Source organism: Cynocephalus volans, chromosome 13 (genome assembly GCF_027409185.1).
Source record: "Cynocephalus volans isolate mCynVol1 chromosome 13, mCynVol1.pri, whole genome shotgun sequence".
In the NCBI taxonomy this organism is placed as follows: domain Eukaryota; kingdom Metazoa; phylum Chordata; class Mammalia; order Dermoptera; family Cynocephalidae; genus Cynocephalus; species Cynocephalus volans.
In genome coordinates, this window is record NC_084472.1 from 20,694,781 (window position 1) to 20,765,679 (window position 70,899).

The following is a 70,899-nucleotide window of genomic DNA, read 5'->3' on the forward strand; positions in this document are numbered from 1 at the left end:
GTGCTGAGAACTGAAAGGTAAGGGGACAGTCATTTGAAGACCTGGGGGAAGAACATTCCACTCAGAGGGAAAAGCAAATAACTTGTATTTCATAACCAACGTTTTTTTATTTCACCCATATCTCTGAACGTGGATTTTGAGGTAAGGGGGAAGCTAATCTTATTCCCATTTTCTACTTTTAGTCAAGAAAATCTTTTAGAGGAAAAGAAATTTGAGATGTCATGTAAGGAAGTCAAGCATGGAAGAGACTTGTGCTAAGAGAGTGTACCTGTGCATAATGCTTAACTCTGGGTTCACCCCTCTCCCACTACCACCCAGCATCCTAATGTTGGGACTGAGAAAATGATCCCCAGCATTTGGCACTTTGACATGCTGAGTACTTTGACCTAAGGAAGCAGCCTCAGAACCAAGGTTTCTCGGACCTTCCACCAACCCCGTCTCTTGTTCCTTTTTCTCTCCTGAAGCTCACAGGGAGGGGCATACCCTACCTGGAACTTTCCCTTATTGATTAAGGGAAGTTCCTCCAGGAGAATTGAGATTGTAGTGAATGCAACCTCCCCACCAGGGATTAACTCATACTGAAGGAAGAAGAGACGAGAGGTCTCCATGCCCAAGACACGATGCCCCCGGACAGACTTTTCAGCTATTCTTCTCTCAAAAGTTGCTGCCTGAGAGAATTTATCTGCACAATGGGACAACCTTTGTTCATAGTGCTGTTTCTCCCCCTCCCCCTCCCATAGGTTATTGCCACCTCCTCCCATGAAGCCCTAAGCCCTTATTTCTTTCTCCTATTTAAGCTTCAACCATCTGGGCTTTCTCTGAGTCTCATATTTTGTGGGACTCCTGTGCATATGCACGTAACAAATTTGTATGCCTTTTCTCTTGCTAATCTGTCTACTGCCAAGTTTATTACAGGGACTCAAATTGTCAATCTTCAGAGGGTGGAAGAAAAGGTCCCTCCATCCGAAAGCTGTTCTCTGTTGGCTATAACCCAATCCTTGCTCAAGTGTTAACAAATAATTAACAATAGAACTGGTAATTATCCCTTCTAGAAGTATATTTATTAAGAGGCTTCTTGAAAATGTCACCCTTCCATTCCCTTCAAATCTTCAGAAGTCAGGAAATGCCTTTGGCATTTTTTCTAGCTACTGCTTATACAATTGACAACTAATCATCCCAAGCTGCAGTGTTATTTATGGTGACCTTATAACATTAAAGGATTTCTCCCCTTCCTAATTGCTTTCTGATATCAACTGTTTCCTTGACTACTTCTTTGACAGAGCTTCTCCATAAAACTCATAGTTTATTTTTTATTTTTATTTTTGGCAGCTGGCCGGTATGGGGTTCCAAACCCTTGACCTTGCCGTTAAAACACTGTGCTCTAACCAGCTGAGCTAACTGGACAGCCCATAACTTAATAGTTTAATATCCAGCATTTTATTCTTTTTGGCAGCTGGCTGGTATGGGAATGTGATAATATCCAGCATTTTAATCTTTGTACCTTTATCAGTTTTCTTGGTGATAGTGGGTCAAACTGCTAGCCAGGTACAAATAAATGACATAAAGAGAATTGACAGCTTTGGCATTCATTGTCCTGTTGTCTGCTACATTGGCTTTCATTGCCTGGGAGCTAAGGTAAAAACACACAGAGAATAGGGGAAAAGACTCATTATTAATAGTGTATCAATATTGTTTGTGTTCTGTTTTTAAAATGTTTGAAGGATATATTTCCATAAGGAAAATATTTCAGAAACAGATGACATTACTACAAGTTAATGCTGCTAAAAGATAAACTGAGGCACATTAAAGTTTTAATGAGCTTATTGGAATATTCAGCTATTTATGAATTGGGCAGCACCAGACCACAAATGGTTTAGTGCTCCACCGAGCAGGCAGGAGGGGGAAACTTTTATAATGTGTTTGTGGAGACAAGACAATGAAAATATTTGGTTAAAGTGGAAAGTCCCTAGTTAGATTTTAGTTGGCAGCTTCTGATTAGTAAAGTCTCTAGTTAGAGGTTAGTTGGTGATTTCTGATTGATTAAGCTGAAGTTTACATTGAGTTCGGTTTTGGTTTGTTTACGTAAGCATCCAAGGCACTGGAATCACCTCAGCCAGTACAGTGATCTAACCCATACCTTGGCGTTATCACCACCACACTCTAACCAACTGAGCCAACAGGCCAGCCCAATTAACTATTTTAACAATACTATATGGACAGAATTCACCTGTGTTACAATATATCCTAAAGTAGCTTGTGCTAGTCTGGGTGCTATCTGAGGATACAAAGGAATCACAATCTAGAACTTGCTGCCTGGGTATAGAGGCAAGCAAAGAGAGGAGTATAGTATGTCTCGCAAGTCTCAAGCTTGGGCAGTTATTGATGCAGGGGTTCAAGGTTGCCAATTGCTGAATTGGGGGAGATAGGAGAAGGAATAACTTTAGAAGAAAGCTACTGAGTTCAGTTTTGAATATAATTGAGTTTAAGAGAGACAACCAGTAACTATTTGAGTAAATGTATGTGAAAATGAGCAGAATCTGGCTTAGAGCCCCCTCCTGTAACCAGGACGATGATATTATTTGCTGAGCATTCTCAGCCTCTGAATAGCCAACTGCTCAAAATCACACTAAGTAGTCTTTTTTCAACTAAATTGTCTATAGTCTTTCTTTCTTCCAATATGTTTTTCAAAATGTAGGTTGCATGCTACACTTGTTACTTCAGTAATTCCTCTTTCCAAAGTGTTCCTTGCATATCCAAGTCTGGGCCCTTATCCCATGTTCTCTGTACTGCCCACATGCTTAAGCAAGCCAGAAAAATAGGATTTTTGTCCTCTTTGGCAAAGTCATTTCTGCTTAGAATCTGAGCTCAAGAGAAGATGGAGGTTGTAGCTATAATGAAATAGGAACTAACAGAAAATCATGGGTGTAATCTACAGAAGGTAAGATGGACTGAGTTGCTATAATATGCAGCAAGAAAAGATATGTGCAATAAATTGGATGTATTGTGTTTTGTTTAGAAGGTGCAGTTTTAATGTGGTGGTTTTCAAACTCGGGCTTTAAAGTCCTTGAGGGGCCGCTGGGAAGGAAGGAGGATGGGGTTGCTGACTAGTTGGGACTTCAGGCCCATCACCACTATTTCAGCCAGAACAACCTAACTTGTTTTGCATAAGCTTTCATTGAAGACAGAATTCCATGGTCTTTTTTTTTTTTTTTTTTTTAAGTGTTTTAAGCATGAAAACCACTGTTTTATGCAATATAAGCTCTAAAGCTTATGAAGAGGTCAGTGAAGGAAGAATTCAGGGTAAAGGAGGGAAAGAAAGCTGTTTAACAATAGATGATAACTGCAGAAGACTTCAGGCCCTTTGTGCTACTAAAACAACAGTACATACTTCTAGTAAATCAACTTTTGTTCCCCTACATCTAAGCTCCTTAAAGGCAATATGTGACATCTGATTTTGTATCTGCAATATTTTAGTACATTAAGAGCCTAATGTCTGTTGAATCAATAAATCCACAAGATTTATACTTAAAGCAATACAGGTAGAATTCTTTACAGGTACTTAGGCAGTGCACCCCTAACTCGGAAGAGTTTTAAAGAGGGCCAGAAAAATGCCCCTGATTAAGGAAGAAGGGAGAGAAGATATAACATTTTCAGTTTCTGTGCAGGTGTGTGTGAAGAAAAGTGAGGTGAAAGGGGATAAAATGCCTCTCGAACAAGAGAATGTTTCGATTGAGGTGTCTTGAATAAAGTGACCAATATAATTCATAACCAATGTACTGGAATATCATTGAACGTATGTGTATGTGTAGAGAGTGGAGGAGAAAGGACACAAACTGATTCAAATTTTTTGGATAACGAAACAATGACCCTTATGTTGACTGGTATAAGTTGAGTCTCCCAACAAAAGTTGCTCCCAAACAAAATGTTCAAGGACACTAAAGAAAATCATCGCAATGTAACAGTGAGTGGGAGAATAAGGTTTTTCCTCACATCTTCAAAACTGTCGTCCGAGCTCTCCTGCTCTTGATAAATCAAACCTATATTTGCCAAAATCAGACAAAATAACTTAAAACATGTGATAAGCAAACAAACAAAAACCCTGCCTTGCAACGTAAAGACGAGTCTGGGACCATGGACTGCGGTTAAGTCCCTTCCTGAGACGTGGCGGTAAACCCGAATCCCCGACGTCTCCGTGGGGTTCCGATGGTGCCGAGAACTCAGGGGGCGAGCAGAAGCCCCCAACTCCAGAGAATTTCCAGGAGACAAAGCCGAGGAGGCCTCCTGCAGCTCCCCGGGCGGGCGGGATACCCGTGCGTCCCCGCCACACCGGAAGGTGTAGGCAGCCGCAACGCTTCAGAGAGGAATCCCACCCTACGCCTAGGATCCGGAGCCCCTCGCACCACCTGGCCCACAACCCGGAAGCAGATGCGAGCGACGCGATGCGGCCGGGTTGCGGTTCCGGGTCGGGCCGCGCCGCAGCCCGCGCTCCGCTCACAGCCGCAGTGCCCCACCCCCGCGCTCTGGACCTGGGAGGCTGCGGCCGCAGGTCCGCTCCCGGGGCCACATGGCTGAGGGGGACGCAGGGAGCGACCAGAGGCAGGTGAGGCCCCGGCTGGGCGCTGACCCTCCAGGCTTGGCTCGGCCTCGCCTCGCCGTCCCGGGCCTCCTCCACCCGGGGCCGCCCCGAGACGCGCCTGCACCGCTTGGACTGCCCGGCCGCGCCGTTTGTTCCACCTCGTTCCTCTTTCTCGGTGCTTCCCTTCGGCCGAGCGCTCTCGGGCCGGCCGCTCCTCGGCCGCTGCGTGTCTGGCCTGCTTCGGATGCTGTCTTCGTCAACCATTAGCACGCGACTGAGCAGCTCCGGGCCGGAGGCAGAAACTCGAATTCTGTCTCCTGCCCTGGCGCCGCCAGGATCATCTTGGGCAAACCACTAGATCCGAGATTCTGCCTTTGCAAAATCGGCAATAACACAGACCCTGGGGTTCTCTGACAGCCCACCAAATCTTACTCCTCTTTGTCTTTGAGCTTTCCTTGGGTGTTCACGTGGGTGCCCATAAGGCTTTTCCTACAGGGCTGAGGACAAAATGAGATGATACACAGTTAAATGCATACTTTGTTTCCCATGTTTCATCTATAGATCCAGTTATTTTTCTTTTTTAAACCCAACCCAAAAGAATAATTTCTGGAATTTTTGATGGTTTGATTACCAAAAAACCGGAAATAACCACTTAGCCCTGTGCCCAAATTTTAAAAAAAAAAAAAAATCAAAACAACGATGATTGGGATACCAAGTAGGAATATACGGAGAGTGGGTAGTGTTTGGCAACGCTATCAGAGGTTGGCGTTGGGGTGGGGATTACTTGTTTAAAAAGAAGGTAGAACAGAGAAGATAGCTTTATTTTTTTACTTGTGAGTCTCACTTCAGGGTATTGGGGTGCATATATATTTTGGCTTAATAGTGGCCAAAAGCACAGTAATTCGGTAGCAAGGTTAGTTCCAGTAATTACAATAGTATCTGGCAACTACCCAGAGAGGAGAACACGGTGACCCACTGCTAGGAACGTTTGGCCTGTTAAAGCTCATCCAGGGATCCTTCAGGCTAGTGATGTTCAATGCAAATACCTTATAGAGTAGTAATAGGGTTTCAGGGTATGTACATTTGTTGACTTTATTTATTTTTTTCCATCAACTTCTTTCAGAATGAGGAAATTGAAGCAATGGCAGCCATTTATGGCGAGGAATGGTGTGTCATTGATGACTGTGCCAAAATTTTTTGTATCAGAATTAGCGATGATATTGATGACCCTAAATGGACACTTTGCTTGCAGGTATTTTTTTTTTTCCTTTTTTACAGCAATTTTCAAGTTATAATATTGACTGTGATTGACCACTGTTGTATTCTAATGATTCTTGTGTGTCATTTTCTAAATTGTCTTTGTTGTTGGTTTTTATTGACAATTGATCATCTAAATATATGATATTTAAATCTCAGATCACCCTCAGATCATGCTTTAGCTGATTCAATCTTTCTTATCCCGATTCTTTTAATATTCTAAAATGTTAATGTACCATTGATACACTTGAGTTTCACTTCCTTTCATTATCTCATTCATCTATTAGGAGAGGCTCTAAAGCTGGAAAGTTGGTAACATTTAAGAGGAAGAATAGGTTAGTAATGTAGGTGGTTCATAAAGTACGTACCCATTTCTTTGTTGAGAATCAGTTGTAGTTAGGGTAAAGTAAATGAAAAGATCAGCTATAGCTTTCTGTCTTAGTGCTTATTCTTTGATGACTGCTTATACTGTCAAAATAAAGGATGCTAAATTGAGTTTTTGTTAGTATTTATTTTTATAATAGTGATTTGAAAAGAAATGTGTATTGTTCTCTGTTATGTGTTAGCTATTTCATATATTTAGTAGGATTTCACAGGAGTTTTTTAGTATTTCTGCAGAAAATTCTATCCATTTGGGGTTGGGGTCTAATGCCCCTATTTCAGTTTTCCTTTCATCTCTGTCCTTTTCATCCTTATTTTGTAACTTTCATTGGTTTTGTACTTTCTCTACAAATAATTAACTGTTTCTCCTTAAATAATTAGCAACATCACTAGAAACATATTCAGGATAGAAGCATAAATATAAGGAGGAGATTCTCTCTGATATTTAACGGAACGATTTGTTTGTTTGGCAGGTTAGAAATTTGCCCAGTGACTAGCCTTATAAATATATTTATTTTTGAACTATGATGAAGTGTTGGTTTGTTTTTAAACTGCATTGTAGGTGATGCTACCGAATGAATACCCAGGTTCAGCTCCGCCTATTTATCAGTTGAAGTAAGCTATATTTTTACATTTATATTTTTATAAAAAGATTGTATTTTCAAAGATATTTCTCTGTATTGTATGTTGTGTTTATATTAAATAGTTTTCTTATTAAAATGTATGTAGAAATTAAAAACATCTTTTGGATTTGGTATAGAGCATTTAAATAAAAAATTAAATTATATAAAAACACATTGAAATATGCCACTTAGTATAAAAGAGTCACAGGATTTACAGGGGTAAAATAGCTACAGAATTGTCTTTAGAGATGGGAAAAGACAACTTCCTCTTTAGACAACCTAGTAATCTAGAAACCCTGGCTTTTAGAGTTTCTCCTAACCTGGTTCTGCTGACCTAGCCACAGTTCCTTTATATTCCTCTGCCTAAGACTGCTACCTTCCAGGAATTACACATGGTGCTTCTGGTGTTTCTCCTTTCACCTGTCATTGTTGAGGAACTGCCTTCTTAGCAACCTAGGCTTAATCTTCGTGAGTCATGACCTGTTGATGCAAGTGACCTTTGATCTGCCTTGCCCCCTTGACCCAGCAATATGTATTACTGGAACAGAATTGTATAAAAATCTCTATTACTAAATTTTTACCTATTAGTGGGATTATTTTTTGTGTATTTAAAAAACCGTATCAATAAAGCTTACTATTAATAATCGTTCTGTAATTTTTTTGTTTTATAATTTTTTATTTCTGTTTATTACAAATGATGATATAATTGTAAACATAAATGTTCTTTTCAGAAAATGTTCCCTTTTTTTTACAATCATGTGAGAGACAAGTTATTTGTTAGAGTTGTTTTTGAGACACCACTTAAAATAAATTGCAACTCCTGGTATTGTGGCAAATACTGTAAATCAGGAAATTTAGAAACTGTTCTGCCACTTATGTAAATTTGGGCAGGTTTATGGTACTCTCTGAACCCACTCCTGATTTTTAAACCATTAAGATTGGATAATATTGGTGTTGGTTTTGTCATGGTTTCTTGGGAGGACCAAAAGAATTAATATTAATGAAAGCATTTTGGAATTGTATAGATTTATGCAAATATAAGAGAACATTTTAATGAAAATAGGTAATTTTTTAAAGTTAAAACCAATTTGTGATTTAATCAGTAATTTCTGTTTGAGATACAAACATAATCCTCAAATAATCTTCTCAATTGTGCTTTCTTTAATCTTAGTGCTCCCTGGCTTAAAGGGCAGGAACGTGCGGATTTATCAAATATCCTTGAGGAAATATATATGTAAGTGACAGGTGATTAAAAAAATTCTGTTAGTGATTCTGTTGTGGGCTTTTGTTGAAATTGTGATATGATAGAACCTTTTCTAAACTTTTTGTTAAGTCACCTCTCTGTGAACAAAAAGGATTTATTTGAAGAGACCTTGAAAGGTTAGTTATATAATTTCATATATACATTTAATGACTTCTATTTATTTATTATTTATTTATTTATTTATTTATTTTAAAGATGACCGGTAAGGGGATCTTAACCCTTGACTTGGTGTCGTCAGCACCATGCTCACCCAGTGAGCTAACCGGCCATCCCCATATGGGATCCGAACCCGGGGCTTTGGTGTTATCAGCACCACACTCTCCTGAGTGAGCCACGGGCCGGCCCATAATGACTTCTATTTAGATATGAAAATGCAGTAATATTTAGAGCTAATAGCTATAAAAACACTTAGCCAGCTTGTAAAATTCAGAGATACTGCTCTTGTTTTGTTATTTTCATAAGTTGTATTGAATGAAATTGATAACATCAGAATCCTAAGCATAATTATTTATTAAACTTCTGTATACTTTGAATTGTAAGTCCTCTAGTATTTAGTCATAAGCCTAAGAGTATATTGATAAACCGTGTTTTTCATTCATCTTTTATTTCTTCATTTATTCATTCAACATATACTGCATGGCAGGCACTGTACTTGATCTTGGATATACATGGTTAGCAAAAACAAATGGTCCCTTTTTTCATGGCATTTAGAATTTATGGGGAGAGAGAGATATTACATATCATACAAATGAATGTAAAACTGCAGCTGTGATAAGTTCTATAAAAGAAAGATATGTAGTATTGAGTTTGAACAAGACCTGACAGAGTCTAGGAGGTCAGAGATGGCTTGTTTGACTTAAGGACTGAGTTAATTAGGTGAAGATAACTTTAGGCCACAGTATGTACAAAGGCTCGGGGTTAGGGAGCTTGGCACATTTCAGGAAACAGTAGAGGTTATATGGAGGGGGAAGATAGAGAAGAGGGGATGGAGGGAGACTGGTGGGAAAATGACCTGGAGAGGTAGGTAGTCAGAGGAGGTGCTATGGAGTTTTGTAGGCTATGTTAAAAATTTGGTCTTTATTCTAAGAAAAGTTGGAAGCAGAGAGTAGTTTTATTTTTCTTCTTTATTTTTTTTCCGGAAAAGGCTTTTAAGTAGGGGGTGCCATGATACGATTTTCATTTTGAAAAGATCATCCTATTGCTGGGTGGAGAACTGATTGGAAGGTAGCAGGAATAGATGTGGGATATCAGATAGAAGGCTAATACAGTAGTACATAGAAAATGTGACTGTGATTGGATTAATTTTAATGAGATACATTGATTTAGTAAAACATAATGTTCTAGAATATCAGTTTTACTCTAATCCAGGATTTAGTAAGGATTGTATTATATGTTCTAGGTGGCCACCCCATTTGGTACAGTGAAAGTACCCCCTTTGTGTCCCTGGGATCCTGGCCAGGTTTCTTTTCTTCCCAAAATATTTAATTAGAAAATGGTAAGTCATTGTGGAATCCATTCTATTTCTTCCTTCCTAGAGGAAGAATAGTCTTCTTTGGGACCTCATTTAGTTATTCTGTCATCCTCAGCATATAAATATTATTTATTTCCTTGATTAAATGTTTTCTAATACTTCTCCCTAACCTTACTGGCCACTCCAGCTTTTCTGCCCCCAGCAAACTTCTTTCTTTCTTTACTCTTCCTTGCCAATTTATCTCCCCCCTTGAAGTAGAATAAGATAAGTATACTACGGGTTTGTTCACCATTGACTTCTGAATTGTACATCTTTCTTTTTTTTGTGGCTGGCCAGTACAGGGATCGATACCCGGACTTTGGTTTTAGCAGCACCATGAGTTGTACATCTGATGGTCATTTTCCAGTTCTTATCTAACTTTTGGTGTTGTGGACCACTTCCTCTTTCTTGAAAATCTTTCCACACTTGGCTTCCATCATGTTGATTGCATTCATTAGTTAGATTTTTTTTCTACCCTTGCACAATGTTGTACACTCTGAAATGGTTTCCCACTTGCCTTTTCCCAATTTAAAAAGTCCTCCCTTTTACTAAGGGATACCATCCCACAGGGTACAACTTGCCTGTTCTCCCTAACTACTTCAGTTGAGCTATTTGAGATTTAGGAAGGGTCAGATTACAAAGCAGTTTGTTCTAACGACGGAATATGGGTCATGTAGTCTTACTTGTTAAAAAACTTTTCATTTGCGGGGAACATGGTACTGGTAACACCAAGGTCATGCATTCGGATCCCCAAACAGGCCAGCCGCGCCAAAAAAATAAGTAAATAAAAATAAAAAATGCTTGAATAACCCCAATTCAGTGGTATTATTTTCAAACATGTGGTCTAAATAGAAATATACATTCTATTTTTAAAAGTTGTGTGTGACAACTTTAAATTTTCCACATAGTTCCAACAGGGGGCAGCAAGTGAAAAATATTGGTCTTCAAAAATTAAATAAATGACATAAATGTATGAATATAGTTCCTAATGTTAGTAGTTTTATGACTCTAAATATTGTAACACTATTGAGATTTGCATATTTAGCATCATTTTGAATGCTAAGTTTGATTTTTGCCTACCTAAGAAAATGATCTGTGATCAGTTGCTACTTACGTAGAGAGGTAAGAAGTCAGAAAACTAACAGTTTTTCCAGCAAATATTTATTGAGCATCTCCAGTATGCTGACACTCTGTTAGAAATTTGGGATTAAAAATTAAGATCGATGTGTGCCAATACAATATAGTGAGATAATTACTGAGAGGTTTGGACCAAGTGCTATAATAGCTCTTTTTGATGTTTTAACAACAAACTGTCTCTGGACATGTTGGTGAGGTTATAAGGAAGGGTTCCATTGTGAAGGTGACCTTTGAGCTCAGTGTTTGCCAGGTAGCTAAAGGGGGAGGACTTTTCTGGTAGAGGGAACTGTGAAAGCAAAATCATGTAGGTGTGAAGCATAAACAGTAAAGGCCATTTTTGTCAGGCTTCTAGAGTTAGTTTTTCATATATTGTAACCTCCTTGTAGCTATTTTCTCATCTGTAGAACGGGAATATATTATTTTAAGGATTACATGTATCATTACATGTACTTTAGGACAAAGTAGCAGCTATCATTTTTGTTGTTATTAAAAGAATCATCTCATCCAATTTTATAAGTTTGAAAATGAGATGACTGAAACTCAAATCAAGTGTTTTGTTTAATACACAGCTTAGTGCATTTTATTGAATAGCTTTACCCTTAAGTCAGCAAATATAAATATTGAAAAATGAAAGCTACAAAAATTAACAACATAGGTAAAATTTGAGTCAGAAGTAATTTTATTTTGATCATTTTATATGGGATTGTTAAGTATAATTATTCACGAGGATCAAATAAAATATTAGTTATTAATTCAAGTTGGTCTTTTATTCAAGATAAAACAAGTTTTGTTCTATGCTCTTTATACTTAGCTACCTTACCATAATTTGATTTGTAGATAAAAGCCTAGCATCTCAATCTGTAATGAGTAGTTCTCAAATTTTTTTATCAGAGTTCTTAGGATTTAGCAGTCTTCTTCCTGGACCATTTGGGGGAGGGGAAGAGAGGCTCTGCAGATAGGACTCTCACTTTTTTCTGTTTAATTTGTTTCTGATTCTGTAAAAGATTTCATTACAACAATGGCAAACATTTGAAATCACTTTTTTTGGGAGAAACACAGAATTGTAGTGGATAGTTAAAAGATAAGCTTTTGTCACGAGAGAAAACACAGATACAATAGTAACAACAATAATAAACTGAAAAGAACCCAAAATCCTACTTTCAGTGATATGACACTCATAGACTGTTGGGATCTAGGGGAAAGAATGATTTTCACTTTATTCAGGGAACCTTTTACATTCACTGTGACTTCCTTACACTGGATTTCAGTAACAGTCATGTTACTGGTGAAGAAGGAAGCAGTCAGTAAATGGTACTGAGCAGAAGTGCTGTTGTATTTCTATGCAGGAGGCCATGGGCCAGGGGAAAGGAAATCCGGAGTGAAGGTTTAATTTCTTCCTTACTATTGTGAAAAAATTACCTAATTAATTTTAGTTAAAGTTTTCCAAGGTGTTATTTCAAAAAAACCCAAAAAAGTCTGAATGTGAACGCATATTCAGAGGGATGATTTTCCTGTCTCAGGGTGGTTGCAAGGACTAATTGAGGTAATATACATAAAACATTTTCTATCTAGGTATTATTATCATTACTTAGGGTGATAATGCTGTTGTGAGGAACTCAATAGAATAAGATTAGGAGATGAAGAGAATTATATACAAAAACATAAATTTTTTAGGATAGTGATTACAAAACACTGTGAGAAAAGGGACCCCATTTATCTCACTACCATACCTCCAGGGCTCCACATAGTGCTTGATGTGTAGGAGAGGCCCTTAAAGATTTGTTAAATGAATTGAGATAGGATCATTTGAAAAGAAACTACTTTTGTAAATTTTTCATTTTTTTTCAAACTTTAAGAAGCTTGTTTTTAAAACCAGGAATTGTAGACTTTTAGAGACAAGGGTCCTTTATTTAGAGTTAAGGCAACAGAGACTTCAAGTGGCTTACATGCCTAAGGTCGTAGCTGTTTGGTGGGAGAGCAAATGCAGTCCACTTGAGCTTTGAACCTCAGTCCTGGGCTCATATTCCAGGTCTGGGCTTCTTACTGTTTGTAAGATTGTCTTGGACAAGTTCTGTAGGTTCGTTTTCTCATTTGTACAATGGGGAAATAATACCAGCTTCACCAATTATGAGGATTAAATATGTTGATACATGTAATGCACTTGAGGCTTGGTATGTACTCAATACTTTTTACCTAGCACTGTCTCTTTATTGTTGAGAGGATAGGAGTGCGAATTGTTTAAAAGAAGGTCACCAACATTCTCAATTTTTAAAAACCTGGGTCCAGCTAACTTTTGCTCTCTTTTAAAAAGAAAAGTTACAAAAAAAGAAGATAGTTTTAGTGCTGGGAGTTATGGGTGAGATGGGGAGGATTTGAGGATGCAGAATTATTTGAAAACAGTGTTGTTTTGTTCTTTGTGCTTGTTTTGAAAGTTTCCTTTGGTGGGTGCTGATGAGGGGTGATAAAGAGAGATAACGGTTTCAAGGGAAACTTAAGAGGAAAGAGGTAAGGTGTTATGAAATAGGGTAGTGATTTCTTTAAACACATACCAAAACTTATCTAAAATTAGTGTCATTGCCTAATGAGTAGACACTTGGGACTTTATTTTATAGCTGTTGCCATCGTTTAAAACTTTTAAACCTATGACACATTATTTTTGTTGGATCTTTTGAGATGGATTTAATTATTTGAGGTAACCAAACATTTGGAACAATATGAGTCAATTTAGGCTATAGAATATTTTGTCAAAAAAAGGTATGAGTATGAAATTTTGAATTGATTGTCTTTTAGGTCTTGTAAATTGACTCCCTGAAGGAGTTCTGCGTGTGCTTTGCATCCTTTCTTGTTGCAACAAGTATACTAAATGATAGGTGTACCAAATAAGTGGTTTGAGATTGTTCACAAAGTTTAGAAAAGCAAGCAGAGATTGGGCATCAATACTAAAACTATATCCAGATAGAAACTAAATCACATTTATATCTTTGTAGTTCATCCACTTCAAGTTCAGAAATTTTCTTTTAACTCTGCTTATTTTAAGTAAGTCGTGTTAATTTTGGAGCCATTTGGAATTTTTAATGTTGATATAAACAGTCTATATTAAATACTCAGACATGAATGTTGATAAAGCTCATCTTTTTAAAAATTCTTTTTTAAAAGGCATGGTTAAATTGTATGTAGTGTCTTAGATTGTAAGTAAGTCTATGTTTTCTTGAATTTAAGAAAGGAATTTTTTGAAATAAAATTTTTTCCCTGAATTTTGTTTAGACAGAATATTGGTGAAAGTATTCTTTACCTGTGGGTGGAAAAAATAAGAGATGTTCTAATACAAAAATCTCAGATGACAGAACCAGGTAAGATTGAAAAATATTGTGAATGCTCTTTTAACTTACAGTTATTAATTTTTCATGCAGATATCCTAATTGAAATTTTATGTGAAAATTTGTATTCTGGTTTATGGTTTGTATATGATAAATTGTAAGTTTCTCTGGAAAGTTCATTTACTTATGCAGCTGTGGTTATTTCTTTCTGTAATATTTAGCTTCACTGGTTTTATGTTACATTCTTATAGAAATATATTTTTATGGTAAAAGAACTTGGGTCCAGAATCTCTGTTCTCTTTGCCTGTTCTCAAGTAATAGGAACTTTGTAACATTCCACATGAATTATTGGACCGTATAAATTAGATGTTAGCTTCAAAGGAGGCTAGTGTTTATAGAAAAACAACTTTGGGGGCCGGCCCCGTGGCGCACTCGGGAGCGCAGTGGCGCTCCTGCCGCGGGTTCGGATCCTATATGGGAATGGCCGGTGCGCTCACTGGCTGAGCGCGGTGCGGGCGACACCAAGCCAAGGGTTGCGATCCCCTTACCGGTCACAGAAAGACAAAAAAAAAAGAAAAGAAAAACAGCTTTGGGAAGCATATGATGACCACAATTAGGATGTAGAATTAACTTTGAAAAAAATCGATTTTTTTAATTGAGATATTATTCACATGCCATAATTTGACTTTTAAAGTGTACAGTTTAGTTGTTTTTAGTATATTCTCAAAGTTGTGTAGCCATCTCCACTGTCTAATTTCAGAACATTTGAAATTGCTATTTTGCTTTATTATTATTAATCTTTTATTGAATTGTTAAGTATGTAACATTGAAATATCTAATGTTTTTTGTTACTTCACTGTGCTAGTCTTTGTTCCACTTACCACAAAGGCCTTTCTACACTTGGAGCAATTGCAGAAATGCAATGTATACCAGTAAAAATGAGGACCCCAAAAAGTTTGGGATCACTCTACTCTTTGGAAATTTAAAAAATTGGTCTTAAAAATGATATTTTTCCTTTTTCACCTATATCCGTGATGTAGTTTAGCCATTCTTCACATTTTAGAGTTATTGATTTTTGTTGTGTAAATTATACTTTTGAATTTTTAGAAATTTTGTTTGGATTTTTTTCTTTAAAATTGTTTTTGCAGACTTCATATTAAAATGGAAAGATTAATAATTCTGAAGAGCTAATAAGGGTAAGTGCTAGTGATCAGGATATCTCATAAGAATTTTCTTCTCCAGGGCACCTGCTTGATAAGTAATATATCTTGATGTTACTGTTAATCTTCAGAACAGATTTATTCTTTATTATTTATATTGTTTTTTTCTAGTATTGAAATTTTAAATTTTTAAATAATTATACACAGCTATTTACAGTTTTTAAAATTTTTTGAACTATTTTTAGACTTATAGAAAACTTGCAAAAATAGTACCAAGAGCTTTTTTATATCCTTCACCCTGATTCCCTATTCACATCTTACATAACCATTTTATAATTACCAATAACAGTAAACTAACATTGGTGCAATATTTTTGACTAAACTAAAGAGCTTATTCAAATTTCATCAGTTTTTCCACTAATGTCCTTACTGCTTTTATAGGATCCTGACCACTATTCTACACTGCCTTTAGTTACTTCTCTTTGCTTTCCTCTAGTCTGTAGTTCCTCAGCTTTCCTTGACTTTCATAATCTTGACACTTTTGTAGAGTACTGATCAGTTATTTTGTACAATGCCCCTCAATTTGGGTTTGTCCAATGCTTTCTCATGATTGGAGTGAGATTAGCCATTTTTGCAAGAATACCACAAAAATGATATTGCGTCCTTCACAGTGCATCATATCAAGGAATTCATAACATCCATTTGTCTCATTATTGATGTTTACCTTGATCCCTTGGTTAAGGTGGTATCTGCCAGATGTCTCCACCCTAAAGTTACTGTATTAGTCAGGGTTCTCAAGAGAAACAAAACCAATAGAGATGTGTGTGTGTGTACACGAGAGAGAGAGTGTGTGTATGTGCACATACACACAAACATACATACAGTCAGCCTTCCGTATCTGTGGGTTCCACATCTGTGGATTCAACTAACTGTGGATTGAAAATGTTTGAAAAAATATATTGTGTCTGCACTGAACATGTGCAGACTTTTTTTTCTTGTCATTATTCCCTAAACAATACAGTAAGACAACTATTTACATAGCATTTACATTGTATTAGGTATTATAAGTAATCTAGAGATTATTTAAAGTATATAAGAGGATGTGCATAGATTATATGCAAATGTGTGTGTGTGTGTGTGTGTGTGTGTGCGCGCGCGCGCGCACATGCACGTGTGTGCGTGCAAACACCCACAGGGATAGTTCAGAAAGTTCATGGAAAGATTTGTTCTATCTTTTAATTATACTTTTCTGTGAACTTTTTGAAGTAGTCTCATATATATATATATATATAGAGAGAGAGAGAGAGAGAGAGAGAGAGAAAGAGATTGATTTATTTGAAGGAATTGGCTTACATGACTGTGGAGGCTGGTAAGTCCAAGATATGTAGGATAGGCCAGCAGGCTGGAGACCCTTGGAAGAGTTGATGTTGTAGTTCTAGTCCAAAGGTAATATGGAAAAATTTCCTCTTTTTCTAGAGAGGTCAGTCTTTTTCTATTAAGACCTTTAACTAATTGGATGAGGCTACTCAAAGTCAATTGATTTAAATGTTTTTTTGTTGTTGTTGGGGTGGCCAGAACCAGGATCCGAATGCTTGACTTTGGTGTTATCAGCACCTTGTTCTACCAGCTGAACTAATTAGCCATCCCTTAAATGTTAATCTCTTCTAAAAAAATACTTTCAAAGAAACATCTGAAGTAGTATTTAATCAAACATCTGGACACTGTGGCCTAGCCAAGTTGACAAGTAAAATTAACTGTCTCACTTACTACCTTTGCATCTTGTAGGAGATATTTTGAGGCTATGCCAATATCCTGTTTCTCCTTAAACTTTTTAACTTTTAGTATCCATCAGTGGATCTTGTCAACAGTATTTATTACTGTGGTATTTGCGTAATGGTGATTTTTTCCTTCATTCCTTCTTTATTGATTAATTGGAGTTCTATTGTGAGGAACAGATGTCTCTCCTCCCCATTTATTTGTTTATTTATCTATTTTTTATTTGTTTTTCTATTTCTATCAATATGGACTCGTGTGTATTATTTTATTCCATAAGTTAAAATTTCATATTATCATTATTTTATTGCTCAAATTATTCTAGCTTTGGCTGTTAGGAACTCCTTCACATTGGTTCCTGTGTTCTTATAAACCCCTGTTGGGGAGATAGAATAGTTTGGTCAGGGCCCTCGCCTTGGGTCCAGTTGGGTGTGGTACAGCATTCTTTGTAAGCAAATTGTGTGTGTGTGTGTGTGTGTGCATGCACACCAATGTATCTTTGGAATTTTGTTGCTATTGTGTTATAGGGTGAGAGGAGGAGAGGGAGAGGAGAGGGAGAGAGGAGTTTTAGTGAAGCAGGTGGGCAGGTGTCTACCTTGGGCATCCCCCCCGCCCCCCCCCCCCCCCCCCCCCCCCGGTGCTGCCATGCTTTCCAACCTATGGCTCCAAGGACCTTTTGGCCAGTTACCTAGCTCATAGACCTGCGTGTGAGGGGTCTGGTGACCCAGCCTGGTATGTGAAGGGTTTGTGACCCAGTCTATGAACTGGCTTGAGGGGTCTGTGAGCTCCAGACCCAGCCCCAGCCCAGCAATTGGCCCAGTCAGTACAGGATTACCAGCAGGTAAAAGAGCCCGACAACTGGCGTGGTCATGTAGCTAGACAACCCCCATCCTTTTTTTTTTTTTTTTTGTCTTTTTCGTGACCGGCACTCAGCCAGTGAGTGCACCAGCCAGTCCTATATAGGATCCGAACCCGCAGCGGGAGCGTCGCTGTGCTCCCAGCGCTGCACTCTCCCGAGTCGCCACGGGCTCGGCCCAACCCCCATCTTTTTTTAATGAGCATTTTTTACTTTTTGGAACCACAAGATATTCCAGACTCATCTTGTATTTTCCTTTCTTCAACCCTGGAATCAACCATTTCTCCTAGGAGCCCTGGTTCCTTCTGTGAGAGAATGGTGTTTAGAGACTAAGACCCAACAATTTTTTTTAAAAGTGTAATTTCTTACTTGCTTTATAGATCAGTTATAATGTCTTATAATCACCTAGGCCCTGATATAAAGAAGAAAACTGAAGAGGACGACGTTGAATGTGAAGATGATCTCATTTTAGCATGTCAGCCAGAAAATCCAGTTAAAGCATTGGATTTTGATATCAGTGAAAATCCAACAGGTATAATGTTACTAACTAGTTTCTTTTGAGGGGAGTGGGCTAGTAGTATTATGCATTTTCTTTGGGATGGTATAGAAATTTAGTAAAAACTCAAATGGTAGGAAATAGTTATTAATTTGCATATGATTGAGATTTTTTCTTTCCCCCTGCTTGTTGGCCATTTTGGTGTATGCCAGTTCTATCAGAATGGTGAGGAAAAATAGAAATTTACTTTTTTCTCCCTACTTTCTAGAGTTTTGATTTAGTGATGGAAGAAATTCATACTAAGAAAGGCTGTTAATGTTTTCAGTTTACATCCTGTTTTTATATCTCTATCTTCTGTCTTATGTCTCAGAGTTAAATTTTAGTCTGTGCTTACAAATGTAAATATAATAACTGAAAGTACAGCCACTGAAATTAAAGCTAGCAAAATGTCTTTAAGCAAATTTGTTCCATTATCAAGTAGTATTTAACTCATAAATAGGTTGATGTAATAAAATCAGCTCTATGTTTCTATAAGAAAAGTATATGTTTAATTAAATTTAATTAATTAATTAATTAAGTTTTTGGCATCTGGCCGGTATAGGGATCTGAATCCTTAACCTTGGTGTTAACAATACTGCACTCCAACCAGCTGAGCCAACTGGCCAGCTCCTGTGCTATTTTATTATTTTTAAATTTGGAATGTTATTGTCAGTTTTCATAAGTCTCTTGCAAAATCATGGTAGACCAGAGGGAACAATCATTCTGTTTGAAGGTGTAGCATTTCCTATGCCATTTTATAGTAGCTTTTATCTTTATATATATATATATTTTTTTAAATTTATTTTTATTATGTATTTCTCATGCACAACATGATGTTTCAAAGTGTATATACATTGTGGAATAGTTATATCTAGCTAATTAACAAATGTATTACCTCACATAATTTTCATTTTTGTGGTGAGAACATTTAACATCTACTATCTTTTTCAAGAATACAATATATTGTCATTAACTATAATTACCATGCTGTGCAATAGATCTCTTGAACTTTTTCTTGCTATCCGACTGTGATTATATATCCTTTGACCAACATCTCCCTCCCTTTCCTTCTCCCCGCTCCCCCAACTACCCCAGCCTCTGGCCTGGCTTATTTCACTTAACATAATGCCCTCTAGGTTCATCATGTTGTTGCAAATGACAGGATTTTGTTTTTGTTTTTTTAAATCCCATATCTTGGCTATCATGAATAGTGCTGCAATAAATCTGGGAGTGTAGATATCACTTTGACATACTGATTTAATTTCCTTTGGATATATGCCCAATAGTGGGATTGCTAGGTCAAATGGTAGTTCTGTTTTTAGTATTTTGAGGAACCTCCATACTGTTTTCCATAATGGTTGTATTACAGTAGCTTTTAAACAGTATTCTGCAAGTTTAAGGTTTCTGAATGTGTCCCAGGGCTAGTGGAAGGGGATAAAGAGGAAATTAAAGAATGGGGGAAGAGGATCCAGGGTTCCTAATTATGTTTCAACCTAAGTAGCTCCTATTTTAATCATTTATACATTTGTGGATTTGATATAAGACTTTTTTTGGGAAACAGGATTTACCATTAAATGAAAAAGGTGAAAATCACAGTCATAATAAAAAAATCAATGGGTCAGTAGTTCATATTGACCTTAATACTGTATTTGACTTATTACTGTATTAGTACATTGGTCAAAATCAATTCAAGAAGATAGCAGTATCAGAGGGAAGGTAAAACATTCTACATAAAATTAGTTTCTTGTCATGAGTAACTTTTCATCCTAAATGAGGCAGGTGGCAGCAGCAAGGATGATTAAGTTTCTTTGTAGTTAAGGGTGAATTAGTGATTCTTCAACTTAAGAGGCAGAATAACTGCAAATCATGATACTTTTATGGAATACCAATTGGATATATTATCAATGTATTTAATTCCGTTATATTAAACAGTTTTATTAGCAGAAGACATCATATTATAGCTACAGAATATAATGTCATAGGTTTCCCACCCCAGATATCTATCAATAGTGGAATGGATAAATAAGTTGTGGTATGTTAGCAGCTGTCAATCTTTGGTCTCAAGACCCCTTTATACTCTTAAAAATCAGATATTTTATTAGATATTCTACCAACTTACACTACCACACAGTCTAAGATTTGAGTCTCACCACCACTTCCACTGGTTGACCTTGGCAGGTGAAAATCATTTATTTATAAGTCAAGTATTTTTATCTTATGTGCAATATACTTAGAAACTTTCTACTTAAAATTATAATTTTAAATTTAATGTTGATAGACAACTATTAATGGCTATTTTAATTAATTTGCCATGTAATTTACATTTCTTTCCCAACTCTCCCCCCAGTGCCAATTTTAGTATTCAAATGTAAGACTTTTTGAAAATAAAGCAAATTAATTCTTTAAATTTATAGAAATAGAAGAATTACCTCCGATTGATCATGGCATTCCTATTACTGACCGAAGAAGTACTTTTCAGGCACACTTGGCTCCAGTAGTTTGTCCCAAACAGGTAAAGTTACTGTGCATAGCTTACTTTCATGTTGTTTTACCAAAGTAATTCAAGTAAGTGATTTTGTAATAATATCTTTGTTTTTACTCTTATGTTTAATTTTCATGTAAGGTAAAAATTACTGGCTCATTTTCCTACTCCCAAATTACTGTAAATCATAGAATATTTATTTTTGTTTGTCACTGCTTTTAAAATTGTATCTAAACTCTGATTAGGGCTTAATCATCTCATGAATCTTTAAGTAAGAAAAACCCATTGTATTATTTTAGAAAATTATGATATTTAATAGCCTCTTAAAAAGAATTATTTGTCCTTTGGAGTGTGAGTGAGTTCTGTGAAACTAAGTCCATTCCCTTGTTGCCCAACAAAGGGGACAGTGGACAGATTGGCTGAGCTCAGTCTTTCCTACCTGAATTACTTTTCCTTTCTGCTTCCTGATCTTAGGTAACCTTATCCCAACAATATAAATGGGAGACTTTTCCGTTAAAAAGTGTATTCGTAGGTCTTTGCCTTCTCACACTTATTTTAGCAGAATCCTTTTCTTCTTTCTTTCTTATGTAATCTAGCCCAGCTTAAACTTTGTTGATGTATTAGGCAATTTTAATACTACCTATAAAGTTAAATTTTTAAAAAAAGTTTTATTTACTGCAGGTTTTAAGCATTAATCTCTTTCCTTTGGCCTTTGCGGCTACTCTACTCTCTAAGCTCTTTTAAAGCCCTGACCTTTAGATTATACAGTTTTTGGTGAGAGGCCCTTTCATTCTCTTTTAGCCCCTGGGAGAGGAAGTTCTTTTCTACATTGACTTGTGGCCAAGATAACAGCCTTTGGTGCAGCCTTCTGGTCTTTTCTCTCAAGAATCCTATTTTGTTCTTGGCCCTTGCTCATAACCTTTTTGTCAGTGTGTCCTCCTTAGACATTTTATTTTGTTCTGAATCTGTTCATCATGGATCCTCTTTCTGTTTCTGATCATAGTCATTTAGAGTTACTAGATTATAATTTTTGAGAACTGAAACAAATCTTAGAGGTCACTGACTACTTTATTTTATTTTATTTTTTGACTATTTTATTATTCAGGAATCTGAGAATTTGTAAGGTTAAAAAATGATAAACAGAAGATCGCACAATTTATGATCCAAATTGGTCTCCCCAACTTCAGCTGTCTTCCCTACCTCCAGTATGTCTTCCATACTCCTTGCCAGTTATAACCTTCCTGAAAAATCTGACCATGTGTCACTCTCTTCTATTCCCTCCCCCACATAATCTTTGCTGATATCCATTGTCTACAAGGGAAATCTAAACTCCTTATACAGGCCTTTTGTTTTACGACACCGGCTTGTCATTCCTGATACATCTTCAGCCATCTCATTCATGCTCTAAGTTATAGCTGCATAAAACTTCCTGAACTTTTTTCTCTTTTATGTTTCTGCTAGGATTACCAGATAAAATACAGGATACCTAGTTAAATTTGCATTTCAGGTAAATGTTATTGCATGGGACATACTTACACTAAAAAATTTTTGTTGTTTATTTGAAATTCAAATTTAGCTGGGTGTCCTTAATTTTTATTTGCTAAACTTGGTCACCCTGGTCTCCCTGCATTTGTACATGCTGTTTCCTCTGAGTGGAATGTCTGCTTCCTGCCCCATCTGCCCTCTTCCCTTTTGGTGCAGAACTGCCACTTATTTTACAAGTCCTGGCTCATGCGACCTCCTCTATGAACCTTACATGACTCCCACAGAAAGTTTGGGTTTTATAAAATTTGAAATATACGATTATTGTATGCCTACCACATTGGATATGTACATTTGGTAAATTACAGAGCTAATTTTTAGAAATTCTTACATTTATATTTAAAATTCTCTATGTGGGGAACAAATTTTCATATACAATGCCTTAGAAATAGTGTGTAAGTATTTGTTGATAACTAGTGCTCAAATATACCAGGTCTGGTATTTTTATACCAATTGAGTACCAGTTTCTGCCCTTGAAGTGAGGAGAAAATTTTGGAAATGGTTTTTTCAGAGTTTAGTAGACCCTTTAAATGACTATTTAATATAATATTTACATCAATGCGCTTTAAGATATTTTTATAGCATTTATGTACAAAGCAGATAGAAAACATACATTAATTTACTTATATTACTGCTCTTTTTAAGGTGAAAATGGTTCTTGCCAAATTGTATGAGAATAAGAAGATAGCTAGTGCCACCCACAACATCTATGCCTATAGGTGAGTGATCATCATAATTTTTGGAATATGCAATTTGTAAAAAGTGGGGGTGAAATTATTCGTGATATTAAAAACTAACAACTATTGTGTGTGTTTTCCATTATAATAGTAATAGACATGTAGAATATTTGGAAACTGCCGAAAAGGAAAAAAAAAAAAAATTGGAGGGAAAATTAGGCATTTTCTGCCATTAAATGTAACTGATAATATTTTGATATGTTTTCTGTATAGACTTTATTTTTTTCAGTGCTTTACCCTTGTATCCTATTTTTTCTTAATTTAACAAAAGTATTTTCTCATGTTATATCTACTTGATACATATTATTTTAATGTCGGTATTTGCTTGAATTTCCATACCACAATTTATTTAACCATTTGCTTTTTGTTTTAGTTTTTCATGTTTTTCAATATTATGAAGAATAATCCAGTGAATATCTTTGGATACTTTGTAGATTATTTCCTCAGGATAGGTTTCGTTTGCTTCAGATTCTTTTTTGAAATGAAATGGAGTTATAATCAAAAAGAAGAAAGAATAAGGGCCAGCCCGTGGCTCACTTGGGAGAGTGTGGTGCTGATAACACCAGGGCCATGGGTTCGGATCCCTATCTAAGGATGGCGAGTTAGCTCACTTGGGAGAGTGTGGTACCGACAATACTAAGTTAAGGGTTAAGATCCCCTTAGCAGTCATCTTTTAAAAAAAAAAAGAAGAAAGAATAATTTCTTAGAATTATCAAAAAGTGTAAACATGTTTGTAACTCCTGACACATGTTGCCAAATTTTTTCCAAAGGTGTTTTTAAAAACAATTTAGGCTCCCGTCTGCTGTGAATTAAGAGTACCTCCTTTACAATGTGCCTTACAGTTTTGAGTACTAACATTTTTATACAAATCTTTGCTGATTTGTAAGTGAAGAAATGAAGGGCATATTAGTTTTTTATATGCAAATTAGTAAGACTTAAAAGAACATAATTTAGGCCTAAAATAAATCAGAATATAGACACAGGGATTTGGTGAAAATTAAAAATATGATTGAGACTGTTTTCAAAGTCTAGGCTGTCTGAAACCCAAACTAAAAAAAATCCATTACTTTGGATAGATGAGTTTTTAATATAACTAAGTTCACATCTACCTCTTTTAAGTGCCAAACGTACAAAAAACTATTTATTATGTTATTCCCTTCTTAATAGAGTATCACTGGACAGAATTTTAATGTCTTAATGAGTTAGGGCCTCAGAATGAAAATGAGGGATTAGACTGTGCCCTCAGTGATTAGAATGTGTCATAAAATGGTAATAGTTGCCATTCATTCAGTCCACATGTTTATTGAGTGCCTACTCTGTGCCAACACTTTACATAAATTTATTCTGATTATTTCAGCAATGCTGCCACTATAAAAAAGTCAACTTTTTGAGGATCCCATAGATGTTATGTGATAGAGCTGAATTTAATAATCCAGTTTTATTTATCTCTTTCTTTCACTCTTATGTGGCTATGTGGGTCTACCTTCAACAATCTTGTACCTAATGTTGACCCTAAGTTGTCAAAAAAAAGTTAAATGATGTGCTGGTTATTCTGTTTCAGTCCCCAGATGTTTGGGCTGTTAATAAAGTTCTTGTGAGTGTTTTTGTAGTTTTTCTTTGTCCTTCTATGTTAATAAGTGATCAGCTGTTGTTTCTCACAGTTGTTGTCAACATGACTGATAGTAACAGCCCCAGCCCCAGCTCCACTCCCAGCCCCACTCCTTCCCCTTCTCTCCCTCCCTTATGTAATTGATGCTTGGGAATGAAAGAGCTTAGTTTGTCAGAACTGTGTGTCAGATGAGACTAAAAAGACACAAAGTGGAGGCTTGAGGGACCCCACTGGCAGTAAAATAAATGAACTTTATCTGGAACATGGACTTTGTGGTATTTTGAATGCTTAGGGTCCTTTTAAGTTTATTTCCTAGTATTGGGGCTGTGTTCCCGCTTTGGAGTTATGAGTTGCTTTGCTCTTCAGGCTACTGGTGCACACAGCTTTTGGATGCTACATCATTATCTTCCTAGCATGTGAGGAAAGGGTTAGTGAAAATTTCAGTGGGTTCATTTTAAAAAAAAAAAATTTAACAGCACTTATTTATATAGTCAAGTTTTCTTAATTAGTTCCATAAAATTATGGTGTTAGATTATAATTACAAGCCTAATCTAAACCAATCCCTGGCTCCTTTTTGATTTAAATTTGTCATGTAAAATTTTGTTTAATAGTACTAACTTTTCCTCCAGTGAGGTCAACTCTGAATCATAGTAGAGCCTGCTCATCGTAAGTGGTCAGTAAGTATTTATTGAGTGGATGAATGGATGGATAAATACGACTGCTATAAGATAAGATAGTCAAAATAATTGACTTAGGTGTGTGGTTGAGCTTTTATAGCTTTTTATGTTTACATAAAAAGGGCCACAAAAATGATTACATTGTATAATGTTGAATATACTAATTATTTTGATTTGAGCATAACATGTTGCACACAAATTCTGATATTCGGTGCTGTACCCCATAAATATGTACAATCAATTATGTTTCAATAAAATTTTTTTAAAAAGTTCCAAGTTTTTTATAGCCATAGCTGGGAGGATATCTTTACATTTGCCCAGTTCCACCTGATGTCATTGTAGGAGCCTAAGAAATTCACTTATGGAGACATACCTTAACTGGCACTATTTTTTTATTTTTTTCAATTTCATTTCTAACACTTATTTACCAAGCTTATTCTACTACATTGTAGTCCTGCATCATTACTCCAAACACTAACTTTCTAGACAATGAAAATGGACTAAAATGACATGATTTATCTCTAATATTGATAGCTTCAAGGGGAAATTTTTAAAGAGAAAAATAAATCTTTTAATTCTTACTCAGAATGGGGAAAATGGAGAAATGCTTGATGGCTAGAATAAAATGAAAGTATAAAATAGTAACTTATTTTGGTTTTAGTGCCTTCATCTTTTTTTGTATGCTTTTTGTTTCTTTCATTAGGTCTTAGACTTTTTGAGGACAGGAGCATACTACTTATCTCTTTTATATCATTTCATAGTGCCAGTTATTATAATGCTTCTATATACTGTGTTCCCAGTAAATGTTTTTCAGTGACTGCTCTCTGTAAGTTTATAGCTTCAAGGTTAAATGAAGTTAGGGAAATATTAGATACATAAATTCACTTTTCCATAATAGTAACATTTCTGATATAAAGGAGACACCTTTGATTCCTAGCTTTCCCAAATATAGAAAAGGTGAAACATACTGGATAGTAAGTCATCAGTGAAAATTAATGTATAGTTCAAGAAGGATTTTTAAAAACAAATATGATTTTGGAAGTAACCAAATTAATAGCAACAAGTATTGGGTAACTTTTATTACAGTAATTTGAGGTTTCAAAGTGTAATGCTGTTATATGTATTTCCAGAATATATTGTGAGGATAAACAGACCTTCTTGCAGGACTGTGAGGATGATGGGGAGACAGCAGCTGGTGGGCGTCTTCTTCATCTCATGGAGGTAGGCATAAGCTAAACTGTTAATCCTGTTCTATAGGAGCCATAAAATTTCTCAAAACAGAGCTCCATTTAGGAATAAGTAAATCAATCAAAGTATATAACATAAGATATATTTGTTTTAATTAGTAGTTAATTTTTAAACATTGATTGAATGAACGTTTTAACCACTGGATATGGGACAGAAAACAAATGGTTAATAACAAGTGCTGTACTTTCAAGACATAGATAATAGAAGATTGTCTTCAACTTTGGGAAAACTTTTCTTTGGTTTTTGACAGTTTCCTTCCTTCTCTCTTTTTTGTTCTATCTTTGTGGAACTCCTGATAGTTGAATATTGGAACTTCTGGATAGATCCAGAATATATTTCTTTTTTTATTAAGTTGTTCATCTCATTGTCTTTATGTTCTGAGACATTTTCTTTACTGTCTTCCAAAATTTCTTTTGAATTTTAAATTATTTTTAGCAACCATGTATTTAATTTTTAAAAATTCTTTCTTGTTTTCTATTTTTCCTTTTCATAGTATCCTATTCTAGTTTTATGGATGCAATATCTTCTAAAATTTCTCTGAGAATATTAATTAGAGTATCTTTTTTTCAGATGTTCTCACCCTTAAAATCTTCCTGGTCCATTTTAGTTTGTTTATCTTGTCCTTTCTCTTTCATGCTGCTGGATTTTCATCATCTGTCTGGTGATCATTTATTGTCCATTAATTTTAAGAATGGATTGTTTTTTTCCGAAGGTAGTTACTATGGTTTCTTCTGCTATTGTGTGTGGAGGTTTGTCTTTTAACTAGGCCTTTCCCTCGAATAGGAACTCTATATGTGAGTCAGGCCTGTAAACTGCTGGGCTTCACTTTAAGGGCAGCTTTAACAAATGTCGAACTGATGAAGACCTTGCTGGTAGGCACCAGCGATTACTCATTCAGCCCCTGTTCTCTCAAGTAGTTTGTTCAGAAGCAAGATTTTTTGTGTTGTTGTTTGGCCTAGTGGTAAAAGGCTACCTAAACTGAGCTATTCTGGTTGAAGTCACCAAGAAATGGAATCCTACCTGCATGGTCTCCCCTTCACTCTGCCTGATTGCCCCAAAGTTTGGAATTTGAGGACACTGTAGAACACAGTGTTCATTTTCCAAATTCCCTTCTGTTCAAACATTTCACCCCCTGAATTGTTAGTAGTCACACTCAGTGCATACTTAAATGGTTCTGCTATTAAAGTCACTGGGAAATTTTATGTGCAGTTTTATATATGGGTCATTTCATTCTCCTTTGAAACTCACATTTATATATGTCTATTTGTGTATCTAATTATGCTTCTGAAATAACAGATTTTGAATGTGAGGAATGTCATGGTGGTGGTATCACGCTGGTATGGAGGGATTCTGCTAGGACCAGATCGCTTTAAACATATCAACAACTGTGCCAGAAACATACTAGTGGAGAAGAACTACACAAGTTCACCTGTAAGTGGCTATTGGTATTATATCTAGAGAGTTTCTTATCACTGCCTATGAGATTTTTTAAAAAGACAAAATTTAAAATGAATCAGAATGTGGTTGGTGGATTAGTAAAACCTTTGGACTAAGAAGCTGAACACTTATGCTGTAGTGAAAACAGTGTGACTGGCCAGCCTTGTGACCTTGGGCAGATCATTTCATCTCTTTGAACCTTGATTTCGTAGGTTCATAGAGTTTAAACTTTTAAAGAACAACTAGTTTCCACCCCCTAGAATTGAGGCCCAGAAAAGTTGTAGCTAATGTCACACTAGATGTTCTCTAATCATCTATAAAATTCTAAAATTCTCTGTTGGTGTCAAAGCATCTCCCCATCCCCTGCTATGCCTTTAGATACATTCTTCCTTTATACTTTGAGTTTATTTTCATTCATATTTTAAGTATGTTCATATCTATTTTATTTAAACTGTACTGCCTTACTTGGGAAAATGGACAATAGATTAACAATGAAATTATTCAAATATAAATCTACATAAATGTTTTCCTTTATTATCTTTGATTATTTTTAAAATACTGTAATATACTATAAGTGAAAGTGCCCTGTAAAACAAAGATGATACATAGGAAAATTATTATACCCTCACTATTATATACAGTCTATGTGATCAGATTTAAGGTTCCATCTTCATATAAATAGGGAGATACTGCATTGGTTTGTGTCTTTTTCAGGAGGAATCATCTAAGGCTTTGGGAAAGAACAAAAAAGTAAGAAAAGACAAGAAGAGGAGTGAACATTAATACCTGAAACTATATGAAAGGTTAATTTGCCTATAATTATATATACATTCCATAGTCATCAAGGAATATATTGTGCAAGAGAGAGTAACTGCTCAAGTCAGCCAATTCAGCGTGGACACCTACATTATCTTTTCTGCTTTGGTTATATCATCTGCCAAAAAAAGAGAACTTATGATATATTCCTGTGTGTTTCAGGCTTATTTGGGAGAACTAATTTGAACTTAATCATCACTTCATCTAATTTTAGGAAGGTAACAGTTGCCCAGGGCAGCACCTGAATTAACTGTCCATTTCAGTTCATGTCAAGTGCCTTTGTTAGGTGGGGAAGAAATGTCTCTAGAGGAAGATAGATACATGATTTCTTATCATCGGGATTCTTGTACTGTTAAATGAATATTACCTTTTACTGCTCTTTATGGCTTATTGGAGTAGGAGCTTATCGAAGATTGATCTTGAAGAGTTTCTTCTGGTGATTTTAGTTCATAACTGTGTCACCTTTCATTTTATAGTGTTCATCAGTGAGTAATGGATTAAGTGAAAATCCAGGAGAATCCATCTGCAGTTATGTGCTGAGGTGATAATTTATCTAACATTTGTTAGCATAGGTGTTATGCCTCAATTTTTGTTGCACATTGGTTATTGTGAAATTTTAAAAAGTGATTTTCTAGTGTCTGCCTTTTTTGTTTAATTCTTGTAATGTAAAGCAATAAATATGGAGTGTCAGTAGGCTTCTTTTGCCCCTGAAATGTGTTGGTGTAATATTCTGGTATCTTAACAATCTGGAAGTACCTTTCTTGTGATCTTCATTGACAAATTAGAACTATGCTAGAAGCCTTGGTATGGTTAATGAGACATTTATCGAATGGGATAGAGCTGGCACAACCACACTGGTGTAGGGCAGGAATGTGTTGTGTAGTTACATAAATTTGATGCACGCTTCCCATCTGCATTCCAGCCAGATTTCTCAATTCCATGATTCTCTGGAGAGAAGGAGCAAACCTTTTGATTGGAAAAACAAGGAAAATATCCCCCCTTTTTTTTCATTCTTATCAAATCTTTCTTTTTATCAATGCTTTATGTTTTTTTCATCTGCACATTACCTCTAGGCATTTAGACAATAAATATAACTTTGAGATATAACAATAAGTCTTGAATTGGTCGCTTTCAGATATGATTACAAACACTTGTTAAAAGTCATTGATTGATTACAGATTTTGCTTGGGATTTTCTTCCCAAGGGAGGGAACAGAAATTAGGAGGCTATTGTGGGATAGTGCAAGAACATGGAAAGCATCAGAAAATTGGACAGACAGATATTTTTCTCTTTTCTCTGATGTTTTACCTTTAAAAGACCCAAAATCCTTACTTAGTATTTTTAATAAGGATCTAGTAAATAGCTTTACAGTTGGATGGATTCTGAGACATAAAATCTAAATTATATTTGTTATAAGTATATTTAACGTTGCGAGTTATCCAGAGTCATCAGAAGATGATTTATATATATATTGGGAACACTTATGTCAGGTTCCATGAAAAGTTAAGTATGTCCTATGTATTAACTATTAAAATAATTAAAGAGGTTAGAGACCATTAATTAACATTAAAATAATTTCACAATTTTGACATGTCAAACCTGTGAAAGGAGACAGAAAACAGTAAGAATTTGGTGCTACAGAAAATAAATGTGAGGTAATTTTTTTCAACACTGAGTTTGAGTTTCTTGCTGTTTTATCTAACATTTAGGTCTTTACAGAAAACAAAGTACCCTCTCTATCTATGAGAGTACTTCAAAAAGTTCATGGAAAGAGTCATATTATCTTCTAATTCTATTTTCCCATGAACTTTTTAAGATACCCTCATATGATCTCATTTTACCTTATTTAAAAAGAAAGTCTTATTTTTGCTTTTTTCTACAGAAATATTAACCATATTTTACTGACTAAAAAGATTCTAATCTCCTTTACGCAAAGTCAGCTGGGAAAAGGGAGAGATCCAAAATTCTTCAATTCCGAACTCTGAGTTATTTCATACTCTACCATGAATGGAAACCCTAACTGATGGTAGTATGTTTTTTTCTTCTATTTAAAACTTCTCTTGAGTAGAGGATTTTCCAGTTCTCCAAATAACAATTTCTCTAACCAGATCTGTGCTGTGGCATATTTTATAGTATATTCTATTAGTTAAAAATATTGTCCATGTGCCAGTATATAAGACCCAGTCGCATTTACTTTTTAAATGGGAATAGCAATAGCTACATCAAAAGCATGTTTTGGAGGTATATATTATGAAATAGAGCCTATTTGAAGAGAATTATATCAAACTAAATCACAACCAAGAAGGAGTAGCATGAAGCAGATACTGTTTGGAGGGCAGGTGAACTTTATCGGGAAAATTGCATAATCACTTCTATTTTCACTATCCAGAGATTACCATTATTAATATTTGGTATGTACATCTTTTATTTTTTTCTTATGCATGATTTTGTATATATGGCTATTTTTCTTTCCGCAAAAATGGTATTAAACTATATATACTGTTTTGTATCCTACATATTTCATATATTGTTAACATTTTCCCATGTCAATAAATATTCTTCTATGGCTTAATTTCTTACAGCTGTGTTGTATTCTATCTTCTGGATATATCACAATATGCTAACTAGACCTCTATTTATTTCCAATTTTTTAAGTTTTCTCCAACTTATTGCTCTTATAAATAACTGAAAAACTGCATTATTATTTTTAGATTTTTGTATATATCTCTGATTACTTCCTAAAAGTGGAATTTCTTGGTCAAAGGTTTGCATATTCTAATAGCTTTTGTTGGTTTAACCAAATTGGTCTCTAGAAAAGTTTTATCAGTTCTATCCCCATTAGTATTTTGTTTGAATATATTTAGAATAGCAAAGATGTGGAAAAATAGGCAGTCTGGTAGATAAAACTCCCAATATAGTTTTTAAAGAATTATTCTTTTTGTTTTGAAATAATTATAGACTCACAAGAAGTTATAAAAATGTGTAACCATCACTCAGCTTCTCCAGCAATAACATCTTATGTAACTAATATATTTTCAAAACCAGGAAATATATTCTAGATACAATTCCTTTTTCAGGTATATGATTTGCAAATATTTTTCTCCCAGTCTGTAGCTTGTCTTTTCATTCTCTTAGTAGTGTTTCTTGCAGAGTAGTTGTTAATTTTGATGAGATCTAATTTTTCTCTTTTTTTGGATTAATTTTTTGATGTCATGTCTGAGGACTCTGCCTAATCCCAGATCATGAAGATTTTCTTTTTAAAGTTATATAGTTTTATGTTTTTCATTCAGATCTTTCCATTTTTAATTTTTGTGTAAGGTGTGAAGTTTAAGTCAGTTGTTTTTATTTTGCGTGTGTGTGTATGGATGTTCAATTGAGGAAGTGTCTAATTTTTAAAATTGAACTTTTTATTGATAAACTTTCACAAAGTAAACACAATTTTGTAATCAGCACTTAGACTGAAATAAAGGACAGTACCAGCACCTCACCATTCCTTGTGTCTCATCTGGGCATTACCTGCTCCCCTCTGCCAAGAAACCACTTCACTAGTTTCTGACACCAGAGATTAGTTTGGTCTTTGACTTTTTTAATGTAACTGAATTTCCACAGTACCCTTGTTTTGGCTTTTTCAACATTTTGTTTGTGAAATTCATCTGGGTGGTTGCGTGCAGCAGCAGTTCTTTTCATTCTTACCACTGCGTAGTATTCTATTGAAGGAATATGACACAATCTGTCAATTCTGTTTATGGATATTAAGTTTCCAGTTTGAAGCTATTACAATTAGTGCTGCTGTGAACATTCTTGCACGTGACTTTTGGTGAATATATGGTGAATATATATGAATTTTGGTGAATACACATGTCTATAGGGTATGTATCTGGGAGTGGATTTGCTGGGTCATAGGATGTTTGTATGTGGAGCTTTGGTATGTAATCCCCAGTGGTGTGCTGGTAAATTTTTAACAGGTGACTCTGGGGTGGGTGCTGATTTGTAATTTGCTGGTTTCTCTTTGTTAATATTCCCACTCTTGACCAATTTTAAGCTACCAATGTGAAGCCAACTGGCTCAAAAAAATTCCTGAAAGTTTAATTCCTTGTGTGAGCAGGTAAAAGCCAGCTCCAGCACTCATACTGCAAGCAGTTTTCCAGAGTAGTTATATCAGTTTACACTCCTAATAGTAGCAAATGAGAGTTCTAGTTGCTGCACATCTGCATTTGGTATTACTTTTTTCATTTTAGTCGTGCTGTGTGGTGTGTAATGGCATCACTTTGTGGTTTTAATTAGTATTTCCCTGATGACTAAAAAGGTGAACACCTGATTACTACCTCTTATACCTTAATTGACTGAGTAATCTTGAAATGACATATTTTTTCTGCCTTCCAGCAGTGGAAAGCAGGGGGTTTGTTATCAAGTTTGAATCAGATACAGAGACAAAAAGTTAACAATTTTGCATATCTGAGGACCTAGTCTGTAAATGTCAACACTCCATCACCACCCCACTGGCATACTGTGTGAATCTATGTTGCTTTTAACAAAATACTTGAAACTGGGTGATTTATAAAGGAAATGAAATTTATTGCTTACAGTTTCTGAGGCTGGGAAGTCCAAAGTCCATCTGATGGTGGCGACAGTGTCCCAGGAGTCTCACATTGCAAGATGGTGGAAGCAGAGAGAGCAAGAGAAAAAGACAGACTCTCTTTTCTTCTTTTAAAGCCCTCAGAACCATGCCCCTGACCACCATTTTTAATCCATTCACTACTCCATGGTCCCACAATCTAATCACTTCTTCAAGGCCCCATCTTTCAGTTACCATAATAGGATTTCCCACCCTCTTAACAGTCACAGTGGGGACTAAGTTTCTAATACATAAAACTTGGGCACACAATTCAAGCTTCAATGAGTTTGGGGGGGACATAATTCAATCCACTACAATCTATCACGGAATTTCATCTTTTGCCCTCAGTTTTCTAATTTGTAAAAATTTGGATTGTAATTCCTCCCCGCTTAGATTATTACAGGAATTTAAAATGCCTTCTATGGTACTTAGTATATGATAAGAATTTAACAAAGTCTTACCTTATATTTGAGAGAGGCTATTTCTGAGGATTTTCACAGTACCTAGAATTCTAAGTTGACACGGGTTAGGCTCCCTTAGGGAGGTAATACGGTACAGTAGTTGCAAGCTGGGGCACTAAAATCTGACTGTTGGATTTGAATCTCATGTCTGCTTTTTACTAGTCTTGCAAGCTAGGGCAAGTTATCTCATTACTGAGTTTTGAAAAGCATGTAAAGGAATTGGGTGGCTGTCATTGATAACATTTCTCTGCAAATGTCATGTTTGCATTAGTCTTGTCATGCTAGGAAGACATGGATGACAGTAGGACAGAGAAAATCACCTGGTCAAGCTAGTGAGGAGGTAAGACCTAACACATGTATATCTAAGCAGGCCATAGGTAGATATTGAGCTAAGCTTAGGGAGAAACAAGGGAGAACTCCAATCAAGGAGTATAGACCAGGGGTTCACCAACTTTTTCTGCAAACAGGCAGATACTAAATATTTTAGGCTGTGTGGACCTTGTAGTCTGTCAGAGCTGCTCAATTTTGTCCTAGTATGAAGGCAGCCATAGATAATACATAGAAGAATAGTGTAGCCGTGTTCCAATAAAACTATTTATGGATACTAAAAGTTGATTTTCCTATAATTTTTCTGTGTCATGAACTATTAGTCTTCTTTGGATTTTTTATTTCAAATGTAAAATCCATTCTTAGCTCATGGGCCAAACTGTGGTCTGCAGGTAACAGTATGCTACCTCTTGGTTTAGACCATGAAGAATGATAGAGACAGACAAGTCAAAAAGTATAATGCTAATATTGGATTTTTGCTTCTGAGTCTAGGGAAGAGATTTTTTTCCTTTTACCTTAGATTTTGAGTTTTATACTCTATAGGGGCAAGAGATGAATTACAAATATGTAATCAAGAAGTGGTAGATTTTGAAGTTAAAGTTAGATGTAAATTTTTCTTCCACGCTTTGAACATGGAAGCCGTCTTGGACAATTTACTTAACTTCTCTGAGCCTTATTTTCCTCACTTTAAAATGGGGTTAATAATCCTTCATAGGATTTTGAGGGTTGAATGAAATGAGATAATGTGTGGTATGTCGCTAGTAGGAAGGTTAGCTGTAAAGAGCATTAACATTTATAAAGCAAATGTATTTCACAGGGCCTATTTTCCAAAGCCCTGTAGTCTCAGGTTTAGCCTAGCCTTTTGGAATTACATATAGAAATGTTAACCTTGCAAAAGACAGGAAACTTTCCTCAGGCTAAAATCTTTGTAACACAGCAAAGTTGCTGGCTCAAGGACAGACAAGTTACTTGATTGATATGTAAAATACTGGGGAAATTGCTGTAGGGAAAAACAGTGTTTGCTAAGATCAAGCTTTTGTTGGTGGATCAACTCAACATTTTGCAAATTGCATTATGGAATGTCACTTTGCTTGTTTCACTGATATTACTAGCCCATATTGTTAAACTGTACTTAGCCATAACCCCACCTATGTTCTTTTCCTGTAACTTCCTGGTCTGAAGAATAAATGCAGGAGAGAACCCCAGTTTGTGGTTAATTTCCAAAGGAAGGAATGCCTCCTGAGGGTTCCAGGAAATTAACCCCTACAGGGTCTCTCACTGCTCAGAAGAAATGGGCTGTGAGTAATCCTTTGCATCTCCATCAACCAGGGAAAGAGAGGTGACAAATCTGTGTGAGGCAAAGCAACAGTTAGCACACAGTGGAGCCTCAATATATGATGTTTAGTATGTTTATCATTAGAAAAGAAGCGAAATCAGATTAGTCAGTGTTTTAGTCTGTTTTGTGTTGCTATAACACAATACCTGAGACTGGGTGACTTATAAAGGAAAGAGGTTTATTTGGCTTACGATTCTGGGACAGCCAGCATCTGGCACAGGCCTCAGGCTGCTTCTACTCATGGTGGAAAGTGGCAGGCAGCCAGTGGGTATGAGCAGATCACATGGCGAGAGGAAACAAGAGAGAGAGAGAAGGTGACAAGGTCTTTTTAAGCAGCGAGCTCTTGCGGGAACTAATAGAGCAAGAATTCACTCATTAATCCCCCCTCCCCCAGGGAGAGCATTAATCCATTCATGAGGGATCCGCCTCCATGACTCAGTCAGTTTCCAACACTGCCACATTGGAGATCAAATTTCTGCATGAGTTTTGGAGGGGACAACACATCCAAACTCCATCAGTCAGTAATCTATAAGATCCAGCCTCTAAACCCAGAGACTCCAGAGAGCATTCAGTGTGAAGAAGGAAGGAAAGAGACTGATAAATACATGCCAACTTTGCCTGTTGTGTGAGACAAGGTACAAAGGTAAACCAGATGCCCAAGACTGTTGTAGGTAAGATTGTGAAGGGCAGTGAGTGAGTTGGCTCAGAAGGTAATCAGGGATTTAGTCTATGGACTGTGTGGGACTGTGTGGTAATCTGCACTATTTTTTGTAATTTCGTGTGGAAAGAGAAAGCAACCCAAGAGTTCTGGGGATTATGCGTTGTGGCCTTAGGTTATAAGAAACTGCCTTTGTGGAAGTCAGCTGCCAGGCAGGTATCTTTCAGGAAAAAGAGTGATGATGAATCACATTGGACCAGATTTCATTCTCTCACCTGGTGTTAAAATAGAGTGAGTTTGGTGCAGAGCTCCATATTTTGTTCTAGGTAGTCTATCTGAATTTATTTAAATTTATTGAACCTTATTCCTAAGTGTCAAATCTTTTTCTAACTGGAGCGGCAGGCCCTCCCTTCTCTGTTACACCTGATATATGTCTAAATATTCTTTTAGAATATTTATGGTACTTTAAAAATTCAAATTCTGTAAATAAAAACTATATACCAATAAACCCCATCCACTGTCTATTATCAGTAATCTTCATAGGCGAGTTCATCGTTCAACACAACTTATTCCCAGAGACTGTTCTATGATTATTGACTTTAATGTTCAAAATGATTAAGCCTTTTCAATCAAGACTGTTAAATAATTAGAGGCTTTTATATACCAATCAGCAGCTTGCTATGAAATAATGAATTTAAAGAATTTTCTTTAAGTGATCCAAGGCCTGCTGGCATTAACTTAACTTAATCTATTAAATATGCTCGTATAGTTAAACTAGAACAGAAATAAACCTCACCTCACCTTGACCATCACTATGAAAAGCACATGTAAGGCAATTAAACATTGAGTTAAAGATCCATCTTGCTAATGTCAAGAGGGACATAGCAAGAGTCTTAACCTCACCCATCAGAGGCTGGTCTCCAACATGTTCTGTGATCTTCAATAGACAAGGGATTAAAACCATCACCATGCAAGGGCTTTCTAGCAGGTTCACATTTAGGGATAAAAAAGAAGTAAAAGAACCAGGCTGTTTTTTTCCTAAGGCTATTTTGCATTTTCTTTTTTTTGTAACTTTTTCCTTTTTTAATTCTTTTTCACATTTTGATCTTTGTCTTCATTTTTTCCCTTTAAGCTGCCTTAGTTTTTCTGTATGATTTTCAGTTTCTGAATTTAATTTTTTTTTCAAAATCAGGTTTTTTTTAATGCCTGTTACCACAAATTGTGATTATACCCACTATCCCCCACCCAATTAATCCCTGCGCCCCCCCACTTACTCCCTCTCCAAACTTTGCAACCTTAGGTATGTTCTCTCCCTCTGCAAATCCAATGCACCACTGTGGTCTTTCTTTCCTTCCTTTTTTCTCTCTTAGCTCCCACTTAGGAGTGAGGACATGCCATATTTTTCCCTCTGTGCCTGGTTTATTTCACTTGACATTTTTTTCCCAAGCTCATCCATGTTGCTGCGAATGGCAGAATTCCATTCTTTTTTTTATGACAGAGTAGTATTCCATGATGTGTGTGTATACACACCACATTTTCCTTATCCAGTCATCTGTCGATGGACATTTAGGTTGGTTCCGTATCTTGGCTATTGTAAACAGAGCTGTGATGAACATGGGAGAGCAGGTATCCCTTTGACATGATGATTTCCTTTCCTTTGGTTATATATCTAGAAGTGGAGTTGCTGGATCATATGGAAGATCTATCTGCAGTTGTTTGAGAAACCTCCATACTGTTTCCCATAGTGGTTGAACTAATTTACAGTCCCACTAATAGTGTAGGAGCATTCTCTTCTCTCCACATCCTTGTCAGCATTTGTTATTCTGTTTTTTTATTACAGCCAATCTAATTAGTGAGGTTTTAATTTGTATTTCCCTGGTGATTAGTGATGTTGAACATTTTTAAAAGTGCCTGTTGGCCATTTGTATGTCTTCCTTTAAAAAATGTCTTTTCAGCTCCTTTGCCCATTTTTTAATTGGGTCATTTATTTTTTTACTGTGTGATTGCTTGAGTTCCTTGTATATTCTGGATATTACTCCCTTGTTGGATGTTTAATTTGCAAGTATTTTCTCCCACTCTGTAGGTTGTCGTTTCACTTTGATTGTTTCCTTTGCTGTGCAGAAGCTTTTTAGCTTGATATAATCCCATTTATTTATTCTTTTGTTGCTTTTGCTTTTGGGTTCTTGTCATAAAGTCTGTGCCCAGTCCTAGTTCCTGAAGTGTTCCCCCTATATTTTCTCTTAGTAGTTTTACAGTTTTGTAGAGGATTAAAAATCTTGATTCTTGTTTGATTTTTAGTATAGGGTTTGTAGGTAATGCATGTATGGGACCAAAGTCCTTGGTTAAGAGACAACTGTCTACAGCTAGGGGACAAGAGCCCATCGCATCAACTCTAATCACTGTTTAGGTGTGGGATTGTAGACTTTAATGATTTTAGAGTTAACAGGTGGTTGTCATACCGATCTTGTTAAGAGATTTTAAAGAATTGCTATCGGAAAATATGTGAGAAATGTTTGCTGAAGGGAAAACTTTTTGTTAATGGAAACTTAAGAAACAATCACAGATAGAATCAGGAACGTAATGATTGTTTTAGCTGTTATAAGAATAGTTCTATCTTAAGTTAAAGATAATGATCATACTGTAACTAGCTTAACATTTCACTAATTATACTTTGGAATATCATGTTGTTAGTCTTAATGATGTTGCTATGTTCCATTGTTTAAGCTATACTTAGCTCAAGATAACTTTTGTCACATTGCCCATGTCTTTGTGTCCTTTTGAAATGTGAATCAACTGATTTTTCTTGTGAAACTTCCTTGTCTTTACAATAAAAATAGAAGCTAACTTTGAATCAGTGCTGTATCCAGTTTTCTCCTAACAGAAGAGTTGATGAGGTGCAGTCCCTTTGGGCTTCTCATTGCATTTACGTTGCTTTGAGTAATCTTTTTTGTATCTGCGTTATACAGTGAGAAATGTAACACAGTTTCAGTTCTTATAATTAAGTCTTTAATCTATTTTGAGTTGATTTTGGTATATGATGAGGGGTGCAGGTCTAGTTTCATTTTTCTGCATATGGTATCCAATTTTCCCAGCGGCACTTATTGAAGAGGCAGTCTTTTCCCCAATGTATGTTTTTGTTGCCTTTGTCACATATCAATTGGCTGTAAGTTTATGGGTTGATTTCTGGGTTTGCTATTCTGTTCCATTGGTCCAAGTGCCTATTTTTATGACAGTACCCTACTTTTTTGGTTATGATAGCTTTGTAGCATAATTAAAGTCAGGTAGTATTGTGCCTCTGGTTTTATTTTTTTGCTCAGGATTGCTTTGGCTATTTGGGGTCTTTTGTTTTTCCATATGAATGTTAGGATTGTTTTTTCTATTTCTGTGAAGAATGTCATTGGTATTTTGATAGGGATTGCACTGAATCTGTAGATCGCTTTGGGGAGTGTGGACATTTTCACAATATCAATTCTTGGAATCCAAGAGCATGGAATGTCTTTCCATCTTTTTGTGTCTTTAATTTCTTTCAGTAGTGGTTTGTAGTTTTCATTGTAAACATCTTTCACCTCCTTAGTTAAATTGATTCCTAGGTATTTTATTTTTTTCTTGACTATTGTAAATGGGCTTACTTTCTTGATTTCTCTTTCTGCTAGTTCATTATTGGAGAATATAAATTTAACTGATTTGGGGGCATTGATGTATCCTGCAACATTACTGAAATTATTAACCATGTCTAATAGTTTTTTTAATAGAATCTTTAGGTTCTTCTATATATAGGGTCATGTCATCTGTAAATAGGGACAGTTTTAATTCATCTTTTCCAATCTTGATGCCCTCTATTTCTTTCTCTTGCCTGATTCCTCTGGCTAGTACCTTTATTACTATGTTAAACAGGAGTGGTGAGAGTAGGCATTGTTGTCTTGTTCATGTTTTTAAGGGAAAAGTCTTCAGTTTTTTCCCATTCAGGATGATATTGGTGGTGAGCCTGTCATAGATAGCTTTTATTGTGTTGACATAGTTTCCTTCTATACCTAATTTGCTGAGAGTGTTTATCATGAAGTGATGTTGAATTTTATCCAAAGCTTTTTCTGCATCTGTTGAGATAATCATATGGTTTTTGTCCTTGATTTTGTTGATATGATGTTTCACATTTATTGACTTGTATATGTAGGACCATCCTTGCATTTCTGGGATGAATCCCACTTGATCATGGTGTATAATTTTTTGATGTGTTGCTGTATTCTGATTGCTAATATTTTATTGAGGATTTTTGCATCTATTTTCATCAGAGATATTGGTCTATAGTTTTCTTTTTTTGTTGTATCTTTGTCTGGTTTTGGTATCAAGGTGATGCTGGCCTCATAGGATGAGTTTGGGAGAGTGGCCTTTGTTTCAATTTTTAGGAATAGTTTGAAGAGAGTTGGATTTGATTCATCCTTAAAGGTTTGGTAGAATTCAGCAGTAAAGCCATCCAGTCCTGAGCTTTTCTTTGTTGGAAGATTGCTGATTACTGCTTCAATTTCATTTCTTGTTATTGGTCTATTCAGGTTTTCTGTTTCTTCTTGGTTCAGTCTTGGCAGTTTGTATGTGTCCAGAAATGTATCCATTACTTCCTGGTTTTCAAATTAGTTGGTGTACAGTTGTTTATAATAGTCTCTAATAATTTATCATATTTCTGTAGAATCAGTTGTAATGTCTCCTTTTTCACTTCTTGTTTTTGTTATTGGATTCTTCTCTCTCTCTCTCTCTTCTTTTTTTTTGTTAACCTAGCTAATGGTTTGTCTATTTTGTTTATCATCTCAAAAAACCAACTTTTTGTTTTGTCGATCTTTTATATTGTTTTTGGGGTCTCTATATCATTTAGTTCTGCTCTAATCTTAATTATTTCTCTCTGTCTACTAAATTTAAGATTGAGTTGTTCTTGTTTTTCTACTTCTTTTAGGTATAGAGTTAGGTTGTTTACTTGAAATCTTTCTTTTTTTTTAATGTAAGCATTTATTGCTCTGAATTTCCCTCTTAGTACATCTTTTGGAATATTCCTCAGGTTTTGATAGGATGTGTCTTTATTTTAACTTTTCTAGAAATTTTTTGATTTCCTGTTTAGTTTCTTCTTGGACCCAGAGGTCATTCAGGAGCCTGTTGTTTAATTTCCATGTGTTCGTATAGAGTCCTAAATTTTGCTTGTTATTAATTTCTAGTTTTAATCTATTGTGGTCTGAAAAGATAGTTGAGATGATTTTGATATTTTTAAAGTTATTGAGATTTAATTTGTGACCTAACATGTGGTCTATCTTAGAGAATGTTCCATGTACTGATGAGAAGAATGTATATTCTGTAGGTTTTGGATGAAATGTTCTGTAGATATCTGCCACGTCCAGTGGTTGAAAGTGTAGTTTAAATCCTGTGCTTCTCTGTTGATTTGTTTGCTGGATGATCTGAAGGTTATTCTGAAGGGTAACCTTGCCAGATATGGTGTTCTTGTCTGGCTTGCTTTTTGATCCAACCCATCAGTCTGTATCTTCAGTGGGGAGTTTTTAATCCATTTATATTTAGGTTTGTTATTGAGAGGGATTGTCTTATTCCTGGCATTTTATGGCTTTTTGTTTAGATGTTTTGAGTATCATTTTTTCCTTTCTTCTCCTTTGATTATTGGTCTTCAGTGTTTGTGGGGTTTTATTGAGGTGGTCAGATACAGTTTCTCTTTCTCATTTGTATTTGTGTTTTACTAGTGGGTTTTATTCTTACTTGTGTATTTGTGGTAGTGATTATTGTTTTTTGGATTCCATATGCAGGACTCCCTTAAGAATTTCTTGCAGTATTGATCATGTGTTGATGAACTCCCACAGTTTTTGTTTGTCTGGGAAATACACTATTTCTCCTTCATTTCTGAAGGATAACCTTGCCAGATATGGTATTCTTGTCTGGCAGTCTTTTTCTTTTAGTATGTTGTATATGTCATCCCATTTTCTTCTTGCCTATAGAGTTTCAGTTGAGAAGTCTGTTGAATACCTTATAAGTGACTTGATACTTTTCTCTTGCTGCTTTTAGGATTCTCTCTTTGTCTTTGAGCTTTGTCAATTTGCCTATAATGTGTCTTGGAGAGGATATTTTTGGATTGAAATTGTTTGGTGATCTTTGAGCTCCCTGGATCTGAAGGTTTTTGTCCCTCCCTATACCTGGGAAGTTTTCCATTATTATTTCATTGAATAGATTTTCAACACGTTCATCTTTCTCCTCCCTTTCAGGAACACCCATGATTTGGATGTTTTTTCACTTAAGGTTGTCTGCTAGCTCTCTTAGAAATTCTTCATTTTTTAAAAATTCTTTTCTCCTTTTTTTTTTTTTGTCTGCCTCAGTTATTGCATAAAGACAATCTTCAAGTTCAGACATTCTTTCTTCCACTTGTTCTAATCTGCTGCTTCAGCTCTCAGTGTCATTTTTTATTTCATTGAATGTGTTTTTCAGTTCCAGGAGTTCTGCTACATTCTTTTTTAAGATATTAATCTCTTCATAAGTTTCATCCTTCATATTCTGGATATGTTTTCCCATTTTATTGTGTTGTCTTACAGAATCCTCTCTTACCTCACTGAATTTCCTTAAGATAGTTACTTGGAATTCCTTTTCAGTCATTTCAAGGTTCTGTAGGGTCTGGTACTTGATAGTTACTGAATTCCTTTGGCGGTATAATATTTTCTGATTTTTTCATATTTCTAGAATCTCTACATTGATTTTTGGTCATCTGGTAGATCAATTGCTTCTTTCATTACTCTGGAGTGGACTTTGAGAAGAAAGACTTCTTCCTCCAAGATCCTCCAGTGACTCTCCTTTTGTCAATAAAATCAAATTTGTGTTGGTAGTCCTGCATGGTGGTTGTGGATATTATTAAGACAGTGAGCCATTCTTGCAACAGTGTTAGCTGTGGTGGTGGCTGTTGTGGACCACCTCCATAGAAGGGGTGTGAAGCCTTGTAGTGGTATGGTATGCAGGGTCCTGCCTTCTGTGTAGGCAGAGTAGGGCTGGGCAGGTGACTGGTCTGTTCTCTTGCCTGCCTGGGTACCTCCGCCATTGGTGGCAGCATGGTGCAGGGTCCTGCCTTCTGAGTTTAATTCTTCTTGCATTTGTAAAAGAGCAGCTGCCAAAGCTTTTTTTGTTTGTTTAATGACATCATGTTTTACAACAAACCCAGCTTTGTCTAGTTGCCTCTACTTCATGGCCCTCAACCTGGTAGAGAGCTTTTGAAAGACCATGTAGAGAGCAAAAACAGCTGAAAACAATTATCATCTATAGGTGGCCAGGAAGGAGCCCACTGTGATGTGCAGGAAGCACAGCCCTTCAGTCTCCAGGATTGAAAGCTCCCTACAGTCTGCTCTCTATCCAGCTTCTTGGCTGTTTTTCTTCCTGCAGCTACCTCTTTATCTCTCCATCATTCATCCAGTTTTGGAGAATCACCAAAGGTAGCTGTGCAGTAAAGGATGAACTCAGCAGGCCTGGGTTGTCCAAAATCTGCATATTTCAGAGAAAGGTTTGGCTCTTAACCAGCACCTGGGAGATATCCTCTAAGCTCTTGGAATATCTTGCTTATTAAAAGGGTTTACCTGGAACCTTTGCTAACAATGTGATTTATAGTGGGGGCCTTGAGCCATGTGCTAGCAGTTTGACCCCTGGAGGGGCTGGAGACTGATTAATTAAGCTCTGCTATATGGGCACTGAATGACTGACACCTAATAAAAACCCTGGACATGAGGGCTTAGGTGAGCTTCTCTGGTTGGCAATACTTCATGTGTGTTGTCACACATCATTGCTGGGAGAAATAAGCACTGTCTATATGGCTTCACTGGGAGAGGACAACTGGAAGCTTGTGCCTGGTTTCTCCTGGGCTCTGCACTATGGGCCTTTTGCCTTTACTGATTTTAATCTGTATCCTTTTGCTGTAACAAACCATAGCATTGACATAACAGCTTGAGTTATATGAGTCCTTCTAGCAAATCACTGAACCTGAGAGAGATCTTGGGAGTCCCTGACAAGAGTAGGGTACCCTAGTCAGTCTCTCTGGCTCCCTCTTGAGATGTCCTCTGCTGTGGTGAGGTAGTGGGAGCCTGGCTGAGGTCTGGGCACTCACTTGTTGCCTACAATACTGGGTTGACACTATGAGATGCAGAGTTTGTCTCAACCAACCCAGTACTATTCCTGTCTGACCAAAAGGTGTGGGCAGCCTTTCTCTTACCCTCATGACCTCTGCTAGAAATTACAGACTCATTATAGTTCACCTTTACTAGGTAGGCCACAGGTTTTATAATCAAACATGTATATGATACTGATTGTAGACTGGCTGAAAACTTAGTTATGGAATTCCTACTGTCTAATTCAGCTTGGCTTAGCTCTTTTGCCTGTGGTCCAACCCATATAACCCTTATATGTCTGGAGGTGGTAAGCCTAATAGGGTCATATGGATCTTGTTGTAACCCCAAACCATCTCACATTTTCTTCAACACCAGTGAGTGATTTTCTAGAAGCCTGCTCTTGCCGCTAAATATCTGCTTTGCACACATTGATAGCAAGAACTGGAACATATTTGTCAGCATATAAGCTGGGGCTGGGGCTTCTAGCTGTAGTGTATGGGCTTTGGGGATTATCAGTGCCCTTAGCCTTAAGAACCCCCACCAAGAGATTAACCCAGGAATTGACAAAGTTGTTCTGTAAGAGTCAGTTAGTAAATGTTTTAGGCTTTGCAGGCCATTCAATTTCCGTTGCAACAGGAAGCAAACCTGCATAATAAGCTTTCTCAACAAAGTTAGCCTTTTCTGTGGAATATCCACTCTCAAAAGTTTTGCCATTTCATCAGCCCCAGCACTGAGGACATAATGACCTTTGTTATATCCTGCTCACTCTGTAAAGATATTATACCTGGAGTTCAGCCAGTTTTGCCCCTTGGTGTCTTTCTGGTAATGGATTTGTGTCCATGGTAGCACTGGGTGGGGGATGACATATACCTTCCTAGATGGCTCAGTTCCAGGACATGAACCTAAAGCATGACACGGATGGACATAGCACTCAAATTCGAAGGTCCCCTAAGGCAGACCCTTCCCCTTGTCTACAAGTTGAGTCACTAGCAACCATCTAAGAAAGGTAAAATTTGGGAAGATGGTTGCCATTACTCTTTGCTGTAGAAAAGCCCTTGCCTATTGTAATGGATTTTGGTTTTCAGCCCATCATTTTCTTAGGCCTTATTGCTGTATCTCACACCTGCTGACTTCCTAACTGCCAGCATCAGCATTTCTTTGTCCGAGGACTTTCTCTGGTGGCCTAAGACTTCTCTGCATGTGCATCTCAAGCTGGAAATACTGGAGAAATAATGCCACCCTCAAACCCCAGCAGTCTCCATCCAATGACTTGAAGCTTCTTTACAGCTATGTGAATAACCCTGAGAGGGAAGGGTTCTACACTGGCTGCCCATTGTCCCAGTGGAATTAAGCTTCGGTTAACCAAATTGATAACTTGCTTGACAATGCACCTTTATTGGCTGTCCTCTTTTCCCCCACTGCCAGTATTTCCTGGAATCATCTGCCAGATAAACTACTTGCATTTGAGTCCTTGTCTCAGGATCTGCTTCTGTGATAACAGAAATTAAGAAACCCATCAACCTGTCTAGTACTCCTTACGTACTTTGGGCTCCTCTTCTTTGTCGCATACTAATTCCTGGTGCAGGTTTAGGCAACTCTTCCTTGTAAACCTTCATGTGCAGGGTTTGGGCCCCATGGGGTGAGTATTAAGCCATTGGTCTTGTGACTGTCCTCTTGGGTTACACCCAGAATATGCCCTTGCTGCACAAGCTTTCAGAGGTGCCCTAAGTGAATAGTCTCTCAGCCTTAATTCTCATTTTTTCTTCTGCCCTGTCCTTGAAGTCTTCTTTCTTTGGCTTTTTCCTTTCTTACCAAAGCCTTTGCCCCTTCATTTCTGGTGATTTCCCACCCCACCCCCCACCTACTGAAGAAATCCGGTCCCGTATCTTCTCTGATCCTGCTATTTCCACTGTATGTCATTAGGCTGTCTGCTTTCTGCTGGGAGAAAGAATAGAGAGTCTCTGGTTCTAGGATAGAGAGAGTGTGTGTTGGAGAGGGGAGGGGACAGAAGAGATATGGGTGAGAAATTATGACTGTAACTGCTTTTTTCCTAAATTTTCTGGAATGTAACTGCACTAGTGGTGACAGACAGGGTTTGATTGCCAAAGAAAACTCACAGGAACCAAATGATGATGCTTACAAATCTGGTTTATTGCAGGAAAAGGATCCAATACAGTGCCAGCATTATACTAAGAAAATGCATCACAGCCAAAGGCTGCTTTACCGCAAGGGGTCTGGAGAAGCCAGGCCTGAGCTCCAGATGTCCTCTCTTTGTAAGAGCCACACATATGTGCATCCTCTCTAGGACCAGGAACCACTGACCTGTGCATGGAACACCTTGAAACCCAAACTGGTGTCTCCAGGGAGCCTAAAATGGAGTCTCAGCTGGAGTTTCATATATGTTACTGGTTACATAGGCATATTCTTGTTACATAATCAGCCCTGACAGCAGAGCCCTCTGGGGGCTCATGTAGACCAGGTACAAATGATCACTCTCACTGGTAGCAATAAACAAGGCTGAAAGCTGGAACAAACCGCCCTGAAACACCTCAGACCCATGTTACAAAGCAATACTATTAATCAGTGCGTTTTATGACTTGACCAGGGGTCTGTGCCTTACAGGTATTTTAGAAAAACAACTCAGGACAATTCTAGGCCTTCTGGAAATAACCCTCACAGCATAGTTTACCCCCCACCGCCAACCCGTGATCAAGGCCGTTTTAAGGCTAAATGATAGCTTTTGGTTTGAAAGCAGCTACTTGCCTTACAGAATCATATAATGACATAGACAATCAAAATACACTTAATACCAAACATCTATAATAACAAGTAAGGGGTTTGTATGTATTTAAACAGACAGCTGAACAATTCCATAATACTGGCACATAACTCATATTTTGGGCTAACTTTACAGTTCTTTTTCTGATTTATAGCAATCTGCGTTCTAAGATATACATCTATTGAATGATTGGGAATACTAATTATCATTCATTGAGTCTAAATCTTCAGGAAAAATCTTCAGGTCAATTTTCTTCCATAGGGATAATGTTGTGGGGGGTTTTAATTCAATCTCACAATACATTTGATCAGCCACCTCAGTATAGGTATTATAAGTTTTATTAGCTTCTATAATATTAAATCTACTTATGATTTTTGTCTTACACCATAGAGTAGTATCATAAAGTACTCTAATACATGCTGTAATATAAATCAGACATAGTTACATACCATTATTTTGTCCCTCCCCACAAAATCTAACTTTTCTCATGGGAGTGGAAGTTGGAGGCCATGTCTCTGTTATTTCAGGATTCCAAACCTCTTGTTAACACAGTCAAATTCCTTTTCTCTGGTTATGTCATTTGGCAGAGAGTGTTTCCCCATGAGACATGTTCTGCAACAGGGCCCATCCCTTCCTCACTGGAAGCCCACTAGTCCTGTTTGAGATTTGTCCAATACCCACCCTTGGAATTACACAGTAGGAAAAGAATGGTTAGCACTCAGTTGTGGCCTAACGTTGTTAAAGAGCATGTCAACAGATTTGAGATGGTTTGAAAGTTTGTCCTCTCCAAAGCTCATGTTGAAGCTCAGTTCTCAATATAGTATTTGAAAGGTGGGGCCTTTAAGAAGTGATTGGACCATGAAAACTATGCCCTCATGAATGGATTAATCTACTTATGGATTGATGGGTTATCATAGGAGTAGACTGTTGGCTTTATAAAGAGAGGAAGGAGCATGTCACTATGTGATTCCATATGTCACCTTGGGACTCTACAGAGAGTCCCCACCAAGAAGGCCCTCACCAGGTGCACCTCCTGGATCATGGACTTCCCAGCCTCCAGAACTGTAAGAATTATTTTTTCTTTATAAATTACCCAGTTTCAGGTATTTTGTTGTAAGCAATAGAGAATGGACTAAGACAAAGTTGTATTCTTCAAGTATAAATTACCAAAGACTGGGTAACCCATAAGCCTCCCATAAGTAGATACCCTGTGCTTCTGCTGTGAGAATCCCTGGCCATTGGACCTGGGATCACTCAGGCTCCATTTAAATTAAGACATCTAATAACCCAGCTGTGTTGACATGCAAACCCACTCCTATCACTTGGTTTGGGCGTTTTGTCTCCATGTCTGCTGTAATTGCAAGGCCCATCTTATTAGGGCTGTGCTGCCATTCCATTTGCTGTCCTTATCTTTCCTCCCGGAGGAGGATGCCTTGGAGTTTCCCCACTTGGGCCAGAGTATTTTTTTTTCCTCAAAATATTTTTCCTCATTGAAAGTAAATACTTCTTCATCAGTTCCTCTCAGCCCAGCTCTGAATTCTTCTAAGGCCCTCTTATTTCAAGCAGGCCAATGCAGTGTGATCCATCAGACCTGTTGCTGACGCTGAGTACTAACTTCTTTCTTACAATAAGGAAATAAACTTGGGCCCAACAATGTTGACTCACTCAGGCTAAGGTCATATAAGTGATAGTCACTGAAAAATGAACTTTGGTTTGGGTATGCCATAATGCTTCCCATAGCCATCACATAGAATTTTTGGCTTTTCATTCTCAGGAATGTGGGTCTACAAAGTTAGACAGTTATTTTCCTTTCTCAGTGATCCAAGTATCCCAGTTGTCCCTCCACCTCTTTACAGATTTCCGCCCACAATTACATGGCAAAGAGCGATTTTTACACATAATATTTTGACAGATGGGACATGCAGAAGATGAGCTTCTATCATATCCAAGTACCTTCCTCAAACCTTCATCATCACAATTAATGGCCACAAAGTGTTAATTAAGATTAGTATTAATCAGCATTTTACAGATTCAACTAAATATGTATTTCCATAGTTTGCTTCCCAACTAAGGTCTTCAACAATAACTCTATCCTGTGAAGTGAGAACCGAAAGACATAGCCACATGCGTATTGTTCCATACAGTCAGATGAATACACATTTATGTGTGTATTCATCGGGTTGGCTGTTGTCCTGTTCTTGGTTCTTCAAAAGAGGAGGTTTTGGAAAACAGGGTCTTTTATCCCAAGGGGTATCTGAGTCAAAGTTAAGAATATTATGTGTTTACTCTAAGATTCTATTGTCACCAAAATTATATTAGATTTTCCCTTTGTGACACCCATTTATTAACTACCCTCCCCCCACTAGCAACAATTTCACCTTTCTTCCATTTGTCATTAATTTACATCCAAATCTTTCCCCTGGGCTAGACTGTGTTGCTGGTAGCAAGACAAGATATTCCAGGGTTTTCCCTTTGATTCATTCCCAATTGTAGTGGGTCAAATTGGATAAATACAGAGAAATGGGACTGTCCCTTCCAGGAGGCAAAAAACATTTGCATAGTCAGCCCCAACTTGGCAAGGTGTAAGGAACAGATAATCCATCCCATTAATCTTTTTGGAATTTTTGTATTTAGGTTCAAATTAATATACATATTATCTTGTTTTGGAATATTAGCAGGCTTTGGGATCCTTAATGTTAGCCCTGGTTTCAGGGACTACCAGATCCACCACTGAAAAAGAAAATTGTGGTTAAGTAGGGAAGACTTGTATGTAAACGCATCCCTTACCCCTTTCTCCCTAATGCCACCAAAAGAGGTAACCATTTGTCTAATGGAACCCCACTTTTAGTTCCCCTCACCTTAAATTGCAAAACACAACGCTGGAGGCTCATAAACTAGCCCTCTGATTCTTTGTCATGCCCATCTTCTAAAAGCAAGTGTTTTAGTTATTCATTCCAAATTTCCATTAACCCACTATTTTGAAAGTGGGAAGAAATACATTAAGTCCATTGAATGTGATGGACTTAATCATTTTCTTCTGCCTGAAGGACTGCCTTTAACACTGTTTTGTCAGGTTGTTATCTGAAATTGTTGGAACCAGAAGTGTTTTGGATTTTGGATTTTTAAAAAAAATTTTTGGAATATTTGCCTATACATAATGAGATATTTTGAATGAGACCCAGGTCTAAACATGAAATTCATTATGTTTCCACCCATGTGAACAATCTTTGGTTGTCTGGCCTCACCATCATTCCTGACTCTGAATTTGTATGCTGCCAATAAACAACCTGCTGTTGTGCCACCGGCCTGCACACATGCCGTTTTATGCCCCTTGTGGACGTGCTTGTGTTGGGGAAACTGGGCATGTGGGGAAAAGATATATCGTAGCTGAAAGGGGCTGGAAGGGTCTTTTTTCCCTTGGAGACACTGAATAAACTGTGTGTTTTGTGCCTGGGTTTTGACTGTGACCCGACACAGCAGGTCAGGTGTGGAAGTTTCCAATTGTAGTGTCATGTCAGTTCTCAAAAATTTTGGATTTTGGAGCATTTCGGATTTTGGATTTTTGGAGTAGGGATGCTCAACCTACAGTGCAAGTTTGCTGATGATGCATTCTTTCAGTTTTCATGTATCTGAAAAAGCCTTTATTTTGCCTTTGTTTTTGAAAGATACTGTTACTAAATCTAGAATTTTAGGTTGCCAGTTTTTTTCCTTTCAGCACTTGAAGGATGCTGCAACCACTATCTCGCTTCCATTGCTTCTGATGAGAAATGTGCTGACATCTGTCTTTCTTATTTTGTACCTCCACTCCCCCACCCTGCCCCACTTTTAGGATTGTAACACTAGTTTTGGGTGATTTTATTTGATATGCCTTGCATACTTTTCTTTGTTTCTCGTATTTGGGGTTCATTGAGCTTCTTGGCATGCCTGATAATTTTTAATCAGATTCTAGACATTTAAGTTTTACCTTGTTGGGGACTGATTTTTTGTTTGCTTGTTTGTTTTTTGTTTAGTTTTTTGAGGCTGGCTCTGCTGAGATCAAACGCTTGGTGTTTGATCAGGACCTTGGTGTTAGCAACATGCTCTAACCAACTAACTGAGCTAACTGGTCAACCCTGAATATTTTTATGTTCTATATTCTTTAGCTGCAGCTAAATTACTTGGAAACGATTTGATCCTTTCAGGTCTTGCTTTAAAATTTGTTAGGCAAGACCCAGGAAGTTTTTAGTACAGGGCTAACTATTCCCAACTACTGAGGCAAGACCCATCTGAGTATACTACCCAATGCCACATGAATTACAAATATTTTTCTGTCTGGCTGATGGGGCCAGGCACTATAACCAGCCCTCCGTGGGTACTGGATACCATTCCCTCTCATCTTTTTGAGAGGTTCTTTTCCCTGCCTAAGAACCACACTGCTGATCAGGATCCTGTGAGTACTTGAGGGGGTGGGTCCTCTGCAGATCTCTGGAGTTCTCTCTCAGTGCACCTCTGTAGTTGAGAGTCCTCTCTGCTATTCCTGACTCTCAGCTGCGCTTCTCATCCTGGGAAGTGTGCTGGCTCTGCCTGGATGTCCCCTCCCTGCCATTGCCCTGGAAACTCTCTCGAGACAGTGAGCTGGGGCAACTGCAGGGCTCAGCTCACTCCCCCCACTTCTCTCAGGGATCACTGTCCTTCATTACCTGATGTCCAGGGCCTTGAAAACCACTGTCCAGTTTTGCCCTTGTTTCAGATGGGACAGTAAAACTCTGCCCCGGTTACCCTATAATGGCCAGGAAAGAATGTTTAACTGGATCTATATTCATTTTTAAAATGAATCTCATTTCAGCCCAATTTATTACGTATGTGATGTATCAATTATATTCTGTAGATATTATACACTACTGCTCTATTAATGGAAGATGGATGAATCATATTAAAATGTTTAAGATAAAACATTTCAGTAATTTTTGAAAATACTTTTTCACTGTCAGTTAAAGGGAAGCTGTTATCACAAGTTTACTTTATCAAGAGTCAGGAAGTACTATGTTATCACAAGTTTACTTTATCAAGAGTCAGGAAGTACTATGAGCTCAGCAATAGATTTAAGGATGCTTGTTTTGAGTAGAACAGTATATATATTAGGTATCTGCTTGGAAAACTTACTTGTCAGAATTGTCTGGCTGGATTAATTTGCTGCATTGAGCTGCTTCATCATTTGATGTGATGTCAGATACGAATAGCACAATTAGCTTATCAGTAAGCAATGTTACTTTAGCATTTTTTATGTCCCTACTAGCTTTTGCTATCATGCTAGGAAATGCCATGATCATTTTAGCTTTTGTGGTGGATAAAAACCTTAGACATCGAAGTAATTATTTTTTTCTTAACTTGGCCATTTCTGACTTCTTTGTGGGTAAGTTCCATGTCTTTATTTAAAATAATCTTTTCCAATTATAGTTTATTTCTAAAACCTTAAATAAGCTTTTTTCCCCCCTTTCTTTATTTTAATTTCATGGGACTGGATGAGAATGGGGAGGATTAAAAACAAAAAGTTTAAGTATTAAACTTAGGGGGAGGGCTGGCTGGTTAACTCAGTTGGTTAGAGCGCAGATTTATAATCAAGGTCACAGGTTTAGATCCTGTACCAGCCAGCTGCAAAAGAAAAAAAAAAATTGTGGGGAGATGGGCTATATGGCACTTTCAGGAAATATTATACATATGCAAATGAGCATTGTAGGGGAATTTTCATCTGAAAACAGTTTATTTTCTTTTCATAGACTAAAAATAAGTCCAGAGGGGCTGGCCCATGGATCACTTGGGAGAGCGTGGTGCTGACCACACCAAGTCAAGGGTTAAGATCCCCTTACCTGTCATCTTGAAAAAAAAAAAAAAAAAGAATGAAAATAACTCCAGAATAGTTCTAAAATTATTTTAGTGTAAGAGTTATTTGTTTCTGGGGCTATTTTCCTTGTATGTTTAGATTTATAGGTATAAGTATTCTTCTTTAACTATAGTTTCCCTATTCTCACAGTGTCATAGTAATAAGAAATAATGTCTATGCTGGTAACCAGCACATCAGAAGATAGTATGTTCAGATCAGTTAAATGGTATGATTAATAGCAATTATTTTATGATATGGCATAGGATATTATAAAATACACCCAAGACTAAGCTATCTTGCATATAATATGGTATCATAGCATTACACAATTGTAAGAGACCATAGAAATCAGATTAATCTTTCTTTGAAAACATGTACTTTGTAATTTTTCACTGCCTGATGGTTATCATTTTTAACAATGCGTATCATAATAAGTAGATGTATAGAAATGTCAGCTGATGATATTGTTCTATAGGAGCTTCTAGTATAATTAAATCCGGCATATTCATATTTTTTTTTACAGCTACATAAGGCTTACTTTTATGTTAAAATGAAACAAAACTCATGAATACTTAGTTCATTGCCTGGAACAGTGGTTGCTCAACAAAAGTTAGTCCCTTTTTCTTTCGATTTCTCTGCAAATACGTGTCAACCCAAACCAAAGTCACAAATGTTACTGTAGTACCTACCATGTGTGAGTACTGTTAAGTACACAGGTACTATTAGGTAGTCAGGGATCTAAGCAGAGTAGCTTCAGTAAGATCTCACTGTAGTAGAGTGGGTAAGAGAGGTTCGTAAATGACTACAGCAGTGTTGGGTAAGGTGAGACCCCATGAAGACCTACCAAGTGCTATGAACGGTCAGAGGGGGGATGAAGCACGTTCAGTTAGTGGATAGTGGCATTCAAAATGAGCTTTGGAGGACGGGTAGAATTTCCATAGGCAGAGATGGGGAGGAGAATCATGCTGGTGGGAAATCATTGTGTGTACCTTCCTAAGTGTGAGCTTGAAGCTGGCTGGTGGGCAGGTGGTTGCATGAAGCAATAGGCGATGAAGCTGGAATCTGTACAGTGAAGGCCTCTGAACACTAGTGTGAGTCTGGAGTGGAGTTTATTCAGCAGGAATCTGGGGTTTAAGGATATTAAGACAGGTGAGTGATTGGTGGGATCCAAGCTTTCCCTTAGAGGCATCAGAAGAGCTGTAGGAGGTGGGAGAAGCTGCAGCACGGGGCAGCATGGCTTCAGAGACAACCTTGCAGCGATTGGGGTGTAAGTCATGTGCTAGGGGGAGGGTGGACAGGAAGCCTAAGAGGCAGCGCTACAATGGGTGGGGACGGGCAGGAGGAAGAGAAAGATGAGTTGTGAAGATTGGGCTTCTGCGACTAAGAAAAGGATGGCACTCAGTAGAAATAGGGAGAGTTTGGGGAGGGCAGCTATGGATCTGACATGCATTGAAAGTTCTGGAGGAAACTTCTAGCTGGAGAGATTGATTTACGAGTCATGGCATAGAAATGACAGGGTCACAGATAAAGGAGGATAACCAATATAGAAGTATTAAAAAATGCAACAGTCTTCCCATTTCTCTCTTCAGTTCTGTCCTTCCAGGTAACCAACAGGTGCAGCTCCATGTAGATCCTTCCACATCATTCTCTATGCTCACATGAACATGTACAAACACACAGGTGTATTTATGTGATCACAGAGAATATTCTACTATCAATATACTTATCCCTCTCTCCCTCCTTTTCAGAACTGTACGACTTTTAGATGACACTCAGCACTTAAAATAGATGATGTATTTTGACTAACCCAAAGGGAGTGAGGCCCTGTCTACCATAGTGGTCAGGAGGGATGGGAGGAAACAGCTGAGAGTCTGGTGGTTCCAGATAAGACGGTTCCAGATAAGAACAAGCGTCTCGTGTCTGGCCCAAGGTCAGCGTCATGGCAGCTCCACCATGAGGGGCTTGAGCACTACGTCATAGAGATGTGGCTCATCTTTGAGAAACGGCCCCGCAGCTCCAGCTGTCCTGGTGGTCTCCCTCCATCAGCAGGTGGGTAGGAAAGAATTGGCTTTGCTTCAGATGAGAGGAGGCGGGGACAGGCCGGAGTCTCTATTAATCAGCCAATCTCATCCTGCACATCTCCCCTGCGCCCTGCCAGCTTCATCCAGAGGTCTGCTTATCTAACACAATACTCACCATGCCACAAGAATTAGGACAGTCTCTGAGGGCTCTTTGTAAGAAGATTCGGCTCTGAGCCTGGAGGAATGTGTGGAGAGGGTAGTGGGGCAGGGCAGGGCTGGGCAGAATGCGTGGGAGGCTGTTCTGTGGCCGTAAGCCAGCAAGTCTTAATACCTGGGGTCATGAGATGGAGAGCTCCAGAGCCGTGTGACACGGCAGGCAGATTAGAGCCTCAATCGTGCTCAGTGTCGTGGGCTGCCTGGACCAACTCACTCTTTTTACAGATTTCAGAACTGGCTTCCTGTGAGAATCTAAATTTGTGGCACCCAAGTAGCAAGCTTCCCAGGCTGAATTTATTGAGGAAAAATTCCAGTACCAGCTATATTAGATGATATATAAATGACATATAAAAATATGTCTCATCTGTATACTCCTCTGCAAAAAATATACTATCTATACCTATATCAATATCTATAAAAGTGGTGGTGTGTGACCAATGTTTCCATCCCTGGGTACCTTCATTACATCTGCACATTGAGTGGGCATTTATGGCCTACATAACCATGTCATAGATGGCGTGGACAGTATCTTCAGGGGCCAAATGTGGTTGCTGCCAACAGAGCCCAGACCAAATTTTTAGGATGGCAAAGTTTATCTTTAACACCTCATGCCCCAGTTTGGGACTGTTTTCTTGCCCTCTGTGTAGTCTGCTTGGGCTGCCATAACAAAGTGCCACAGATTGGGTGGCTTACACGACAGAAATTTGTTTTCTCAGAGTTCTGGAGGCTGGAGACATCTCAGATCAAGGTTCTGGCTAATTTGGTTCCTGGGGAGGTCTCTCTTCCTGGCTTACAGATGGCCACCTTCTTGCTGTGTTCTCACATGGCCTTTCTCTGAGTGTGTGTGGAGAGAGCAAGCTCTCTGTCGTCTCTTCTTGTAAGGACACTATTCCTATTGGATCAGGGCCCCAACCTTATGACCTCACTTACCCTTAATTTCTTCCTTCTCCAATACAGCCACATTGGGAGTTAGGGCTTCAATGTAAGAATTTAGGGGGACACAAACATCCAGTCCATAGCACCTTCTACACACCCACTGTCATCCGCACATCCCTCTGTTGGTCCAAAGGGTTCACTGGGGCTTTGAGCTACCCCCACCTTTTGATTGCCATTTTCACATGGAAGGTGCAGCTTCTCAGCTGGCTTAGAAAGAAGGGCAATACCAGACTGGAGCAATTTTAAAGCAAACTGGGCTTCCCCATCCTCATCTATTTATTCATCCAACAATTATTTATCTTGAAGCAGGCATGCTTTGAGGTGCTGGAGATACAGCAGTGAAAACACAGATGGAAATGCCTGCCTATGGTGCTTCTGTTTCTACTGGGAACGGGGTGAGGGCACATACGGTAAACAATACAAATAAGTAAATAAAATCATATAGCATTTTAAGGGCTGATCATTGCGACTGAGAAAAACATAGCAGGGATGAAGCAGAGGGTGCACGCTGTGGGGTGGGGTTGCAATGTAAACTTGGGGAAAATGTGCCAAGCGAGACACATCTGAGCAAACAGAAGGATCTTTTCATACCAAGGAACAGCAAGTGCAAAGGACCTGAGGTGGGAGGTGTTCAGTGTATTTGAGGCAGGGGGCTAGAGTGGAGCGAGTGAGGGTGGAAGAGGGGTTGGAGGTGACACTGGGGAGGTGGGGGCATGCTGGTCTCACAGGGTCCTCCTCCTCCTTCTGTCCCCTGCTGCCCTGCTCCTTCACTCCCTTTTGTTCTTTACCACCTTCTTTTACTATAGTTTGTTTTCACTCGCTGTTTCCCCCCCCTTTTTTTCTTAATCAGACTTGCCAAAGGCTTACTGACCTTTTCAAGGAACAGGCTTAGTTTTGCTGATCAAGCCCATTAGACCCAGAAGCACAGTTCCAGAAGACGAGTTGTAGAAACAGGCGTGAGTGTGTCAGAGAAATGCTTCAGGTTCACTTTTTTGAAACTCTTTTGGAATGAGCCATAGATCTCTCTATTACTCAATAAGACAGAGGAACTGAGATGACACTTGTACTAAAAGTCCTGTAGGACACAAGGAGACAGCGGGGTTTTATTAAAACCCAAGGAATAGACTAGAGCCTGTGTCAAGCTAACTGCTATTTCAAGCAGCTCCTAAGATTTCAAATGCACCTGTCTTCTTGCATATAATTCAGGAAGTGCATGAAAACGAGTATTTAACTCACATCCCCCCTTAACCATTAAGTCGGTGGTGTCTATAATGAAGATGATTACTGACATCTCACTCTAATTCTGTAGAAGAAATGAGTGCGGATGTGGAAAATACTCATGTTGGGAATACTGGAAGCCACAAATGTGAGCTAAAATACAATAAATGTCTCTGCTTTTGAGATACTTTGATTTACCTCATATGAGCCTGGTGACTAATTTTATATCACAGGTGCGTGCGTGCACACACACACGCACACACACACACGCACACACAAACGCACACCCTTGATGGGATGAAAGGCATCATAAGGAAGCTTACTTATCATTAAAAATACAATTCAAACACAAAACAAACATGTTATTTGAACTACATAGAAGAACTGACCATGGGATTCTTCATCTCTGTGTCATCTTGTCCCTCATCCCTGTATGTAAACCTACGTACAGAACACAGAGTTCTGCATTCTCTTTTGCTGGTTCTGAAACCATGTCATTATAGACTCGTATTGTCCTGTTTTGGGAGAATGCAGGCTTTCCTTCTTCCTTTCCATTTCCTTTCTTTTATCTTTACTGTTATTCTTAATGATAGGCTAATTTGGTTCTCGTACACAATATGGAAATTCCTGCAAGTGCCTGATAAAATATGAAGATACTTAACAAAATAAGATTTTAACGGATCATATTCTCAGCAAGTAGTGACACCTGTTCGAAATGTCAATGCAATTACAAACCCCTAAAAGCTAAAGGAAAAGGAGCTCAGTTTAGTCATTTGTCACAGATAAGCAGTTTCTGCACTGGGCTAAATCACTGTGGCAGAGCTTGTCTACTGGTTCATTCAGTGAAGAGTCGTGGTTCAAGTCGTGGTTCTGATACCCCATTGCCTGGTTTCAAATCCAGTCTTCTCCACCTACTCATTGATTGGACCATAGTCTAATTATATTTCTTTTCTGAGCTTCAGGTTCTTTAAGTGTTAACTCACAAAGTTTCTATGAAGATTAAATGGGGTGATGTTTGTAATGCACATAGCATAATGTCTGGCATATGGTAATTGTAGAATACATATGTGCACTGGTCAACTGTAGATGTTGTAGGAAATATAAACATTGATTTATGGCATGGTCCTAATCCTCAGGACAGACAAATTAAAAGATGACTATGATATAAAGTAGAATGTAGTTAGTGCACGAGAGAGGGAGACATGAGCAAGGTGTCAGGACAGTGCAGATGACAGAGGAGTCACTTCTGCCAAGGAACTTCCCAGAAAAGTGACATGGAAGAAGTGGCTTTTTGACCTTGGTGCAGAATGAGGAGGAAGTGAATAGACTTCTCAGCAGAAGACAGGAGGACATTCTAGGAAGAAAGAAAGCTGTTGGCAAAGAGGAAGAGATGTGAATGTGTAGGTTGTGTTTGGGGAGGGGTGGCCATGCTGTCTGTGTTGGATCATGCACATAATGATAACTTATGTCATATATGGTTGGAAATACAGGTCAGGATCTGTACTTAATTTGGAAATTAATAAGAAGCCACCGAAGGTACAATGTTCATGACAGCTATTACAAAAATAGCATTTAAAGAGTGTGTAGGAAATCTGTCCCGAGCTGCTTGATGAAATACCATGAATTTCTAAATTATGATCAAGACAGTTTTAGCAAATTCAGATACCTCATTGTGTTGCATACTGTTTAGAATATGCCTCTTTGTATGCGTTGATGTGTGTTTTTTTTTAACCCTTAATTTTTCCCCATGCAGGTCTGATCTCCATTCCTTTGTACATCCCTCACATGCTGTTCGACTGGGATTTTGGAAAGAAACTCTGTGCATTTTGGCTCATTACTGACTATCTTTTGTGTACAGCGTCTGTATATAACATTGTCCTCATCACCTATGATCGATACCAGTCAGTCTGTAACGCTGTAAGTCAAAACATTTATTTGTCTTCTTTAGAAGATTACGTAAATGTAAATTTTGGGTCCCTAAGCAAAAGTTTTTTTAAGTCTAAATTTTTGTTTAATTGACTGACCTTACTGACCCCTATCCTTTTGTTATTTGGCATAAGATCCTCATTGGCCCTTTGTGTGATTTGGTTAAGTCACTCCCCTATGTACCATTAAAATGGGAAGGTGTCACAGAAGTTGTCACAAGTGGTATACTGAGTTCGTGGTAGGTTGGATACACATGAGGTTCCCTGTGGATTTATCAGTTCTACTCCATAGACCATTTGAGGCCTGAATATTTTCCTCAGGATGGAACCTGGTGGGCAAGTAGAAAGAATCCCAGACTTTTGAATGTGATGAGAAAACCAATCCTGAATGGCCGAAGGAAAAGACAGTATATGGGAAAGCTATAGTTTATATGGTGGGACCAGCCAGAAGGATCAAGTCCCAATGCTAGTTTCGGATCTGTGCGAAGAAAGTCTAAACTTATCCAAAATTTGGAATAGTTTCATCAATGAATAAGTGACAGTTCTTAAGCAAACTAAATTTCTCAGCAACAGAACAAAGGAGAAATGAAGGTTGATGTTAGGACATGGGACCAAAGAAATATGGGGCAGTATCTTAAATCTTTGAGGCCTAGATGGGAAACTTCCTTTACTCTCTAGTCTCAAGGACTCAACTCTTCAGGGAAACACTGTGTGCCAGGCATTTTGCTAAGTGCTGGGATATAAACATGAACAAGCAAAGTCAATTTTTGAGGCGCGTGATCATGTGGAGGCAGATCTAGAAACAAATGGGTTCAGTACAGTGAACTAAGTGCTGTGCCGGTGGCATTGAGAGGACAGTGACAGCTCTGACCTGGGGGGGAGGACGGTGTGGCCTGGAGGCTGACAGAATTGGAGGGTGTATTAGATCAGGCAAGGGATAAACTGCCATAACAAAGAGACTCCAAGATGCAGAGGCTCAAGCAAGATAGTTTATTTTTCTCTCACAGAACAATCCAGGAAAAGTGGGAGGCTGTGCTCCAGAAACTCACCCAGGGACCCCTCAAACTTTATAGTAAAACGGCCAGATAGTAAATATTTTCAGCTTTGCAGGACCTGTGGTCTCATCGCAACTGCTAAAATCTGCCATTGTAGCACAACAACAGCCATAGATGATACGTAAAAAATGTACTTGGCTGTGTTCCAATAAAACATTATTTACCAACAGGTGATGGGCCACATTTGTTCTATGGACAGTAGTTTGCTAGCTCCTACTCTAGGTCATTATCCTCTTCTGCATGGTCAAAGTCAGGTTGCTGTCACACCAGGCTCCAGACAAGAAGGGGAAAGGGCAGAAGTCCAGAGCAAGGGGTTTTCTTCTAACCAAGTAGTGCAGGATCACACAATCATTTCCACTCGCATTTTATTGGTGAAACTTAGTCACGTGGTCCCCCCTTGCTGCAAGGGAAGCTGAGGAACATGGTCTCTAGCTGAGCTGCCATCTGGCCAGGAGGAAGGGGAGAATAAATGTGGAGGGACCTCCGGCTATCTTCACCACTTGGGGTAGGGTACACCATTAATGCCAGGATCCACTGCAGTTCGTAGCAGTCAAGCTATGGAGAGCGTGCAGATGAGTTTGTATCAGCAATTCAGATGCCTGTCATCTCACATTTTTCAAACTATAGGTCTTAACCCAGTATTGAGTCATGAAATCAATTCAGTGGGTTGTGACCAGTTGCTTTTTTTAAAAAATGAAAAATATGAAATGAAACAAAGAAGAACAGAATATAAAAATTAGGGTAGAAAATATCAGAGTATCTTGTACATAAATAAAGTATTGTTTTATGAATAATTCTGTGTACTAGGTTATGATATAAAATATACTTTTTACCTCAGGTCACAGTCAAATATTTAAAAAATAGTGCTCTGATTCAGAACCTTTTCCATTTGTACTTTAAATTTTCCTTTCTTTCTGGGTGAGCATCTCTCTTTAATCTTCACTGGTTGCTCCTAAGACTTCCTTCAATGGTTGTCTGAGCTTTTGAGTCTACCTTCGGGTTTGTAGGCAGAGAAGCAATACCTTGCCCAGTTAAAAACAGTGCTTAGACATTTCAGAGAGATGAGAAATGATGCCCAGAAGGAAGTGGATCGTTTTTTAAAATCCTGGTCTTGTCCTAGGAATTCCCCTGGCAGTGCAGGCTGTAAATCAGTGATGGATGGGTTGACTAGATCCTGAGTCCCTAGTGTGCAGCGCAGAGTTGAATAAGTAACAAGGGCTCCACAAATGAATGCACTAACGCTGGTGGGGAGCTCAGGCAGCACTTGCACCTCTGCTGACTGACAGTTCACAGGCAGCCACGTGAGACTGGAAAGAAGCCTTCGCAGACCCCATAGGAAGTGGTACTAGGGAAACTGAGCTCTTCCTGTAGCTGAAAGTAGAGAAGACAGTGATAGAGTACGGGTGGGCTGGGCCTGGGAAATGGAAATCTGACAATAATTTGGAAAAGAAAAGCTCAGTGTAAATGGCAGCACATGATTACGGTGCTCAGAGAAGTTTTCTGGAGGGGCCGATTCCAGAAAACTAGAGTAAGAGTAGCTGGAGTGCCTACTGTAAGAGTAGATGGGGAAGCATAACAGCAGGGCTAGACCACAGCTGGAGAGAATGGAGGTTAAAGTGTATGCAGAGTTGAGAGAGTAAGACAATTTCATTATGCACAGATGAAGGAAAAAGCTTGGCAGTAAAATCAAGATCGTGAAAGTATTGTTGCGGTGAGGACTGGCTAGGTCACTGTGTTAGTTTGCTAGGGCTGCCATAACAAAGAACTATGAACTGGGTTGCTAACAAAGAACTACAAACTGGGTTGATAAAACAACGGCAATTTAGTCTCTTATCACTCTGGAGGCTAGAAGTTTGAGGTCAAGGTGTCAACAGGGCCATCTTCTCTTTGAAAGCTCCAGGAGAACCTGTTCCATACCTTTCTCTCAGCTTCTGGTGCTGCCGGCCATCCTTGGAGTTCCTTGCCACTCTAGTCTCTGCCTCCACTGTCACATGGTGTCCTCTCCATGTGTCTGTGTCTCTGATTTTTCTTCTTTAAGACACCAGTCCTGTAAGGACCTCATCTTAACTTGATTGCATCTGCAAATATCATGTTTCGAAATAAAATCACATTTGCAGGTACTGGTGGTTAGGACTTCAATGTGTCTTTTTAGGAGATACAATTTAATCCACAACAGGAACTTCGAGTGGTCTGCAATCCCATCTCATTATTAACACTAGCAAGTTCCAGTGGCTGCTTGGCCTCAGAAAAGAAACCTGACTGACAGGATGTTTAGATATTTTATTGGGGTGGGGAATAAAGAAGAAGAAGAGGCAATATCCTGAATAATGGACATGCTCTGTGGTGGGTGAGAAATCGACCACTGATTAATTTCAGAGAGGCCACCCCGACCAGTCTGGGTCTGGATTCAAGCAATGCCTGAGCTGTCTGTGTGTCAGTAATGCTCCCCAGAGATGGAGAGATTGGCATCCTCTTCCCAAATCCCTTAGATGTCCATGACCTCAGTCGGCCTTATGCATAATGGAAGAGAGATCACTTTCCAGCATATTGCATTATATCATTACAAAGGCTGAACAGAGCAACTAAAAAACTAAGTGCAGTTTTATGACCCTCTGGGTATTGTTACTATCTTCATAATCATTAGATTTAGTGCAAGAGATGTATTAATTAGTGGCAAGAGGAGGCAGAAAAGTGTACTGTGTAAGAGAGCTTGTGGTCAGCACCATATATTCATTTTAGCTAAGTCTCAGAAATATCAGTAATTTGTGGGGAAAAACCTCACTTTCATACCGTTTCAAGAAAAAACTTAGTTGTATTTTCAAAAAATTAACCAGATTCCTTTTACCTCCTGCTAATTGGTGAGCCCTTCTCAGCATGTACAATCCATCAAAGAAGTACAGTGCTGGACAATGTTGCACCCCTTTAAAAAATAAGAAAACATTGTAGAATGAGACTTAAAAACTCACAGAGAAAATCGTACAAGACATGGTGAAAAGGGGCATGTTCCAATTTCATGGGTCGATCATTTTCTTTCCTGTGAGTTAGGAAATCAAACATGGAACATTTGAACTAGAAGGAAACTTACTGATCTAAAAGAGGTTCAGAGAGGTAGTCTGTGCCAGGTTCCCTTAGAAAATTCTTGGTTCATATGTTTATCTCTCACATAGGGTGGTTGACCTTAGACGTCTTTAGATTTGGGAGATATTCTTAGAGATTTCAGGATTGATTCAGGGATGACAGGTCCTGTGATGTGAGGGACAATCCTCACTCATAGAATCTCATTTTCCCTTATAGAAGCCTGTCCTTGTGACCAAGTGGAGCTAGAACATTCTTCATCCTTAAAAAAGATGGTGGCACTAGCCACAGTCATGTCTCTCAAAGTGGCTGGCCATCACAGCTTTGGCACTGTATTGGTCAGGTGGAAGTGCCTGTAGAAAGAAGTGATTTGGTAATGCTCAGCAACGCTGTAGTATTTCTCTGCAGCAGGTTTAAACATCATTCTGTTTGAGCCTGGTCTTTTGGGGAGTGATGTAAGAGTTCTTTTTCTTCTTGACTCCACCTTGAAGTCTTAAAACCTCAGAGAAGATGATTTCTGAATATTGGGATAAGGCAGTGGTTTTCAAATTTTTTGACTGCGACCACAGTGAGAATGTTACACTGTGATTCAATACATGCATTTGTCTCTCTGTATCTATATTCCCAAAGATATATTGCTTTTTTGATAAAACCTCATCAAACAATACCTACCCTTATTGTGTGTGATGCATTGTGACGTTGACTATTCTATTTCATTAAAAAAAAAAATGCCAGTCTGCAGATTGAGAAGTATTGTGGTAAGGTGCACCCAATTTCAGTTTAACATTCAGATTAGTGTCTGTGGATTAGGAAAAATTGCTTTATTATTTTAGATATTGGCCTTGACATTTCCTATAGAGTCAGGGGTTTAACCTTGAGGGTTATAGTCTTCCCCTAGAAAACCACAAAGAAACTACATCTTGGCCCAGCTGAAATTGAACCCTCTGCCCTGGTCCACATCATGACACCCAGGTTAGTTAATATCCCCACCTCTTGCACATTACTGATATTTCTGGGGACTATGGGATGCTTTATGCAATCAATATATGTTAAATGTATTGAAAATAACTTATTTGGTCTCTTTTAGGTGTCTTATAGAGCTCAGAACACTAGAATCTTGAAGATTGTCACTCTGATGCTGGCCGTTTGGGTGCTGGCCTTCCTAGTGAATGGGCCAATGATTCTGGTTTCAGAGTCTTGGAAGAAGAAGGGTAAAAAATGTGAACCTGGATTTTTTTCAAAATGGTACATCCTTGCCATCACGTCATCCTTGGAGTTCCTGGTCCCAGTCATCTCAGTTGCTTATTTCAACATGAATATTTACTGGAGCCTTTGGAAACGTGGTAATCTCAGCAGGTGCCAAAGCCATCCTGGATTCACTTCTGTCTCTTCCAGAAACTGTGGATACTCTTTCAGATGTGGACTATTTTCAAGGACCTCTCTTCCTGCACCAAAGGAAGCAGCTGTACCCCTTCATTCAGAGAAACAAGGAAGAAAGAGCAGTCTCTGGTCTTCCTTGAGAACCCACACAAATAGCAATATAATTGCTTCCCAAACGGGTTCCATCTCCCAGTCTGGTTCTGTATCTCTTCACCGAAGGGAACGTCTTGAACTGCTCAGAGCTAGGAAATTAGCCAAGTCACTGGCCATTCTCTTAGGTGTTTTTGCCATTTGCTGGGCTCCATATTCTCTGTTCACAATTGTTCTTTCAACTTACCCCCCAGAAGAGCGTCCTGAATCAGAGTGGTATGAAATCACATTTTGGCTTCAGTGGTTCAATTCTTTTGTCAATCCTTTTTTGTATCCATTGTGTCACAAGAGTTTTCAGAAGGCTTTCTTGAAAATATTTTGCATGAAAAAGCAACCCATGTTATCAAACAATTGGTCAATGTCCTTTTAAAGATAATATTCTCACTATTATAAATTTTAGTCTTAATCTCACTTCAGTGCATTTGATCTGGCTTCATCTTGCCCTTTCCTCTCTACCAAAAAGGTCCATAAAACTGTAATACTCAAAAACTTAAAAAGAAAAATATGAATCTGGAAGTCAATGAAAAATCATTCCAGTGAATAGTAACAGTGTAAACTGATAATATTTTTGTAAACTCATAGTCACAAAATTACTGTATTTTCCTTAGTCATCACCTCTTCCTTGTTTTTTAGATCTTGATATAATGTTGATTGTGAAAGTCCAGAGTTTTTACTTTCTTTCTGTGTTCAGTGTTTGCTACAGTCTTAAATTTTCTTTTTTAATTTTTTATTAATAAAATCTTGTCCAGTTTGAAAATCATTCCCTAAAGTATGAAATAGAGGGGGGAAAAAAAGCCTCTTTGCTGGGGGTGGGCAACTCTGTTAGCATCAGTGGGCAGGTGAGTTGGCAAGAGCAGGAAGTGGGAATGTGCCCAGGTGAGCTCATGTGTATCTGTAGACTTCGTATGGCTGTTGCTGGGAAGGAAGAAAGTGTGGTATGGGGAGGAATGAGGTGGTAACTGCAACTCTCAAAGGTCCTCAGCAAAGTTATCTTGGAGGCCAGGTGATCACAAGATTAGAGGGTAAGGAGCAGGTGATGGATGGTCACCAAATGACAGCTGAAAGGATAGCTCTTCCTAGCTCGTCTTCTTCCAACTTCCACATCAGCTAAAACTTCTTTTCGTGAGAAAATGTTTGAGAAAGAGGAAGGCTAAGAGATGGTTATATGATTAAACTAGATATACCTGGTGTAATAATCACTGAACTAGCAGCTGTCAGTAATCATTAATAAAATAGTTGGTGTATTTATCTAATGTCTTTGTTTTATGTAATATCTTACACTGCAGCGCTTGGAGTTATTCCTTTTATGCAGTTAGTATAAGCTGTCCTTTGCTGATGATTCATATTTTCTTAGTTTGGTTATGTTTTGTTCTTTTTCTTCATTTTTAACTGTCCTCTTTTTTCAGTGTTATCTGCCTGTCTTTGTCATAGAATTTTACTTTTATTATAGTTAATTTCATCTATTCTATAAGGTTTTATTCACATTTCCTCTATAACTTCTCAGTGTGGAGTATACCAACATTTATAAAGCAAAGGTATTTCACAGGGCCTGGTTTCCAAAGCCCTGTAGTTTCAGGTATAACCTAACTTTTAAAAATTACATATAGAAATGTTAAACTTGCAAAACACAGGAAACTTTCCCCAGTCTAAAGTCTCTGATGTAGATAAAGAATTGTAACACAGCAAAATTGCTGGCTCAAGGACAGATGCCCTTGGAGCAGGTCAACCTAAAGTTACTTTATTGTTATGTAAACATACTTAGGAAACTGCTGTAGGAAAAGACAGTATTTGCTAACAACAAGCTTTTGTTGGTGGATAGACTTAACCTTTTGCAAATTGCGTTATGGAATGTCACTTTGTTATTTCACTGATGTTACCAGCCTCTATTGTTAAACTATACTTAGTCATAACTCCACCTATGTTCCTTTTCTTTAACTTTCTGGCCTGGAGAATAAATACTGAAAAGAACCCCAGTCTGGTGTTAGTTTCCCGAGGAGGAATGCCTCTCTCTTGAGGGTTCCAGGAAATTAATCCCTTCGGAGTTTATCACTGCTCAGAAGAAATGCACTTTGAGTAATCTTTTGCATCTCCATCACCCAGGGGGAGAGAGGTGACAAATCTGTGTGAGGACAAAAGAGAGTGCAACATCTCAGAGTTCTTATACAGTTTAGTCATTTTCATATTTTTTAGACCTTTGATTAATTTCAAATACTAAAGTATGAAAGTCCTTTAAGTACTGAGTGCTTAGAAGTATACATAATTTTTATATACACATATGCCTTACATTAAGTTCAATATAAGAGATACATGTTTAACATTTAATGGTACCATGAAAAATTTGAGAAATAAACTATCATAAATGCACACGTTTTTATAAAGCTGTTACTTGTCAGCTTTTGGTTTTACCATTTATAAATTAGTAGTTGTGGATTTCATGTGATTGCTGAAGGCTTGAATGTTTATTGAATGGAGTGGTCCCATGAAAATTTTTCCCAGTTAAACCTTGGGGGAAACATGCCTAAATATTCACGTGTATTTTCTAAAGTATATATAAAATATAATATATATTGTATTTCATTCAATCTAAGATGCTGTCAATGTAAGACATGCTGTTATTTTACTTACCACTATAAAACAGAAAATGCTGTAAATTGTCTATGATACGATACTTAAAAAAAATCACATTGCTAGTAAGTCCTCTTCTGATTCCAGAGTCATGTAGAAGTAAGCAATGTGTGTCTGAGAAGTGATGGAATATGATATATGTGGTAAGTGAACTAAACAAGCTAATCTTATACGAAATGAGAATTTGAGGGCCGCGCTGAAGGTGGCCAGCTGCCCTATTCAGGATTCGAGGTTTCAGGCTGGCATTAAAGAAGATTCCTAGGAGCGCCCGAGCTGCGCCGTGGGACCGACTGAACAGCCCGAGGCAGCAGCGGCTGAGAACGGGGAAGGCGACAAACCAGAGGCAGAGAGTGAGCGCCCGACCTGGCACAGCCCTGTGAGTGACCCCTGGCCCAGCCCTGCTCGGGGGGCTGACGCCCACCCGGCTTCCGCCTGCATCACCGGGTCACTCACCACCCCGGGGCTGCCTCCATTTTCCCAGGTGCTGGCAGCTCCGGCCCGGCTTGGCTCGGCTCCTCACTGAGCCTTCCCACTTGCTTGGCCCGGCGCGGGGCTTCCCAGGGCCTGCAGGCCGGCCTCCCCTCCCACTCCCTCCGCGGTTCTCTGGTGGGGCTGGTGGCGTGGGGCGTCCCCGGCCAGTGTCGGGAGGGCAAGGAAGTACAGGCGGGGCCGACTGTCACTCCACCACACCCTGGACTCCGGCCCCCGGTAAACTTCCTGTTACTGGGAGGCAGATACCATCTCTGCGGCCACCAGTTCGGAAAAACGCCTAACCAATTTCTGGTTGAGAATAGTGTGGTAGGAGAGTTCCCAAGTCCGCTTGAACCTGCTGGAGAGCTGGCTGCAGGCGGGTGCTAGACTCGATCCATGCCGGGGGGATACAAAGGTGAACAAGTCCCGAGAAAGATCTACACAGTGCTACAAAGGCACCCAGAGCGACCGGTCGTCTGTGCCTACCAGAAACCTGGTAGACTTCCTGGGTGAGGCGGTGCCGAGCAGGGTCTTGAAGGCCCAGCTGATAGATGAGGGTTGCAGAAGACATGTCCCAGCCCAGCACAGTGCGCACAGAGTGGGGAGACATGCGGCCAGGGAGGCGGAGACTCAACAGAAACCACACACCCTGTGGGGTCGCCACTGCATGATCCAACAGCCTGGGCCACAGCACACGGAACAGGGAGAAGTCCTGCACAGGAAGTGAAAGCTCAACAGAGATCACAAACCCTGTGGTACATGATCCACCAGCCTAGCAGAAGTACTAGCCAGAGCAATCAGAGAAGAGAAGGAAATAAAGGGCATCCAGATTGGAAAAGATGAAGTCAAACTGTCTCTGTTTGCAGATGACATGATCCTATATATCGAACAGCCTAAAACCTCTACAAAAAAACTGCTGGAATTGATAAATGATTTCAGCACAGTAGCAGGATACAAAATCAACACACAAAAATCAGTAGCATTTCTTTTCTCCAATAGTGAACATGCAGAATGAGAAATCAAGAAAGCCTGCCCATTTACAATAACCACCAAAAAAATAAAATACTTAGGAATTGAGTTAACCAAGGAGGTGAAAAATCTATAATGAGAACTACAAACCACTGCTGAGAGAAATTAGAGAGGATACAAGAAGATGGAAATATATCCCATGCTCTTGGATTGGAAGAATCAACATAGTGAAAATGTCCATACTACCCAAAGTGATCTACAAATTCAATGCAATCCCCATCAAAATTCCAAAGACATTTTTCTCAGAAATGGAAAAAACTATCCAGACATTTATATGGAACAATAAAAGACCACGCATAGCCAAAGCAATGCTGAGCAAAAAAATAAAGCTGGAGGCATAACACTACCTGACTTTAAGCTATACTACAAAGCTATAATAACCAAAACAGTATGGTACTGGCATAAAAACAGACACACTGACCAATGGAATAGAATAGAGAATCCAGAAAGCAACCCACACACTTACTGCCATCTGATCTTTGACAAAGGCACCAAGCCTATTCACTGGGGAAGGGACTGCCTCTTCAGCAAATGGTGCTGGGATAACTGGATATCCATATGCAGGAGAATGAAACTAGATCCATACCTCTCACTGTATACTAAAATCAACTCAAAATGGATTAAGGATTTAAATATACACCCTGAAACAATAAAACTTCTTAAAGAAAACATAGGAGAAACACTTCAGGAAATAGGACTGGACACAGACTTCATGAATACAACCCCAAAAGCATGGGCAACCAAAGGAAAAATAAACAAATGGGATTATATCAAACTAAAAAGCTTCTGCACAGCAAAACAAACAATTAACAGAGTTAAAAGACAACCAGCAGAGTAGGAGAAAATATTTGCAAAATATACATCTGACAAAGGATTAATATCCAGAATATATAAGGAACTCAAACAACTTTACAAGAAGAAAACAAGCAACCCAATTAAAAAATGGGCAAAAGAGCTAAGAGGCATTTCTTTAGGAAGATATACAAATGGCCAACAGACATATGAAAAAATGCTCAACATCACTCAGCATCCGGGAAATGCAAATCAAAACCACACTGAGATACCATCTAACCCCACTTAGGATGGCTAAAATCCAAAAGACCCTGAACGATAAATGCTGGCGAGGTTGTGGAGAAAAAGGAACTCTCATACATTGGTGGTGGGACTGCAAAATGGTGCAGCCTCTATGGAAAATGGTATGGAGGTTCCTCAAACAATTGCAGATAGATCTACCATACGACCCAGCTATCCCACTGTTGGGTATATACCCGGAGTAATTGAAACCATCAAGTCGAAGGTATACCTGTTCCCCAATGTTCATCGCAGCACTCTTTACAATAGCCAAGAGTTGGAACCAGCCCAAATGTCCATCATCGGAAGAGTGGATATGGAAAATGTGGTACATCTACACAATGGAATACTACTCAGCTATAAAAACGAATGAAATACTGCCATTTGCAACAACATGGATGGACCTTGAGAGAATTATATTAAGTGAAACAAGTCAGGCACAGAAAGAGAAATACCATATGTTCTCACTTATTGGTGGGAGCTAAAATTTAATATATAAATTCACACCCACACACACACCCACACACACAAAAACCGGGGGTGGGGGGGAAGAAGATATAACAACCACAATTACTTGAAGTTGATACGACAAGCAAACAGAAAGGACATTGTTGGGGGGGAGGGGGGGAGGGAG

At 38.2% G+C, this 70,899-nt stretch overlaps 2 protein-coding genes across 2 annotated transcripts; both read left to right on the forward strand.

Moving 5' to 3' along the window:
* Positions 1 to 4,483: 4,483 nt before the first annotated feature.
* IMPACT (impact RWD domain protein) lies at positions 4,484 to 31,444 on the forward strand. The gene is made up of 12 exons (XM_063077100.1): positions 4,484 to 4,600; positions 5,700 to 5,828; positions 6,777 to 6,829; positions 8,009 to 8,071; positions 14,013 to 14,098; positions 18,264 to 18,386; positions 20,804 to 20,901; positions 23,059 to 23,132; positions 26,567 to 26,657; positions 27,981 to 28,115; positions 28,836 to 28,924; positions 29,414 to 31,444. The coding sequence occupies exons 1-11, from the start codon at positions 4,565 to 4,567 to the stop codon at positions 28,902 to 28,904; spliced, it is 957 nt and encodes a 318-aa protein (XP_062933170.1). The 5' UTR covers positions 4,484 to 4,564; the 3' UTR covers positions 28,905 to 28,924; positions 29,414 to 31,444.
* Positions 31,445 to 52,435: 20,991 nt separating this feature from the next.
* On the forward strand, positions 52,436 to 65,439 carry HRH4 (histamine receptor H4). Its single transcript, XM_063076631.1, has 3 exons — positions 52,436 to 52,625; positions 59,238 to 59,401; positions 64,627 to 65,439. The coding sequence occupies exons 1-3, from the start codon at positions 52,436 to 52,438 to the stop codon at positions 65,437 to 65,439; spliced, it is 1,167 nt and encodes a 388-aa protein (XP_062932701.1).
* Positions 65,440 to 70,899: the final 5,460 nt, after the last annotated feature.

Excerpts from the sequence above, each read along its gene's own strand:
- IMPACT (XM_063077100.1), top strand. The coding sequence starts at position 4,565 with ATGGCTGAGGGGGACGCAGGGAGCGACCAGAGGCAG. Across the intron at positions 20,902-23,058 it reads CAGTAGTTTGTCCCAAACAG|GTGAAAATGGTTCTTGCCAA; the intron begins GTAAAGTTACTG and ends GCTCTTTTTAAG. Across the intron at positions 28,116-28,835 it reads AGAACTACACAAGTTCACCT|GAGGAATCATCTAAGGCTTT; the intron begins GTAAGTGGCTAT and ends TGTCTTTTTCAG.
- HRH4 (XM_063076631.1), top strand. The coding sequence starts at position 52,436 with ATGTCAGATACGAATAGCACAATTAGCTTATCAGTAAGCAATGTTACT. Across the intron at positions 52,626-59,237 it reads CATTTCTGACTTCTTTGTGG|GTCTGATCTCCATTCCTTTG; the intron begins GTAAGTTCCATG and ends TTCCCCATGCAG. Across the intron at positions 59,402-64,626 it reads ACCAGTCAGTCTGTAACGCT|GTGTCTTATAGAGCTCAGAA; the intron begins GTAAGTCAAAAC and ends GGTCTCTTTTAG.